The sequence below is a fragment of the Rana temporaria genome, chromosome 9 (assembly GCF_905171775.1).
Source record: "Rana temporaria chromosome 9, aRanTem1.1, whole genome shotgun sequence".
Taxonomy (NCBI): Eukaryota; Metazoa; Chordata; class Amphibia; order Anura; family Ranidae; genus Rana; species Rana temporaria.
In genome coordinates, this window is record NC_053497.1 from 163727167 (window position 1) to 163799255 (window position 72089).

Below are 72089 nucleotides of genomic sequence, written 5' to 3' on the forward strand. Positions count from 1 at the left end.
CCGTAAATTTCAAGGTAAGTGCTTTGTGGATCGGGCACTTAGGGAGAAATTTTGCGGCGGTGTAACTTAAATCGGAAGATTTAAGTTGCGCCCGATATTTGTGGATTTGGCCCTAACATCTCAGCAGTGCCTTTGTGAAGTCTCCCCTTCCCTACCTCATGCCTTCAATAATACCAGAATAACTTACTAAAGGGGCACTGCCAAGTTTGGGTGGGAGACAGAGCTGGACTGGTGATGCCGGAAGTTGCCCAGCAGCAGGTGTCTATGTGAAGGGTATAGAGGGAATCACTTCCAATGGGTTGTACCCCAATTGTAGGTGGTAAGTGATAGACTCCACTGGGGTCTAGAGCTGCTACCTTTCTGATAATAAAAATTGGGCCTTTACCATGGAAACTTGGATGATTCAAGAGTCCAGAAAAACATTTCCCTTGATGATTTTTTATAATTGTTTATTGAAGATAAAAGACTACAAGTAGAGCCGACGTGTTTCGGGGGAACTCCTCCCACCATTCTTCAAAGCTGTATTTCTTGGAGAATGGTTAAGCCCTATTTAACCCTTTAATAATTTTGATCAGCAGTTCTGCAGCATGCCAGCGTGTTGTGTCGACTATTCTTTTATCTTTAATAAAAATTTTAACCACCTGGAGATTTACCCCCTTCATGACCAGGCCATGTTTTGCGATACAGCACTGCGTTACTTTAACTGACAATTGTGCGGTCATGCAACACTGTACCCCAAAAAAATGTATATAATTTTTTTCCCACAAATACAGCTTTCTTTTGGTAGTATTTGTTCACCACTGCATTATTATTTCTTGCATCATAAACAAACAAAAAAGATAGACAAGAAAAACCCTGAAACAATATTTTATACTTTCTGCTGTGTAGCGTCTACAAACTGGGATATAGGGCCAAATCCACAGAAAAGCTGCCTAACTTAACTTTTCAGAGTTAAGTTACACGGCCGCAATTCTCCGAATTTAGGTAGCGATCCTCAAAGCACTTACCCGGAAAATTGCGGCAGTGCAACTTAACTCCGTGCATCCTAAGGCATTCCTAATTAAAATGGGCGATTCCCATTTAAATTAGGCGCGCTCCCGCGCCGGACGTACTGCGCATGCGTGTGACGTCATTTTTCCCGACGGGCAGCGCGCGAACGTAATTTACGGCGGGCTTTGTGGATTGCGACGGGACAATAAAGTTGCGCCGGTAAAAAAAATCAAAATTTAAAAAAAAACGCGGCGATCGAAAAAAAGGTCTGGTTTTACATGGTGTACTAACTTTACACATTGTAAAACCAGCCCTAATTTTGCGCAAGCAAATCGTAACTTACGCAGAAAACACAAAGCTTAAAAGCTTTGTGGATCTGCTTAAGTACTCATTTGCATACGCTAGGCGGCATTTCGACTCGAAATGCCCCCAGCGGCGGATGCGGTACTGCATCTTAAGATCTGACAGTGTAAGTGTCTTACAGATGTCAGATCTTCTGCCTAACTTTGGAAAAATCCTTTTGAGGATCGTTTCCAAAGTTAGGCACAGAGATACGCAGGCTGAACAGCAGTTCCGCCTGCGTATCTCTTTTGTGGATTTGGCCCATATTTTTTTGGAATTGTTATTTTTTTATACTAGTAATGGCGGTGTTGTAAGGAATATAATTTCTGGATTTTGTACATATTCTGTTTTAATCCCCAATGGTCAATTCCCAATAAACTGAGGCTTGCAGTGCAGTGTCCTGGAGGACAGGATGCCCCCTCAGGAACGTAATCTGTTAAACCAGGCTCTGAGCTGTCTGCGAGATCCTTTTATTAGCCCCTCTGCAGACAAAGGGAAGTGCAATTATAACATAATTGCAATGATCAAAAGGCCAGCAAACTGTTGGAGATGATATGTACAATACTGCCCCCAGTGACCAAGTATGGCAATCAGTATTAACGAGGATGGTCCCAGGAATGCAACGATTGGGCCAAAGGCAAATGGGCTGGCAATGGGATGGAGTTTGAATGACTGAGTTTTGTAAAAAGGGTTGGTAACACAGAGCTCAGCCTCTTTTGTTGAAGACCTATGCTGAAGCCACATGGCTCTCTGGAAGGCAGTGGCGTAGCTTGGGTTGTCAGCGCCCGGGGCAAGGCAAGAAATGTGTGCCCCCCCCTAACCTGCGGAATTCTTGCATTCCCCAAGTCCCTTCCCTTCCTACAATAGTACTTACCAGCCTGATTCCTATACTGACCACTACACTTACCTTTACACTGACCCTTTATGATTCCTATACTGACCATTACACTTACCTACCTGTCCACTGCACTGACCTACCCAATTCCTACATTGGCCACAACATTGCACACTAACCACTACACCACACACTGATCACTACACTGCATACCACACTGACCACTACACACCACACTGACCACTACACACACCACACTGACCACTACACCATACACTGACCACGACACACAATACTACACACTGACCACTACACCATACACTGATCACTACACTGCATACCACACTGACCACTACACTACACACTGACCACTACACACCGACCACTAACCCGCACACTGACCACTACACTATACACTGACCACTACACTACACACTGACCACTACAAAATACACTGACCACTACACCACACACTGACCACTACACACTGACCACTACACTACTCACTGACCACTACACTATACACTGACCACTACACACCACTAAACACTGACCACACCACACTGACCACTACACTACACACTGACCACTACACCACACACTGACCACTACACTGCATACCACACTGACCACTACACTACACACTGACCACTACACCACACACTGATTACTAAACCACACACTGACTATTACACTGCATACCACACTGACCACTACACCATACTCTGAACACTACACACTGATCACTACACTACACACTGACCACTATACCATACACTGACCACTACACTGCATACCACACTGACCACTACACTATACACTGACCACTACACACCACTAAACACTGACAACTACACTGCATACCACACTGACCACTACACTACACACTGACCACACCACACTGACCACTACACTACACACTGACTACTAACCCGCACACCAACCACTACACTATACACTGACCACTAACCCGCACACCACTACACACTGGCCACTAACCCGCACACCACTACACTACACACTGACCACTAACCCACACACCACTACACACTGACCACACCACTACACACTGACCACTACACTACACACTGACCACTACACTACACCATACACTGACCACAACATCACACACTGACCACTACACCATACACTGACCACTACATCACACACTGACCACTACACCATGCACACCACTACAAACTGACCACTAACCTGCACACCACTACCCTGCACACTGACCACTACCCTGGACACTGACCACCAGGGCTGGTGCAAGGATTTTTGCCGCCCCTGGCTGCGCCCTGACTCCACTTTACCCTGCAACACATGTGACCTATCTGACACCTACACTGACCCCCTGACACACCTACCTGACACATGCACTGATCCACAGTCTACCTGACTCCTACTTCCTGCACTACTCAGATTACACTGACCCACGTGACCATTACACTGACCCACGTAACCATTACACTGACCATTACACTGACCCACGTGACCATTACACTGACCCACGTGACCATTACACTGACCTACGTGACACCTACTACACTAACCTACCTTACACCTACACTGACCCATCTCACTCCTACTTCCTGCATTCACATTACACTGACCCACCTGACCATTACACTGACCAGACACCAACACTGACTGACACACACTGACCCCTGACACATACACTGACTCACCGACCTTACACATATACTGACCCACCGACCTTACACCTACACTGACTCACGTGACTCCTACAGTAGAAGTCCTACTTCCTGCACTACTCACACCCCCCCTCCACACAGCTCTGTGCAAAACTGGATCTGCAGAATTGGTCCTGACTCCCCGCCAGCGCCATCCACCCACAGTTCGCACCATGTGCTAACACGCTGCACCTTCATGCTTCTCTAGACATGAAGCGCCGCGGCCAAACCAGAGGAGAGGGCCAGGCAGAGGGGAAGACAGCGGCTCACATTTCCAGTGGTTGCCTCCCCCCGCCATTTTCAGTGTTTCCCGGCCGGCGCACTGTGATTGGGCGTATGGCAATCATGTGCGGAGGCGGGACTTCAAGAGCGATTGCGGACAGGCCAGTCCCACATGACCCCCATACGCCCAATCACAGGGCGCCAGACACTAAACATGGCGGCCGGAGATCGGAGACACAGGAAGTGAAAATTTGTAGGAGGCACAGAATTGCGCCCCCCTAAAAGTCGCGCCCGGGGCCACGGACCCCCCTGCCCCCCCACGCTACGCCACTGCTGGAAGGCATGATAGTTTGGGCCTAACCATGTGGCCCAGGCCTGCTCTCTTTACATCTAGAGCTAAGCCAGCAAGGACTTTGCCTCGTTCATTATTAGTATTATCGGTATAGGCTTTATAGATATCTGTTGTTAGTATATGACATTTCTGTTTTACTCAAATGCGTCTGTCTTCATAGCTAGCATAATAGCATTAGGCCTAGCATACTCATATATATATATATATATATATATATATATATATATATATATATATAAGCTAATTATAGGGACGTACAAATACAATGAATACATAGATGCAATAGCTATATATTATAAGTTACAATAGAGTGTATTTTATTGCATCGCATTTAACAGGCGGGGATCAGTGACTAATAGCAGGACTGCAATATTGTAGCGGACAGTAAGGTTTTTTTTTTTGCGCTCTCCAGCTTTAGTATATAAACCCCTAGCTGACACTTTGTGGGAACCAGTGACACTAATACAGTGATCAGTGCTAAAAATATGCACTGTCACTGTACTAATGACACTGACTTGGAAGGGGTTAAACATTTTGGGCAATAAAAGGGTTGACTGTGTGCCTTGCCAGTGTTTTTGTGTACTGTATGTTCTGCAGTACATAGAACACAAAATCCATCCATCCCCCCCATCAGAACAGAGCTCTGTCTTGTTTACATAAGCATCGCTTCATTCTAAGTCTCTGCCCAACGATCTGCGGGTGCCAGTGGAAATCGAGTGCCAGGCACCTGCAGATCGGTTTCTGCTGTGAATAATCATAGTAGAAGCTGCCCGCATGCAGTGCGTGTGCGCCCCCCTGCAGGCGGAAATGTAGGATCACTATATAGCTGCTATAAAGCTGCTGCTATGCCGCTCTATAGCAGTTTTACTGCAAATGGATAATAAATCATCAACTGAGATGTTTATCTGGACACGGAGTGCTCCTCTTTAATCCCTCAAGAGATGCTGGGAACTTTGGGCCATATTCTTAGAGATCTCCGGCGGCGTAACGTATGTCCTTTACGTTACTCCGCCGCAAGTTTAACTGGCAAGTGCCTGATTCCCAAACCACTTACCTGTAAACTTGCGGCGGCGTAGCGTAAAGTCCACCCGCGCAAGCACTCCTAATTCAAATGATCCTGGTAGGGGGCGTGGATCATTTAAATTAGGTGCGCTCCCGCGCCGATCGTAATGCGCATGCTCCGTCGGGTAGATTACCCGACGTGCATTGAGCTAAATGACGTCTCGCGGACGTCATTTGTTTTGACGGTAACGTAAATGGCGTCCATCGCCATTCACGGACGACTTACGCAAACGACGTTAAATTTTCAAATTTCGACGCGGGAACGACGGCCATACTTAACATTGAGTACGCCACGACGTAAAATCACTACGACAGGCAAGCGTACGTTAGAGAATCGGCGTGACTAGTCATTTGCATATTCTACGCTGACCGCAAAGGAAACGCCACCTAGCGGTCAGCGTAGATATTGTAGCCTAAGATACAACGGCGCAGGCCGTCGTATCTTAGGCATGTTTAAGTGTATCTCAGTTTGAGAATACACTTAGGCCCCATACACACGATAGAATCCATCCGCTGAAAAATCCCAGCGAATGGGTTTCAGCGGATAGATCCTATGGTGTGTACACTCCAGCGGATCTGTTTCCGCGGATATTTCTCCCCTGGGATGGATTCCAGCAGATCGAATATTTGCTGACATGCCAAACACATCTATCTGCTGGAATCCATCCCAACGGATGGATCCGCTGGTCTGTATAGACTCACCGGATCCATCCGTCCGAAGGGATCCCCCGCATGCGTCGTAATGATTCGACGCATGCGTGGAATTCCTTATATGACAGCGTCGCGCACGTCGCCACGTCAAAATCGCGGCGACGGCGTGACACGTCATCGCCAGAGGATTTCGGCGCGGATTTCAATGCGATGGTGAGTACACTCCATCGCATGGAAATCCGCTGAAATCCTCGAGAGGATTTATCCGCGGAAACGGTCCGCTGGACCGTATTCGCGGATAAATCCTCTCGTGTGTATGGGGCCTTAAACATAGGACGGCCTTAGAATCGGACTTACGTCGGCGTATCTGCTGATACGCCGGCGTAAATTCTTTGAGAATATGGCCCTTTGAGACTTGCACATGTAGTTCGATGAAGGAAAATTTAAAAAAGCGTAACAGCTCTAGTGAGATGGCTGCCACACAAAGTTTTTTCTAAGGCCTTGTACAGACGGGGCAAACATGTACGATGAAAACGGTCCGCCGGACCGTTTTCAGCGTACATGTCTGCCCGGGGATTTCTGTATGATGGCTGTACACACCATCATACAGAAATCCACGTGTACTCGATACGCGGCTACGATGACGCGGCGACGTGCGCGGCTCTGCCAGTTCAATGCTTCCACGCATGCGTCAAAGTCATTCGACGCATGCGAGGGATGGCGGCCGCTCGGACATGTACGGTAGGTCTGTACAGACGACCGAACATGTCCGACGGGCAGGATTCCAGCGGGCATGTTTTAAAACATGTTCAGAAATATTTGCCCGCTGGAAAAAGGCCCGGCGGGCAAATGTACGCTGGAATCCTGTCCGCTCGGGCCTACACACGACCGAACATGTCTGCTGAAACTGGTCCGCGGACCAGTTTCAGCAGACATGTTCGGTCGTGTGTACGGGGCCTTATGGACATCTAACAGTAGCAAGAACCATATAAATACAGAAAGAAGAATCTCCAGACCAAAATCAGATAAACGAACCCACGATCATTTTAATTACATAATGTAACTACTGATAAAAAAGTTATATTAAAACAGCCAACAGGTTTCGGTTACAACACCACTTTCTTCGGTCACAGACCCACTTGGAAGAGTTTTCTATAGCAAAAAAGTAAAACAAAACATCTTGTACTCCATACCGGTAACCCAGAACACTATAAAACTTTGTGACAAAACAAATGTGAAAATTACTTTAGGGAGAACCCATCACTCTGATCATTCAGGGCAAAGAGTGTCTTTGTAAAGGCCCTCAAGCCCTTGATACGTCACCACTCCTTCCCCTGGGGCATATTCTTAAAGATCTGAGGCGGCGGAACGTATGTCCTTTACGTTACGCCGCCGCAAGTTTAAGTGGCAAGTGCCTGATTCCCAAACCACTTACCTGTAAACTTGCGGCGGCGTCGCGTAAAGTCCACCCGCGCAAGCCCTCCTAATTCAAATGATCCTGGTAGGGGGCGTGGATCATTTAAATTAGGCGCGCTCCCGCGCCGATCGTAATGCGCATGCTCCGTCGGGTAAATTACCCGACGTGCATTGCGCTAAATGACGTCTCACGGACGTCATTTGTTTTGACTGTAACGTAAATGGCGTCCAGCGCCATTCAAGGACGACTTACGCAAACGACGTTAAATTTTCAAATTTCTAGGGGGCATGTTTATCTTTACGCCGCGTATCGCTTACGGAAACGACGTTAAAACACTACGGCGGGCAAGCGTACGTTAGAGAATCGGCGTGACTAGGCATTTGCATATTCTACGCTGACCGCCACCTAGCGGTCAGCATAAATATTGCAGCCAATATTGCAGCCTAAGCGCAGGCCGTCGTATCTTAGGCATGTTTAAGTGTATCTCAGTTTGAGAATACACTTAAACATAGGATCGGACTTACGTCGGCGTATCTGCTGATACGCCGGCGTAAATTATTTGAGAATATTGCCCCCTGTCTTTAAAAAAAAAAAAATGCAGGTGGAATCCCTCTTTAAAGTCAGCAGCTACAAACACTGTAGCTGCTGACTTTTAATAAGGACACTTACCTGTCCTAGGCGCCCGCGATGTCGGCCCCCCCGAGGCCGGTCGCTCGATCCAAGCAGCTCCCGGCGCCGCCATCCTTACTGAGGGAAACAGGCAGTTGCGTGCGTGAGTCTCGCGGCGCTTTTGTGAATGGGCAGCTGCTTTCTGGGATACGCACAGTTCCCAGAAGGCAGTGCGCACCATTCCCCAGAAGACATCGCTAGGAGGACGAGGAATAAGACCTGCCGCGGTGGATGAAGAGGCAGATTAGGAACTTCCGCATAGCAACTGCTATTTCTGGTAAGAATTTTTTATTTTTTTTCTTCAATTTTTTTTTGTGATTTTCTGTAAAAAAAAAATATTTCAGGGTGGAACTCCACTTTAAGTTTCCCAGTGTTGGCTTGTGTAGGAAACTAGGAGACAGCGGTGACTTCCTCCCTCCATCGTGTAACAGGATTTGAGCCTAGTGATTGGCTGCTAGACCTGACATAAGGTCACATGCTCCCCTAAAAACCATGAAGAACTGGCTATTTTCATTGGCTAAGACAGTCAAAGTAGCGACAAGGAGTGTTTAGGATTGGGGTATCGGGGAGTTGTGTCTGGTGGGCCTTTTCACAGGCATTTTCACTTTGTCCTGAATAAGCAAAGTGCCAATAGGGGTTGATTTAAACCTGGAGAGTGCAAAATCTGGTGCAGCTGTGCAAATAAACCAATCAGCTTCCAGTTTTTTTTTGCCAAAGCTTATTTGAACAAGCTGATATTAACCACTTAACCACTTCATTACTGGGCACTTAAACCCCCTTCGTGCCCAGACCAATTTTCAGCTTTCAGCGCTGACGCATTTTGAATGACAATTGCACAGTCATACAACACTGTACCCAAATTATATGTTTATCATTTTTTTCCCACAAATAGAGCTTTCTTTTGGTGGTATTTGATCATCTCTGCAATTTTTTTTTTTTTGCGCTATAAACAAAAAAGACAGAAAATTTTGAAAAAAAAAACAATATTTTTTACTTTTTGTTATAATAATATCCCATTAAAAAAAAAAAAAAAATTCCCTTGGTTTAGGCCGATACGTATTCTTCTACATATTTTTGTTTAAAAAAATCGCAATAAGAGTATATTGATTGGTTTGCGCAAAAGTTATAGCGCCTACAAAATAGGGGATAGATTTATGATTTTATTTTATTTTTTATTTTTAACTAGTAATGGCGGCGATCTGTGATTTTTTTTTGTCAGGCCTGCGATATTGCGGCGGACGTATCGGACACTTTTGACACAATTTTGGGACCATTCACATTTATACAGCGATCAGTGCTATAAAAATGCACTAATTACTGTATAAATGTGACTGGCATGGAAGGGGTTAACACTAGGGGGTGAGGAAGGGGTTAAATGTATTCCCTGGGTGTGTTCTAACTGTGTGTGGAGGGGACTGACTGGGGGAGGTGACCGATGCTGTGTCCCTATGTACAAGGGACACAGCATCGGTCTCCTCTCTCCCTGACAGGACGTGGAGCTCTGTGTTTACACACAGAGCTCCATGTCCCTGCTGTCACCGACCGATCGTGGGTACCTGGCGGACATCGCGGCCACCAGGCACGCGCATCGGCTTCCCAGCGGGCACAGTGTTTCCCTGCTGCGCGCCCCCAGCGGTGCACCCGGGGAATGTAAACAACAGGTCGTCCAGGGACGTCCGCCCGGCACTTGAGAGCCGCGCTGTGGACGTCTTTCGTCTACAGCGCGGATCTCAAGTGGTTAAGGACCCCTTCATGCCGATTTACGTCGGCAGAATGGCACATCAATGTATATGTACGTTGCCCTTTAAGCCCAGCCACGGGGTCGCGTGCGCGCGCTGCGGGCGTGTGCACACGACCCGGTCCGAAGCTCCGTGACTGCGGCCGCCGGACTCGCGGACCCGATCCCCGCTGGAGTCCCCCGATCGATCCCCGGAGCTGAAGAACGGGGAGAGCTGTGTGTAAAGACAGCTTCCCCGTTCTTCACTGTGGCGCCGTGATCGATCGTGTGTTCCCTTATATAGGGAATCACAATCAATGATGTCACACCTACAGCTACACCCCCCTACAGTTGTAAACACACATGAGGTCACACATAACCCCATCAGCGCCCCCTTGTGGTTAACTCCCAAACTGCAATTGTCATTTTCACAGTAAACAAGGCATTTGTCAAATGTGTCAAAATTGTCCGAAGTGTCCGCCATAATGTCGCAGTCACGAAAAAAAATCGCTGATCGCCGCCATTAGTAGTAAAAAAAAAAAATTATAAAAATGCAATAAAACTATCCTCTATTTTGTAAACGCTATAAATTTTGCGCAAACCAACCGATAAACGCTTATTGCGATTTTTTTTTTATCAAAAATAGGTAGAAGAATACTTATCGGCCTAAACTGAGGAATTTTTTATATATTTTTGGGGGATATTTATTATAGCAAAAAGTAAAAAATATTGCATTTTTTTCAAAATTGTCGCTCTATTTTTGTTTATAGCGCAAAAAATGAAAACTGCAGAGGTGATCAAATACCACCAAAAGAAAGCTCTATTTGTGTGAAAAAAAGGACGCCAATTTTGTTTGGGAGCCGCGTCGCACGACCGCGCAATTGTCAGTTAAAGCAACGCAGTGCCGAACCGCAAAAACTGTCCGGGTCCTTTAGCTGCCTAAAGGTCCGGGTCTTAAGTGGTTAAGGAGCTTATTTGCAACCATGCACAGCTGCACCAGATTTTGCACTCCCCAGTTTTAGTAAATCAGCTCCAGTGTCTGTTTAAAGTGGTTGTAAACCCTTACAGACCACTTTGGCCTACATGTAAGCCTTGATTAAGACTTGCCTGTAGGTGCAATAAATATCTCCTTAACCTACACGGATAAGGAGATATTTGCAAAAAAGGCGCACTGAGCGTGCCGTTAATGAATGAACGCGTGCCGTTAATGAATGGACTCATGCCGTCACCGCCGGCGGCCGCGCGCATGCGTAAGGAGTGACGTCATCGCAGCTTTGGCCAGTCACAGTGCCGTAGCAGCGATACACGGAAGAGAGATGGCGGCGACGGAGGAGGGGAACGAGGAGCGCTGCAGGGGGTTTGATCTCAGGTAAGTAATTCATAATGAGCTAGTATGCTATGCATACTAGCTCATTATGCCTTTGTCTTGCAGGGTGTATTTTTTTTTCTTCAGAGGGTTTACTTCCTCTTTAAACATTATTAAATAGTGCAGTGGAATTCAGTATTGTTTTTTTCTTCTGTTGTCCAGCACAGTTTAGGTATTTTATGCTCCTCCGTCTATTCTCCTCAAGGATAACCTTTCCATAGTTGTTCCAGCCATTGAAGTGTATCTTCTGTTAGGTAGAAAGAAAATGTGAATATTTAGCACTGATTGATAATACACCAGACCTTCATGGAACTAAACAAAATACGAAGAGGCAATTCTCACATAATCTACAAAACAAGATTAATATAATATTGAAGTGGAGTTTCACCCATAAATATAACATTACATCAGTAGTTTTAAAAAAATGTCATTAGTCCTTTAAGATTTTTTTTTTTTTTTTTTAGATGCCTTCAAAGTTAGTTAATCTTCCCACTTCCACTTCCCACTTCCTGCACCTATGTGCTTAAGCTTCCAAACCTACACCGCACAGACTCCTGAGAATGTAGTGGGTGTAACTTTCCAGGAGTCTGTGCACTCCCCAGTCTCGAAGAATCATGTGACTTGGACAGTACAGGTGCTGAAACCTGATCTGAAACCTATTACACTGCTTGTGCAGCACTGAGCATGTGCGAGATCTGCAAGGCTGAAATCCAGGAAGTCATACAGTCTGGCTTCATGATGCCCACACTTAAGATGGCCCCAGTCAATTTCTATTTTATAAAGTGTCTAAATGCTGTAACAACCTAACAAAACGGACCTTAGTTTACAGACTAACTTTACTAGAATACATTAAGCTTGTGTATTACAGGGGTATTTATATTTAAAAAGTGAAATTGTGGCCGGAACTCCGCTTTAATAATAGTTAAAAAGAGTACAAGGATCACAATGACATAATTATGGGGTTTCATGGACCTTGGAGTAATGGAGTGGTTACTGAGCTATATTGAGACATTTCCATTATGTGATAAGCCTGTTTAAAGCCTTTGTGATTATCAGGTGTGGGTGTCTTCTGTCGGAGACAGCCCGTCTGAAGAGTATGTGTTTACGCTAAGGGACTTTGTATTGTTCTAAAGGTCAGAAGCCTGTCAGCTGTATTCTGTACTCAGAGGTAGTAATTAAGTAGACCGGGTTATTGTGTACATTGATTACCCCCTGGGGCTTCTGTCTCAATACACAAGTCTTTCCATCCAAGCTATTGGACCAATCCCTGTTGACAATTTCAAGTCCTCATTTGCATGGTCAAGGAGGACTTGAGTGAAGACTGCATATACTTTACAATTGACCAATAGGAAAGCGGTTGTTGGGAGTGGGATGTTCCAAAATTCTGTATAAAAGTGTGCTGTGTACTTGAAAATAAAGAGTCCTGTTTGAACATACATACAGCCTGCCTGGTGTGTGTTCTTAATGGGTCTGAACGGCACATAGCTGTAGTTCGGACCCCGGAACCTTGGATGACTGGACCATCAGACGTTGCAATCTGCAAGCTGACTCACTGGTAGCAGAGGAGTGTCGGGAGAGCAGAACCGGGCGAGAAAGGATCTCGTCACATGGGGTATTGTACCTCATACTGTACATTAGAATTGAGATACAAACTTAGGTGGAAATCAAGTTTGACCCCAATTTCTTGAGTTAGATTGAATAATTTTTTTCAGTTACATTGATGTCAATAGGGGACCGTTTTCCAATGGTCACTTTTGGCTGTTGGCTTGTTAATAGAGAATCTATTGTCACTTAACTTGCTCCCCCAGCCCCTCCCCCAATGAGATTTCTTTAGGGTGTGAATTGTTGTTAATAGACATTACATCCGAATCTCCAAATTAAACAGTAATGAATAGTAATGAATTTAGTTGAAATTCTTAAAAATTTGTTTAGTTTCTTTGTTCTAACAAATTCCAAATTTTCAGAATGATTATAATTCGAATTGGTCGAAAAAATTATCGACAGATTCAAATTCTGTGTGAAGAATAGCTGGTTGTTAAAGCGGAGTTCCACCTAAAAATGGAACTTCCGCTTAATCCACCTTATTGCAGCCCCTCCCTGTAGGCGAGCGCCTGTCCAATCGGACGGCACCGTGCCGCTCGCGCATGCACAGTGCCGCTTGCACATGCGCAGTGCCACTCGCGCATGCGCAGTGGGTGCCCGGCCGTGAAGCCGAAAGCTGTCACTGCCGGGTGCCCACACTAGGAATGAAGACGCCGGCCGGCGAGGGGGGGTGAGGAGCGGAGCCCCGGCCGGCGCGTCGCTGGAACCGTGGAGCAGGTAAGTGTCTGTTTATTAAAAGCCAGCAGCTACACTTTTTGTAGCTGCTGACTTTTAATAAACTTAAACAAAGGCTGGAACACCCCTTTAAGCAGCAGGCCAGGAAGCTGTCCTCTGCGTCCGACCGGCTCACGCAGATATACTGCAGCATAATGGCTCTCCTTGGCAAAATCCCAGGAGAGCCACCAGAGAGAGCGCGAGCGCCACCGGAGGCGCCCGCCTGCTGTACAGCAGGGAACCCGATGTGCGTGGCTAGCAGTCGCGATTGCCCCCGGCCACACGCGATCGTGTGCACGAGCGCCAGCACAGGGGTTTGTAAACATACAAATCCCCGTGATGTCAGAGGAGAGAAGACAGATCGTGTGTTTCTACAAAGTAGAAACACACGATCTATCATCTCTCCTAGTTAGTCCCATCCCCCCACAGTTAGAACACACAAAAGGGAACACAGTTAACCCCTTGATCGCCCCCTAGTGTTAACCCCTTCCCTGCCAGTGACATTTACATAGTAATCTGTGCATATTTATAGCACTAATCGCTCTGTAAATATCAATGGTCCCAAAAATGTGTGCAAAATCGAAATACCGCTAAAAATCGTAGATCACCGCCATTACTAGTATCACCGCCAATACTAGTAGAAAAAAATATAATAATAAAAGCGCCATATAAAAGCTATGAATCTTTCCTATAGTTTGTAGATGCTATAACTTTTGCACTAACAAATCAATATATGCTTTTTGCGTTTTTTTTTTTTAATTGGGATATTTACTATAGCAAATAGTAAAAGATATTGTGTTTTTTTCAAAATTGTCGCTTTTCGTTTATAGCGCAAAAAAAATAAAAAAATACAGAGGTGATCAAATACCACCAAAAGAAAGCTCTATTTGTTGGAAAAAAAGGATGTCAATTTTGTTTGGGTTGTCAGTTAAATTGACGCAGTGCCGTATCGCAAAAATGGCCCGGTCATTAAGCAGCCAAATCTTCCGGGGCTGAAGTAGTTAGCAACTGAAGACTCATCAGCTGTCAGCAGGCTTCCCCACTGACAAGGCCACATGCCCTCAATATGGGGGGGTGTTGTACTCTGCCCCCCACCCCAAAGCACCTTGTCCCCATGTTGATGGTGCCCCCTAACCCCCCTTGTGCAGTGCAAATTTTCCCTGCTTTCTGTTTTCCCTCTGCAGTGCTGCCAGCTTTCCGCCTTCTCCTTTACCGTATCGGGGAAGGGGCTGGTAAATATTTCATTAACTTTTAAGAATAAACACAGTGAGTAATCTGTACCGATCACTCCTGTCTTCATTCTTAAGTGAAGCATAGTAAAGTATGTTTACTGCGCAGCTAGCAGAGGACAGTTGCAGGTGCACTGCGTTGCACCCACGGTGCAGGTAAACCGTAGCACATCATTGTGAAAGCAGTCCTATTCTATTATGCCCAGTGTATTGCTTCACACTGACTCTTTTTCCCCTGCTGGCAACACTCTGGAGACCGCTAGTCGGCATAAGAGGTGTCACTCTGCATGGGACAGGGGGGTCCTTATCCGCCGGGGGACCTTTTCCATCAGGACACCGGCACTCCAGAGGAGGCATGTTATGTTGCTTTTGTTCCCTACTACAGCTCCAACTGTTTGATGCACTGGAATGGTGGATCAGCAAGCCCAGACCGCGATCTACCAATCACCTGGCCTCGATCTACTGGTTGCTGACCCGTGGTGTAGAGGTTAATGAAGTTAAAAAAAGAGATCTAACTAGTATTCAGAAGTAGGAAAAATGTAGTATGGGCATTTGCTAGAATACTGGAAAATGTCTATCGATATTAATAATTTGGGGTAGAAAAATGAAGTCAAGCACAGACTTTATGAAGGCTATGGTGCTAGAGTTTGTTTTTTAGGATTGATAAAAGGAATGTTACAAACTTCACAATAAATGTGTACCAAAATTTGTCTATGCTCGATAAGCCAATTATACACCTTATTGTGTTTCTTGATGATGTCATCTTACCCGCGACTTCTATAAAACGTCAATAAGCATGCCAGCCCGACCATAGAAACAACTGCGATACATATACCCAGCCCTCTGGATATCTGATGTCTTTTATCTGTAGAGATGAAATAGCTCAGGATAAAGCAGAAGTCTTGTTTGTAGAGTGCCTTGCAAAAGTATTCACCCCCTTGGCTTTTTGCCTATTTTATTACATTACAGCCTTTAATTCAATGTTTTTTAATCTGAATTATATGTGATGGATCAAAACACAATAGTCTAAGTTAGTGAAGTAAAATTAGAAAAATATATACATAAAACTAGGGTTGTCCCGATACCGATACTAGTATTGGTACCGATACCGATGCCGAGCATTTCCCTGAGTACTTGTACTCGGGAAAATGCTCCAATGCTTCATATATATTCCGATACCTGGGCAGTCAGGGTTGATCGGTGTGGCGGGGGGAGTTACAAGCACTGATCTGCCCCCTTTTCAGCTGCTTTAGTGAAAGTTATACAGCAGTGATCAGTGCAGTGGCGGAACTACCGCCATAGCGACCCACGCGGGCGCTATGGGGCCCGCAGCCGAGTGGGGCCCGGTGAGGATGAAGAATAGGATCTGCGGAGCCCACCTCAGCGCGCTGACTTCTGTAGTAAGTCTATGGCTGCAGGGAGATTGAGTGGATCTGTCAGGTTGATGTCGGGATGGGCGGGGCCAATATCCGGAGCTCCGCCCCTTTATTAGACAACCCAGAGCATAGTGAGGGGGAAGTACAGGAAGTGAAGGTGCCCAGCAGCTGACCAGTGTCTCTCTCCCTCTGCCTTTATGCTACAATGGCAGCCGATCCCCAGCCTCCTGGTATTCTCTCCCTGCACTCAGCTCAGTGCTGTGATGTCAGCTCTCCTTCCTGCATGATCTTCTATTTACCTCGTAAGTTTGTTACTCCTCCCCCTTCTAGATACTAGTCCTGCTCACATTCTCCCTTCTTTGTCCCAGTGATTGTGCCCAGAATATGTCTCCATGCAGTCACCCCTGTGCTCTCCTTCTGTCTCACATCACAGTGGATCTCATGACTATGGTATACCAGAATACACCCTGACCGCTAAGACCCTTTTACAGTTAATACCCCCACATTAACCCTTAATAAATAATGAGACCACCACTTAATGTTGGAGTAAAAACTGGCCGTAGCAGCCTCCTTTATTTTAAATACTCTTTAAATAATAAATAACCAATAACCATAACAACAAACACATAAATTCCTGAGATAATACCTCTCCTAAATGGTGTTGGACTTTGCAGGACCCAATAACCACTAAACTTGTTCACATTTTAACTTTGTAACATTGTAACTCTTTATTTGGCACTGCGGTGTCCTAACCTCTGGTCATAGGCCTCAAGCCGAAGCTGGCTCAAAGACGACCGTTGACCGCAGTGCCCCCAATTCACCAACCTTCCAGCTACATTAGTAGACTGGCAACTAGAAACCCCTTCAGAAACCATCCCACCGCTGGGTACTGGTGTCCATCTTTGGGGTAATATCTTCTCCTGCAAAGTCCGAAAACACCCGCCACTGCCACGACGATGTAATCCTCAACCTGCAAAGAAACAAACACAAAAACAGCACCCAAAACACATACCAAATGATCAAATACCATCAGTCCATATTTGCTACCCCAAAAAACTAGGGAGGGTGGGTGGGAACTTCGCTCCCCCACGCCTGACTTGCCCGGGAAACTGGATGGTGGGAGATATATATAATCTCCCCTCCCACCGCTCCTGCTCCTCCTCCCCCCCACCTACCAGGGTTCTGTTAACCCTGTCATGCCGGCCCTGCGCTGACTTGCAGTTGGCTCCGGGCCTCACTTTCCTCCAACTCACTGTCCCAACAAGCCTGCCTGTGTATTGTTTTCTACTCTCCTCCTGACTCAGCCTATCTTATCCAGCATGGCTTCTCACTCTCTTCTAGTGTCATTCTTCCTCAGTTCTGATACAAATCTCCCATCCCCCTATCTAATGTAACTTCTACTCCCCTCTACACTATCATCACCCCTTACATACTCCCCTCTATACATCCATGTATCACACAGCCCAGACACCACTATGTAACCCTTCACTGACTGATCTGGTTAATGTGTCCCATGTTCTATCACCCATAGCTTAAATCTGTCATTATAGGAATCTGAGCAATAGTCCAAATGTATTCATAACTCCAGATGAGTCCTATTCCCTCACCTATAATAACCTCCTCGCTGGGCTCACACGTGTGCGATCACAGACATTGCATGTGATTTGCACCGCATTGCTGTGCACATCATATGCAATGTCTGTGCGATGCAAATTCAGCCATTCAAACTGTATGCCTGAAATCGCATTTACACCAGAATGGTGCAGGACTCTTTTTTTGGTCCTCACTGAAATCAGATCTCATGGGTATGACACTTCTGGGTGTAAATATCCATGCGATCCGATTCCTGCACCATTTTACAGTTTACACAGCAATTTGAGAACCAATCGGGAGGTGTCATTGGCTTTCTATTGACACTCGCAGCAGTTCGCAGATGTCAGTGTGAACTGTCTGGTGCGATTCGGGAACCTGCACAGGATTCGCAGGCTTTCTCACATCACACCAGTGTATTGGGTATACACTGGTGTGATGTGAGAAAGCCTGCGAATCCTGTGTCTAGTTTTCACTAGATTTCTATTTTTTATTTGTTTATTTTTTCAGAATTTTTAAAACAGTTTTTCAATGGATATTGAGCACAGGTTCACACTGACAGGAGGAATTAAATTGTGCACGTTCAGCTGAACTCACACCATTTCATTCCCATAGGTCAGTCCCAACTTCAGAGGCGATTTCAGAGACATCTGTGTGGGTTGCGGCACAGATGTCTATGGAAATTGCACCCCGAAGTCGGTAAAAGTAAAGAAACTACTTTTAGGACTGGTGCAGCCAAGCTTTAATGCGAATCTAGGCTGAATAATCATTTATCTGGGGGGGGGGGGGGGGGGGGTAGCAGAAATGTTGTAAGTTATGTTGTGTTTGTGTAAGCTAATAATGCATTTAATGTATTTTTATCAAAATATTGCTGCAATATTTTCTGTGGGGGATCCATCTGATGCTGCCATTCTTGCCTCGGCTCCTGTATGCTGGTAATCAAGATTTTAGAAGATAAGTGTGCTATGTTTAATTATTTGGGATCTTTGCAGTTTAACTAATTCCTGAACCTTGCACTCTGTACAATGCGCTCCTGAGCCCTGCACTCTGTACAATGCACTCCTGAGCCCTGCACTCTGTACAATGCACTCCTGAGCCCTGCACTCTGTACAACGCACTCCTGAGCCCTGCACTCTGTACAACGCGCTCCTGAGCCCTGCACTCTGTACAATGCGCTCCTGAGCCCTGCACTCTGTACAATGCACTCCTGAGCCCTGCACTCTGTACAACGCACTCCTGAGCCCTGCACTCTGTACAACGCACTCCTGAGCCCTGCACTCTGTACAACGCACTCCTGAGCCCTGCACTCTGTACAACGCACTCCTGAACCCTGCACTCTATACAACGCACTCCTGAACCCTGCACTCTATGCTAGGAGGCTAGTCTGGCACTTTCTCAGCACACCAGCTGATCCCGCACGCCGCTGCAATTGAACAATGCGCCTCTTCACACAGCAACCCACACAGCTGAGGGTCCTGTTAGACGCATGCAGTCCTAGTGCCGGGCAGGCACTCTCCAAGTAAGGGGCCAATCAGCTTTTTATGTTATGTGATTTTAAAATAAACGGTAATGCACTATAGCTTTTCTCTCTGTTAATGTTTTTGGATGGAATCCTGATCATCACTGGCATTGAATCTGCAGTCTGCACGTTATCATCAGTGTGCAGGCACTAACACCTGTTCAGCTTATCTGACCCAATTCATATGAAAGGGGTCCACTGCCTTTGGTAAGCCTCCCTTTTAGCAAGATCACTTCGGGTGCAAATGTATTAATGGTGGTGGCTGTAGCAACACTCAAGATCCATTTTTGCATGCTCCAATGATCGTTTGGATTTGTCAATAAGCACACATGGACTGTTTTATTTAATTTTGCATATGGTTTTGAGTACCGCAATAAGACGCACTATTTGGATAGTGTTTTTTTTTACTTTCACTGAGGTCACCAGTGTGTGTGCTATTTTAGCACTGTGATTGCATATGGTCAAATCGAGATATTTTTTGTTATAATTGTTTAGACATTAGAGTGTACCATATACACATTTCCCACATATACCACTTGGGATCACGTTTTCAACACCCCATTAGAGGTATTTTTTACTAGCGCCCTCTTCCCCCATTAGATTCCATTGCACAATATATTGTTTATGTTTTGACACAGAGGAGCAGCTGGATATTAAGTAGTAATTCCCAGCAGAGAGCAATTCACTTATCACTAAGTGGTTAATTGATTTCATTAGTGAATTATAATTATACTTAAATAATTTGGCGCGGAAACACATCTCACCTTTATCACTCTATGCCTAGTGTCCTCCTGAGCCTTGCACTCTGTGCATAGCATGCGCCTGAGCCTTGCACTCTGCACATAGCATCCTCCTGGACCCTGCACGTAGAATCCTCCTGCACGTAACACCAGCATACAGAGGGGACACACTGACCACCAGCATACAGAGGGGACACACTGACCACCAATATGCTGGGCCAGTGGTTACAGTATACAGAGGAAATAACAAATCAAGTAAAAAAACTCAAAAGCAATAAGAGAATCTTGTCAGCTAGTTCACTCATCTAACATGAATCAATAAAAAGCAAAAAAATGCAGCACTGCTCAACACTTCATCTATAAAATTGTACAAATGGACTTATAAGTGTAAAGGTAAAATCTATAAATGAATATCCAGTGCAAATCAATCAATGTATTGCAATATAGTAGTGATGGTGTCACCCCCTCTGCAAATGGTAGAAAACATTGCAGAGCTGCAATGTGCAAATAGTGGTGAAACCCCCTATATATAATCCTAATAAAATATGTACATTAATTGTACATTTTATTATGATTTTGCACATTGCAGCTCTGCAATAAGTCCTACCTTCTGCAGAGAGGGTGACACCATCACTACTATATAATATAATTTGGACCGATCATTTTTTTTTTTGGAGGGGGGGGGGGCCCCATACAACATTTTGCTATGGGGCCCTGTGATTTCTAGTTACGCCCCTGGATCAGTGCTTGTAACTCCCCCCCCCCAAAGCCGCACCAATCACCGCTGACTGTCCCTGTATCCTCCTCCGTGCTGCTCTCCCCCTCCACGCTGCAGTCTGAGCTCCGTGCTCCGTGTCCCCCTCCATGCTGTGTGTCCCCCTCTGTGCTGCTCTTCCCCTCTGGATCCTTGTCCCCCTCCGTGCTGCTGTCCGTGCTCCATGTCCCCCTCCTGCTGCTCTTCCCCTCTGCGCTCCGTGTCCCCCTCAATGTCCTCTTCCACCCTCTTGATCTGTCAGGATGGAGAGTGGAGGTAGGAGTCGCTAAACCTGGTTCCTACCTTTTCCGAATGTACAGAGTCATTGATCACTGACTCTGTTCATTCACATAACTGAGCATCGTGACCTGTGTTTACAATGCTTCTGTTTATGACTAGAGAGGAGCTTCTGTCCATTCATTGTAGCTGAGGCTGCAGAGAAAGGGACTGGGGAATCTGTTTCCTTAGTCCCTTTCCCTGTCTCAAAGGGGAGATGTCAGGGGTCTGTTAAGACCCCTGATATTTCACCAAAGACCCAACAGGGCTGATAAAAAAAGAAAAAAAATTACAATAAATAAAAAAAAAATATTGTAAAAAATAATAACAATTTAAATTAAAAACACACTGAAGCCCCATACACACTATCAGTTTTCCTGCAGGTTTTCTCTTCAGGTTTACCAAAACCATGTAGTGAAAGGGCCTGCCTGATTGCATACAAATTAAAACTCTTGAGGTTTGACCTCATATTAGATGGTTTTGGTAAGCCTGAAGAGAAAACCTGCAGGAAAACTGATAGTGTGTATGGGGCTTGACACAATCCACCCCCCCCCTAAAAAAATGAAGAAAGCTCTGTAAAAAAAAAAAAAAAATACTGCCACGTGACATTAAAAAAAAAGTATCGGTATTCGGTATCGGCAAGTACTTGAAAAAAAGTATCGGTACTTGTACTCGGTCTTAAAAAAGTGGTATCGGGACAACCCTACATGAAACTATTTTTCAGAAATAAAAAACGGATAATTGGCATGTGCGTATGTATTCACCCCCCCTTTGTTATGAAGCCCATAAAAAGCTCTGGTACAGCCAATTACTTTCAGAAGTCACATAATTAGTGAAATGATGTCTACCTGTGTGCAATCTAAGTGTCACATGATCTGTCATTACATATACACACCTTTTTGAAAGGTCCCAGAGGCTGTAACACCTAAGCAAGAGGCACCACTAACTAAACACTGCCATGAGGACCAAGGAACTCTCCAAACAAGTAAGGCCTTGTACACACGGGCAAACATGTACGATGAAAACGGTCCGCCGGACCGTTTTCAGCGTACATGTCTGCCCGGGGATTTCTGTATGATGGCTGTACTCACCATCATACAGAAATCCGCGCGTAAACAATACGCGGGGCATGGCCGCGCCCTGCCAGTTCAATGCTTCCACGCATGTGTCAAAGTCATTCGACGCATGCGAGGGATGGCGGGCGCTCGGACATGTACGGTAGGTCTGTACAGACGACCGAACATGTCCGAGCGGACAGGATTCCAGCGGGCTGTTTCTAAACAAGTTTGGAAATATTTGCCCGCTGGAAAAAGGCCCGGCGGGCAAATGTACGCTGGAATCCTGTTCGCTCGGGCCTACACACGACCGAACATGTCTGCTGAAACTGGTCCACGGACCAGTTTCAGCAGACATGTTCGGTCGTGTGTATGGGGCCTCAGAGACATTGTTGTAGAGAAGTACAAGTCAGGGTTAGGTTATAAAACATATCCAAATCTTTGATGATCCCTAGGAGCACCATCAAATCTATCATAACCAAATGAAAAGAACATGGCACAACAGCAAACCTGCCAAGAAACGTCCGCACACCAAAACTCACAGACCGGGCAAGGAGGGCAATAATCAGAGAGGCAGCACAGAGACCTAAGGTAACCCTAGAGAAGCCTCAGAGTTCCACAGCAGAGACTGGAGTATCTGTACATAGGACGACAATAAGCCATACGTTCCATAGAGTTGGGCTTTATGGCAGAGTGGCCGGAAGAAAGTCATTACTTTCATCAAAAAAAAAAAAAATTGAACGTTTTGAGTTTGCAAAAAGGCATGTGGGAGACTCCCAAAATGTATGGAGGAAAGTGCTCTGGTCTGATGAGACCAAAGTTGAACTTTTTGGCCATCAAAGAAAACGCAATGCATGGTGCAAACCCAACACATCACATCATTTAAAGAACACCATCAGCAGTCGGGACTGGGAAACTGGTCAGAGTTGAGGGAAAAATGGATGGTGCTAAATACAGGGATATTCTTGAGAAAAACCTGTACCACTCTGTGTGTGATTTGAGGCTAGGACGGAGGTTCACCTTCCAGCAGGACAATGACCCTAAACACACTGCTAAAGCAACACTTTAGTGGTTTAAAGTGGATGTAAACCCGATTCTCCTAACACGATCTCAACTTTCTAAACAGTATATAAATGTGAAGACAGCAGATATACATATAAAACCTATATAGAGAGATTTGGTTAGTCTCTGTGTATCATCTGAGGCTGTTCACTTCACTGGGGGGGGGGTTTACATCCACTTTAAGGGGAAACTTGTAAATGTGTTGGAATGGCCTAGTCAAAGCCCAATCCAATAGAAAATCTGTGGTCAGACTTAAAGATTGCTGTTCACAAGCGCAAACCATCCAATTTGAAGGACATGGAGCAGTTTTGCAAGAAGGAATCGGCAAAAATCCCAGTGGCAAGATGTGGGAAGCTCAGAGACTTATCCAAAGCGACTTGGAGCTGTGATATCTGTAAAAGGTGGCTCTACAAACAATTGACTTTAGGGGGGTGAATAGTTATGCACATTGACTTTTTCTGTTATTTTGTCCTATTTGTTGTTTGCTTCAGAAAAATAAAAGCAAAGGCAACAAAACATAAAAAATGCCAAGGGGGGTAAATAATTTTACTAGGCACTGTATATATTTCTAAATTTCATAAATATTAGTTCCACTTAAATGAATACCATTTTGAATTGTTTACAATAGTGAATTTTTTATCTATAATTATTATGTGAGTGTAATATTGCAGCTCATGTAGCACAGGGATTATTTAAACTTTTGTCAGGATGTGATAGCATGGACAGGTGCCAGGTCCACATCAGGTATCTATTAGACCACCAATGTCTCCCCTACCCTCTACTGCAGCTAATTAGCTGCTACTGTAGCTGGGGAATGATAGCTCTGAATCCGCAAGTGACATAACACATCGCTTCTAGGTTCTTTAGTCGCCTCCTTCACCCAATATTAAAGTAGTTTATTAAAGTCCCAGGCTCCTTGGAGGAACAGGAGAGCCTGGGAACCATCACAGGCATTGGCTTCAAACCCCTGTAAAGTGATCTGGCTCTGGCGCCAAGATCTCTTTTATTTGAAAGCCCATTTCCAGCTCTAAAAATCCATACCAAACATGCATTAACCCCTTGAATACCAGGATGTTTCTAAACATACCTTGATAGACAAGGGGTTCATTAAGAATTCTATTTGTCACCCGTCCAGCTGTGCAGTGTGGAAAGTCTCTGTAAATTGTAAGAACAACCATTCATACTTACAGATCCTTGGACAGGCAAAACAAATAGTGTAATATATATATTCTACTTATGTATTTTGCCATTTGCGTGGAGTTTTTCTTTCATTAGTTCAGATTTTACATACATTTTCTTGTAGCAAAACATCAAGCTACTCACCCAAATGTACTATTATTGGCTCTTTCAAGCTGCTGTGTTCAACCTGGCAGTAGATACTTTCCTGTTCTATCAAATTTGTAATTGTCAAAACTGTTATCTGGTAAGTTCCGTCTCCATTGGGTAGAGTCACAGTTGACATCACATCCTCTATTTTTTTCTCCTTCCATAAGCTTACATTGATTGGCTTTGGATAGAATCCAGTCACCATACAGATCACCTCTGTTTCAGCTTTATCAACTTTCTTGGTTATGTAGACCTGTGGCTGGACTGAGATATATATGGAGGAAAGTTGAGAAGAAGAACGATTAGGGTACATATATAATGGTCCTGATTCATAAAGATGCAAAAGAACTTGCAGCTAAAACTGGCCTCTCAAGCCATATATTATCAACCATTATTTATAGTCAACCATCATCAACAAAGACCCGCTCCTCAACCTCTTGTAATGCATATGTGCAGCATCAGGGCGGGTGTAACCCTAAGAAACGTGGGGTGCCGTTACAGACAAAAATCCTTTAGCTCCAGTGATTCAAGGGTGCAGGTGGCTAAGGAGCCCGTACATCTGCTCTGTAGTACACTGGAAAGAAAGAAACACTGCTGTAGACCAACCCGGCCTGAAAGGTGAATCAACAAGATGGCGGGGCATGGCCTGGGTGGAGTCAGGCTGAAGCTGTCTTGTGACTTACCTTTTGGGCCAGGTTGGTGTGCAGCTGTGTTTCTTACTTATCAAGGAGGGTGAACTTTAAAGTGTTACTAAACCTAAAAAAGGTTTGCATTAAGGTAAAAAACCTTTTCAGTTTCTCTGTGCCACCCTTCCCTGTGTAAAGGGGAAGAGAGGAGAGAAGAGATCAGGGCTGTGCACGACTGCATCTATTCTCCCCTCTTTTCCTCTTTACACAGCATTCGAGCAGCAGCAGGAGCCATTGGTTCTTGCTGCTGTCAATCAGATGCAGTGAAGAGGAAGTGGGGGGGCAGGCCTAAATCCCGCTGTGTAAGTTTATGGAGCGTGACTCCATAGACACACAGGTCAGGAGAACGCATACAACACTCTCCCCATAGCCAGCGGCTGGCTATGGTAGTCCCAAACAGAAAAGGAGGTACCAAGATCACCACCGGGAACCCTAGAAGAGGAGGATCGGGGCACTCTGAGCAATACACTGCACAGTGCAGGTAAGAATAACATGTTTGTTATTTTAACGGAAAAAAAATCTTGACTTTAGTAACACGTTAATGTCCACACTGCATGCATATGCTTCCATGATGGGCAAGGTTTCTGGGGATGAATCTATTCTCTGACAAAAATGCCATGATAACCAGTATAGGGCCACATTCTCAAAAAAGATACGCCGGCGTATCTCTGAGTCTGGCCGGTCGTATCTATGCGCCTGATTCTTAGAATTAGTTACGCATAGATTTCCCTTAGATCCGACAGGCGTAAGTCTCTTACGCTGTCGGATCGTAACTGCATATTTACGCTGGCCGCTAGGAGCGTGTACGCTGATTTACGTGCCAAAATATGTAAATCAGCGAGATACGCAAATTTACGAACGTACGCCCGACGCAGTACAGTTTACGACGTTTACGTTAGGCTTTTCCAGGCGTAAACTTACCCCTGCTATATTGTGGCGTAAGTGTGACGTACCAATGTTAAGTATGGCCGTCGTTCCCGCGACAAAATTTGAAAATTTTACGTTGTTTGTGTAACTCGTCCGTGAATGGGGCTGGACGTAATTTACGTTCACGTCAAAACCAATACGTCCTTGCGGCGTATTAGGAGCAATGCACACTGGGAGATTTCCACAGACGGCGCATGCGCCGTTCGTGAAAAACGTCAATCACGTTGGGTCACAGAACATTTACATAAAACACGCCCCCCTGTTCCAAATTTGAATTAGGCGGGCTTACACCGGCCTATTTACGTTACGCCGCCGCAACTTACGAAGCAAGTGCTTTGAGAATACAGCACTTGCCCGTCTAAGTTGCGGAGGCGTAACGTAAATAGGTTACGTTACGCCCGCACAAAGTTACGCCAAACTACGAGAATCTGGCCCATAGTTTATTAAAAAATGCACAATGCCATGGCTAAGGTTTACTTTTTTCATTATGTTACTTACTCTTTCTGGAGAGGGCTTCCTTCCCTGCAGTTGAATATTTGGTGGCCATGGCATGGCACTGGTTCTTCAGCATGTTTTCAATGGAAACCAGTGTAACTTTGTCTTTCTGCAGGTGTTTCTGTACAGCTTCAGAGTAAGGATAGTCCCCAGCGACCCATACCCCTTCTGTGACATTTAAATGCACCAGATCTTCTCCTTCCAACGCTATCTTAAAAGCATAGCCTGCCGGGTTGTCGGTGGATGAGGGACAGATTGCCACGCATTGAGTTATGAAGGCACCTGACAAGAATAGATTTTCGGTTAGTTTAGCTTGTAATAATTCAGACTTCTGGATGTAGGATGCACAGGGGTCTATACAGATGTGTAGCTATATGTGTTAGGAGTATCCCTATTGCAAAATCAATACAAGTCTTCTTGGCTCTCCAAACTTAATATTATAAGGCAAACACATAGTTGAAACTTGGATTTTTTAAATTGGTAAATAACACTACAACCAGGGGCGTCGCAAGCATTGAGTGAGTGAGTGAGTAAATAACTTGTATAGTGCTACAAATGCAAACTAAATCGCCTCAAGGTGCTTATTCCATCCAATGTCGTCCTTCTCCTTCAAAAGAGGTACAGTACAGACTCTCCGATCGTCAAACCAAAACCTACTCTACATTCCCAAGTCCCACTACAAATCGAAGGGAGAACGATTTGGACCACTGCTATGGAACGCTCTACCAACGAACATCTGCATGGAAGAAAACCATCGGGCCTTCAGGAAAAAAATTAAGATCTACAGTACAGACCAAAAGTTTGGATACACCTTCTCATTCAAAGAGTTTTCTTTATTTTCATGACTATGAAAATTGTAGATTCACACTGAAGGCATCAAAACTAAATATAAAAATAAATAAAATATATTTCATATTCTAGGTTCTTCAAAGTAGCCACATTTTGCTTTGATTACTGCTTGGCACACTCTTGGCATTCTCTTGCTTCAAGAGGTAGTCACCTGGCGCAGCACCCCATCACTCTCCTTCTTGGTCAAATAGCCCTTACACAGCCTGGAGGTGTGTTTGGGGTCATTGTCCTGTTGAAAAATAAATGATGGTCCAACTAAACGCAAACCGGATGGAATAGCATGCGGCTGCAAGATGCTGTGGTAGCCATGCTGGTTCAATATGCCTTCAATTTTGATTAAATCCCCAACCTCAAGTTTGGACCCATCAGACCAAAGCACAGATTTCCACTGGTCTAATGTCTAATGTCTATTCCTTGTGTTCTTTATCCCAAACAATTCTCTTCTGCTTGTTGCCTTTCTTTAGCAGTGGTTTCCTAGCAGATATTCTACCATGAAGGCCTGATTCACACAGTCTCCTCTTAACAGTTCTAGAGATGTGTCGGCTGCAAAAGGTGGCTACTTTGAAGAACCTAGAATATGAAATATATTTTCAGTTGTTTCACACTTTTTTGTTATGTATAATTCCACATGTGTTAATTCATAGTTTTGATGCCTTCAGTGTGAATCTATAATTTTCATAGTCATGAAAATAAAGAAAACTCTTTGATTGAGAAGGTGTGTCCAAACTTTTGGTCTGTACTGTAGGTCTTAAGTTTTTTCCTGAAGGCCCGATGGTTTTCTTCCATGCGGATGTTCGTTGGTAGAGGGTTCCATAGCCGTGGTCCTTGGACTGCAAATCTTCGTTCTCCCTTCGATTTGTAGTGGGACTTGGGAATGTAGAGTAGGTTTTGGTTTGACGATCGGAGAGTGTGATTGGGGGTGTAGTGTTTTATTTTCCACCCAGGGCATATGATCTGCTTCGCCTTCAGGATATTTGGGGTGAGATGATTTGTGCTGGTAGGGGGGATTTTGGGGGTGCGGTTTTGTGCTAAGAGGTGGGATGGGGGGGATTTGTGCTGGGAAGAGGGATTTGGAAGGGAGATACAGTGCCTTAAAAAAGTATTTATTTTGTCATGTTACAACCAAAAATGTGTGTAGCCCTACCCCCGTAGGAGCTGCTGGTTTAGATTTTGGGTCTACGCTCTGCCTCTCAACCCCAGAAGTTTGGCTCGAACCCTCCCTTGGCACAACTGGAGAACACAAGGATTGTGGAACCCACCTGCAATTGGTAACCACAATGATATCATACAGTGATAAAGATTAAATGTTATTATCTTGTGCTGACCACCTGTCCAAATGGTAATAGATAAGGCTTCACACAAAATGCAGTTTAACCAAGAAATGTTTACTTGGTAGATAAAGAAATGAAACAAACAGAGTTAAACAGCAACAGTTGACTTCCTACAGGGCCCAGCAAGAGTCAATGATAAGATTAAGAACAGGTTTCAATATCACAGACCAAAATACAGACCTGTGTAAGAATGCGGTGGAGGGGTTTCCCCAATACAGTACTATCAGCACTGGAGTACCTCTCCACTAGGCCTCACCCAGCTCTGAGGAACAGCAATACTGTACAAAATGAGTATAAAATGATTACTCTATGTATATGAGTCTATAACTCTTTAGCTCCGCCCTAGCGGGCAGTTCTTGGACACATGTCCTACTAGGATAGCTTAGTTAGTCAGGGTGAGTCTTGTAATTGTTACTTTCCGGTTAACTGAAGTCTTCGCTAGCATTAGTTGGTGCACGTTAACAATTTGTAATCCAATACGGATAAAGAAAATGGAAAACGAGCATTCAAAGTAAATATGGCGTGTTGGCGACACAAGCGCCAATTCCTTTAATGCACAGTCACTGCCGGATGCAATGCATCCCTGCACATGGCGCGTTAACCTCCAAACAACAATGATGAGATCCACCTTCCTGCGATACAGTTATTATATCCAGTGCCATCTTAAGAGCATTATAGGCCCCCGGGCAATACAGTGCACTGGGGCCCTGTCTACACAATCACGCACGAGAACTTACTGATAAAAATCATGAAATTTAGTGTCAGAACCACATTTTTTTACCGACACTACAAAAAAGTACCTAAAATTACAGTTTTACAAATTTCTTCATTAAAATGAAGGTTAGGTTACTATAAACCAGCCTGCTCAGAGTTTCCTCTTACATCAGAGTCTGCAGGATTCCCCCTTACAGTGAAAGGGAACTCTTATGTAAAGGGGAACGCTGCAGATCATGATGTAAGGCGGAACTCTGATGTGGAGGGGAGCTATGGTGATCAGAGACCACCTTATATCAGAGTCCACTGCTTTCTCTTTACATCAGAGTTCCCACTTACATCAAGGTCCTCAGACTGAGTTCCCCCTTGCACTGTAAGGGGGAATCCTGCAGATGTAAAGGGTAACACCAGGAACTCTGATGTGTGGGGCACTCTGGTGACCAAAGACCACCTTAGAGTAAATACACTAAGGTAAGGGAGCGTCACTAATATTTTTGTATTCACTCCCCCTTTACATCAGCAACCACCCGCCCCTTAGACTGGCCTGGCGGCGCTATCACTGACCTCCTCTCAGGTGCACCATGCAAGGCTCAGTCAGATGGCTCCAGCTTGGCTGCTCTGGTTTTATCCTACAGTCTTCTTATGTCTGACTTCTCCCGTGACCCCCATTCTGGCAGCGCTCCCACTCTTGACTCCTCTCCAGACTCTTCCTCAGAGACTGTAGACACGATACGGTTCTACAGTTCTGACCCGCCGCTCTCCACCATTTTTTCTGGGGTCGCTGGGCAGCCGATGGGGCCCCCCAGGCAAGTGGGGCCCCCGGGCAATTTCCCAGCGTGCCCAATGGAAAAGACAGCCCTGATTATATCGTTGGGCAGGTGCCCTTTCTCACCCAAGGAGGCCTCGCCTCTCCGGTATGCTCCGTCTGTAGTGTACTGGTTCTTGGCCTCTCTGCAACTGACAGACTCTGGTCCTCCGCACAGCCATCACAAAATGCTGGTGGACAGGTGACACTGGTTGCCCTGGAACGTAGGCCAAACGCTGCGTCAAGGGTCCCCTCCCTCAGGATAGGCGATCCACAATGGCGTAATGTTCCAGCACCATCACTTTGCTAGCTCAAGCACTCACAGGTTAGAGGCAGATAGGTGACCAAGCTGTATTATGTAACTGAAATACAGGAAAGTGAGATCACCATTCTTCCTTTGCAATATAAATCTCAGTACCGGGTGGACAGCCATACATATCCTTCAGCAGGTAAAACAGCTAAACACCCTATATGTATTTCCTCTGTGCTTTTAGCTTTACGTTCTCATATTTGTAACGTACTTGCATGTTTTCTCTAAACTTAAACTATATTTTACCACTTATGCAAATCTCTTACCTTTAATTTCAAGTTCCTCACTTATATCATCTATATGTAGTTGGAAATAATAAAAAAAACTGCCCAGAAACATATTAAAGAACATCCAGTCTGTGTTACTCAGGTTCCCCTTTGACCAGCTCTGCTTGAATACAATGAACCGTGAATCATTATAGGCTGCCAGTATCTCAATGTCTTCCACAACCAGGGAGCCCCAGAGGGTCAGTACTCGATCACTGGAGTAGTAGTAATTCTGTAGCCAGTTAATCCTGATATCTGAGAAGGAAGGAGGAAAATGTATTGTTCATTAATGTGCAGAACAGACAAGAGACTTTAAACACCAACCATTCAATGCAGTGGTGGTGCTGGAGTTATTACTGCTGCTGTAGGTTATGGTTGCTGCTGGAGGTTATTATTATGCTGGGGTTATTCTGTTGAGGGTTATTATTGTACTGGTGGTTAATATAAGTGCTGCTGGGGGTTTTGATCTGCTGTGGGTTATAGCTTGTCCTGCCACTTGCTGGGGGTTATCATTACTGGCCCTGACACTTGCTGGAAGTCATTGCTGGGGCTTTTTTGCTGGCCCTGACACATGCTAGGCATTATCATTGCTGCCACTGACATCAACACTTATTACTGGCACCAACAATGAGGCTTATTTTTTGTCATGTTTCTGGACCTAAACAGGATGGATTGGAGATAGTCTGTGGTAAATGAACTCAAGGCCTGAATATGGGTCCAAACATGGAATGGACAGACAAAAGTGACATTAATCCCATTCTGATCTGATTCTGCAGATCATGGATCCCCCGCTAAACAGACCAGATCAGGCCGAACTGGCCATATTGCACATCGGCCGTTTGCCCAGTAGAAATGAAGAAATCACCGCTCCAGGTGAATGAGCTATGCCTAAAAAGAACTTCAAACAAGTGCTAGCCCCGGCCCGTATCCATTGACATATGAAGTAAAGAAGAAATGGCTGTACATAAATTTTTCAAAGTGGGCCCGGGGCCTCTGGGCTGCACATCGTAAGAAGAGCGGCCTGTTGATGACCAGGCCGCACAGCAGGAGATAAGTGGTGACCACAGTGCGGACAGGACTAACACTGACCACAGCTGCCAAAAGCAGGGCCAGTGTTCTGTCGATATGTGCCCGCCTGTGCATACGCAGAACGGAAGGACAATCCAGCTGAGTCGCCGATCAGCTGGAGTGACGTCGATTTGCGCATTCGCACATCATAGGAGCCTTTTTCCGATGGGAAATACCATTTCTCGGCCACAATTTAATTCTATGCAAACAGAGGGACACCGTATTTGTCATTTTGTGCCTTGCAGTTTCGCCGCGGGTTTACAGCGGGACACAATCTGACATGTACGGTGTCCCTCTGCTCTTTGGATAGCTTTCAATTGTGCTTGTGAAATGGTATTGTCCGTTGAAAAAAACATCCTACGATGTGCGCATGCGATATGGTGACGTCACTCCAGCTGATCGGCAACTGGAGCGGGCACTTTTCGATGGAGGGCACATATCGATAGAACACTGGCACCAGCAAACTAGACATGCAGTACATGCAGGAGAGAAGTACCAGAAGGGGACAGACACCTCCCTGCTGCTGGAGATATACCTGCACTCAAGGGATGGTCTCTCTCCTAAAACTGGCCGGCACACTGTGACAGCCGCACAGGGAGGAAGGTGAGTGCACTAAACTAATCTGACAGCCAAAGTCCCGCTCTGTAGCAGCGGGGATAGAGGGTGGATTGGGACTCATTATGAAATACTTACCTTAGAATGAGGCGTCAGTAACTCACCTGGTCCACGCCAAGGGAGATGACATGTTGCCTCAGCGTGTCTTCCGGGTATCGCGGCACCAGCGTTGTGAGTGGCTGGAGCTGCGATGGTTTCACTCCCGCGCATGCGCATGGGAGACTTCTTTCTGGCAAGGTCCGGCATCTGCCGGGCTTTCAGCCGAGAATCCCCTGTGCGCATGCGCCGCTGAAGTCAGGTTTAGGAGATAATCTTTTTACTCTATAAAAAGGCTTACCTGTAGGTAAAAGTAAAAAAATTGGCCCGGATTCACATACATCGGCGCATATTTATGCCGGCGTAGCGTATCGAATATACGCTACACCGACGCAGCGCAGAGAGGCAAGCACAGTATTCACAATGCACTTGCTCCCACTCGCTCTCAAGTCTACGCTGGGTTTCCTCAACGTAAGCCAGCGTAGGTGGAAGTGGGCGTGAGCCATGCTAATGAGGCGTGACCCCATGCAAATGATGGGCCAAGCGCCATAGAAGTACTTAAAACGAACGGCGCATGCGCCATCCCGTGGCTGCATCCCAGTGCGCATGCTCAGAATCACGTCGAAACATCAGCCGAAGATATGTCGAATCACTGCCTACGACGTAAACGTAACCTACACCTAGCCATACTGTATTCACGTACTACACAAACAACGTAAAATACGACGGCTCTGTTCCCTGGTCCATACCTTTGCATGAGTTGCGCCTCCTATATGGGGAATAACTTTACGCCGGACGTACGACTTACGCAAACAGCGTATATTATGCGCCGGACGCAACTACGTTCGTGAATCGGCGTATCTTCCTCATTTGCATATGTGCATAGAAAATCGATGGGAGCGGAAAATGTGCCCAGCGTAAATATGCACCCACGATACGACAGCGTAGGCAAGTTACGTCGGTCGTAGGAAGCCTATTTTTAGGCGTATCTCAGATTTTGGGCATGGCGCACAGATACGACGGCGCATAGTTACAGTTACGCGCAGATACATCGGCGTAAGTGCTTTGTGAATCCGGGCCATTGACTATACAACCGCTTTAAAAACTGCTGGCTCCTGCTCTCAGTGCTGCTTCCCTGAGCTTCTGGTCTTCACAGGAAAGAGGGGGGTCACTTTAGGGGTTAAAATTCCTTAAAATAAATAAATCAAAAATTAATTAAGTTGACTTACCTGTAGCTGTGGCAATAAGGAATAAGTGAAGAGATAAGGTCAAGGACATGATCAGGATTTTTATCATTCTTCAAAAATATTTCAAAAGCCCAACCAAGTGAATAACGAACTGCAATACAAGGAAGGAGAAGGAAAACCAAGGCATGGAACAAAGGCCAGCGTATTCTTGCAGAAACTGTTGAAAATTCTAATTTCCTGCTGATATAGGAAAGCCAGACAACACAGATGTGGAACAATACAGCTGCGGTGGTTAAACGGTAACCAGTGCACTACTGACAAGGTGGTTAGGAATATGTTTAAAGAACAGGATGCAGAAGACTCCCATGAATACCCACCCAAATATGATAACATACACTACAAACTATTTTTTCTCTGACTATTTTTTACATTTTTAAAGTGTACTAAAAATGCGAGGTCCGCTTTAATGACGGAATTCCTACCCCCCCAAAAAGAAAGACCCTTACAAAATGTTTTCAAAAATTAGGGAATGGCATTTCTTTTAAAAAAAATACAATGTACGTACAGTGCCTTGAAAAAGTATTCACACCCCTGGAAATTTTCCACATTTTGTCATGTTACAACCAAAAACGTAAATGTATTTTATGTGATAGACCAACACAAAGTGGCACATAATTGTGAAGTGAAAGGAAAATGATAAATGGTTTTCATAATTTTTTACAAATAAATATCTGAAAAGTGTGGTGTACATTTGTATTCAGTCCCCCCTGAGTCTATACTTTGTAGAACCACCTTTCACTGCAAGTACAGCAACATAGCTCTGTCTCTGTCAGATTGGATAGAGAGGGTCTGTGAACAGCAATTTTCAAGTCTTGCCACAGATTCTCAATTGGATTTAGGTCTGGACTTTGACTGGGCCATTCTAACACATAAATATGCTTTGATCTAAACTATTCCATGGTAGCTCTGGCTGTATATTTAGGGTTATTGTCCTGCTGGAAGGCAAACCTCTGCCCCAGTCAGAGGCGAATCTAGTGAAAATGGCGCCTATGGCAAGCACTGAAACTGCGCCCCTGTCAAAACATTTGAAACACATCTTTCAGATAACCTTAACCAAAAAAAACAGCTAACAAAACTATAAGTCAAGCTCTTTAATTACCCCTTACACCAGAGTCAATTGCATTACATCTTATAACACAGTTCCCCCATTATAGAGTTCCCAGAGAGTCCCCCTTACATTGGAATCCACAGAGTTCCCCTTCACACTGGGAAATCTGATGTAAAGAATGCTGTGGACTCTGGTGTCATCTTTATATACACTGTAAGGGGGGGGGGGGACTCTGACACAAAGGGTATTTCTGCAAACTGGGATGTAGGGGGCCTCTGATGTAAGGGTGTCTCTGGTTACCACAGAGTCCAGCGATCCAACTTACATTAGTGTCCCCCTTTACCCCAGAGTCTGCAGAGTTCCCCCTTAAAGCAGTGTGCCAGACAATAAGTGTTTCTAGACAGGGGTCAGGTCCGCCATGGCAGCCCTGTAACAGCACAGAGCCTTTTACTTTATATGACCAGCCCCCCCTCTCCAGTATGTGTGAGCATTTCCCCACCTTCATGGGACTACAAATTCCAGCATAATACATAATACTAATAAAAAGGGAGTTGCGCTAAAAAAAGAAATATATGAGTGACCATATAAAAAAACAAAAATAAAAAAGATGTACTAGAAACACCTCTTGGTCATGACCACAAGGTCAACCTGTATATAAAGTCCCAATATGTGTACACAAAAATGTATAAACCCAAAAGGGATAGTTAAGTTCAATTCTGTGAGTAGTGTTGGGTCGGTTCTTGTGGAAAATGCTGGATCTGTATCCGGGTACACACATTCAAGCTGACCCTTACCAGAAATATAGATCCTAAGGATCAAAATAGGCCTTCCACGATGTAACCAATGAGAAGATCCAATCTAGATTGGTGCAGATAATCCAGCTTCAAGGGACTCGACCCAGTGGAAAAGGGGAAATAAAAGAAAAAACAATAGTGCAAAAACGTATGATGAACGGACACTATAGCCAACTCCCAGTGACTAATGATAACAGACACTGTGAAGGGAAGAAGGAGCACCACCACCAGAGAGAACACACTGACCCTTACCGGAAAGAGGCGACCCCCCAAGGATCAGTATAGCATAGTGGTGTGTTAGCGGTGATCAGCGTGGAAGCGTTCTCACAAGGTCCTTTAAATCCAGGGATCGGGTAGCCGGATCACATAAAAAAACACAGACTCTAATAGTGAAGTACCGCCAGGATTTTTAATATAAAAGGTAAGTAATCACTTACAGTTGAGACGTTTAAAAACAGCAAGTGGATAAAAGCCGGCCGGCAAACAAACGAGGCACGTCCTCAGTACGCGGTGACGTCAGCACGACAACCTCCCAACGTTTCGTCTTCGAGTAGACTTGGTCACGGGAATGAGGGTGCGTGCCGCGTCACCCGCGTTAAATACACAAACAAGGCGTGTCGAATCTATGTTAATGACGAGTGCAAGCCCGCCATCTTAAGTCAGGGAAAACGTAAGGGCTGCAACCGCACTAATACATTAAAACACATTTAAAAGTGGACATGTTATAAGAACAAACTGCCCAAAGAAATGAAAGCATCTGGGGAATACACACCAGGGATTCTATTTCTCTAAGTCATGGATTACTAATGCAAACCAAGTGGGCTCAGGATTTAAAAGAACACCAACGGGGCATGCATATAGCTAACTGAACCCAGATGAAGCGTGCAGATAGAACATGAGAAGAAGCAGGCTTGCAGTCATCTAGTAACAGCATCAACATTGAATATGATTAAAAATAAATAAAAATAGGTGATTAGACAGATGAGTGACATACACTAAACATAATTTAGACTCCAGTGAAAGAAATCAAGCTCAAAAGTTAATATAACAGTGAGCAAAATATCGTGAATAATTAATAAGGTCAAACTGCCAAAAAACAGTTTGGGCAGTGGACATTACCCAAAAGGTATCCATATATTAACCCCAGAAGGACATATTATGACAAAAAATCCAGATATAAAAGGGTGACCAGATACAGAAAAATCACAATTACGTGATATAGCAAAATCTATTTAAAGTGACCCTACTCTCCTAAGAGATATGTGGTGTTAAATTGTGTGATAATAAAAAATAATTAATAATAATTTATATATATATATATATATAAAAAGTAAAAAACAAGACTATAAAAGAAAAACTAATCTGATTCAAGAATTTTCTATGAAACAGTTGACATCAACTTCAATGTTGAGTCCATGAGGTTCATAACTCCTCAACGTATGTATCCACATCATTTCTGACCTCGAGATACTCCTAACTAGATCATTACCTCTCCAATGAGCCCGGAACTTATCAATCCCTATAAATGTAGTACCTGCAGGATTTTGATTGTGTACCAACAGGTAATGTTTTGAGACCGAGTGATTCGGAAAACCACTCAAAATGTTCGTCAAATGCTCATTTAAACGTATATGCAGGGCCCGCTTGGTCCTCCCCACATACTGTAGCCCGCATGGGCATTGGAGAAGATAAATGACCCCCATCGTTGAGCACGTGATGAATGTGTCGATGGGATAGCTAGTGGACGTGCGGCTAGAGCAAAAACTTGTGGTCCTCTTAGGGGTATTCTTATTCACTACACACGTATTGCATCTACCACATTTGAAAAAACCCACCAGACCTGATAAAAACATGGACTGAATTTCGGGTGGATCAAGGACATTGGGTGCTAATTTATTCCTAAGTGGTTGTATCCCCCGAAAGACCACCTGTGGTTTGTCTGGTAAAATTTTGCTCAAAAATTTATCGCTTTTTAGAACGTGCCAGTGTTTGGCTACTATCTGCCTCACATTAGCATGTTGACAGGAGTAGTCAGTCACAAATGGAGTCTTAAAATCACCCGAGGTGTCCTTTTTGGGTTTAACCCTAAGTAGCTCTTCTCGGTCGGTGTTAATGACCATTTCCAGAGTTTCATATAGAGACTTAGGAGGATATCCCTTTTCTATAAAACGTTGGGTCAATACTCCAGCTTGTTTAAGAAAGGTATCATGATTAGTACAGTTGCGTTTAAGTCTAAGGAACTGCCCCTTAGGGACTGCACCTAACCAGGTCTTATGATGACAACTGTCACTCGGGATGAAGGAGTTTCGATCAGAGCTTTTAAAATAAGTCGAGGTGACAAATTGATCTTTATCTATTGAGATGACTAAATCCAAAAAATTAATACTTATCTGGCTGACTTCATATTTGAGTACTATGCCTCTATCATTCCTATTCAAAAAGGAATGATAGGAATGATAGAGGCATAGTACTCAAATATGAAGTCAGCCAGATAAGTATTAATTTTTTGGATTTAGTCATCTCAATAGATAAAGATCAATTTGTCACCTCGACTTATTTTAAAAGCTCTGATCGAAACTCCTTCATCCCGAGTGACAGTTGTCATCATAAGACCTGGTTAGGTGCAGTCCCTAAGGGGCAGTTCCTTAGACTTAAACGCAACTGTACTAATCATGATACCTTTCTTAAACAAGCTGGAGTATTGACCCAACGTTTTATAGAAAAGGGATATCCTCCTAAGTCTCTATATGAAACTCTGGAAATGGTCATTAACACCGACCGAGAAGAGCTACTTAGGGTTAAACCCAAAAAGGACACCTCGGGTGATTTTAAGACTCCATTTGTGACTGACTACTCCTGTCAACATGCTAATGTGAGGCAGATAGTAGCCAAACACTGGCACGTTCTAAAAAGCGATAAATTTTTGAGCAAAATTTTACCAGACAAACCACAGGTGGTCTTTCGGGGGATACAACCACTTAGGAATAAATTAGCACCCAATGTCCTTGATCCACCCGAAATTCAGTCCATGTTTTTATCAGGTCTGGTGGGTTTTTTCAAATGTGGTAGATGCAATACGTGTGTAGTGAATAAGAATACCCCTAAGAGGACCACAAGTTTTTGCTCTAGCCGCACGTCCACTAGCTATCCCATCGACACATTCATCACGTGCTCAACGATGGGGGTCATTTATCTTCTCCAATGCCCATGCGGGCTACAGTATGTGGGGAGGACCAAGCGGGCCCTGCATATACGTTTAAATGAGCATTTGACGAACATTTTGAGTGGTTTTCCGAATCACTCGGTCTCAAAACATTACCTGTTGGTACACAATCAAAATCCTGCAGGTACTACATTTATAGGGATTGATAAGTTCCGGGCTCATTGGAGAGGTAATGATCTAGTTAGGAGTATCTCGAGGTCAGAAATGATGTGGATACATACGTTGAGGAGTTATGAACCTCATGGACTCAACATTGAAGTTGATGTCAACTGTTTCATAGAAAATTCTTGAATCAGATTAGTTTTTCTTTTATAGTCTTGTTTTTTACTTTTTATATATATATATATATATATAAATTATTATTAATTATTTTTTATTATCACACAATTTAACACCACATATCTCTTAGGAGAGTAGGGTCACTTTAAATAGATTTTGCTATATCACGTAATTGTGATTTTTCTGTATCTGGTCACCCTTTTATATCTGGATTTTTTGTCATAATATGTCCTTCTGGGGTTAATATATGGATACCTTTTGGGTAATGTCCACTGCCCAAACTGTTTTTTGGCAGTTTGACCTTATTAATTATTCACGATATTTTGCTCACTGTTATATTAACTTTTGAGCTTGATTTCTTTCACTGGAGTCTAAATTATGTTTAGTGTATGTCACTCATCTGTCTAATCACCTATTTTTATTTATTTTTAATCATATTCAATGTTGATGCTGTTACTAGATGACTGCAAGCCTGCTTCTTCTCATGTTCTATCTGCACGCTTCATCTGGGTTCAGTTAGCTATATGCATGCCCCGTTGGTGTTCTTTTAAATCCTGAGCCCACTTGGTTTGCATTAGTAATCCATGACTTAGAGAAATAGAATCCCTGGTGTGTATTCCCCAGATGCTTTCATTTCTTTGGGCAGTTTGTTCTTATAACATGTCCACTTTTAAATGTGTTTTAATGTATTAGTGCGGTTGCAGCCCTTACGTTTTCCCTGACTTAAGATGGCGGGCTTGCACTCGTCATTAACATAGATTCGACACGCCTTGTTTGTGTATTTAACGCGGTGACGCGGCACGCACCCTCATTCCCGTGACCAAGTCTACTCGAAGACGAAACGTTGGGAGGTTGTCGTGCTGACGTCACCGCGTACTGAGGACGTGCCTCGTTTGTTTGCCGGCCGGCTTTTATCCACTTGCTGTTTTTAAACGTCTCAACTGTAAGTGATTACTTACCTTTTATATTAAAAATCCTGGCGGTACTTCACTATTAGAGTCTGTGTTTTTTTATGTGATCCGGCTACCCGATCCCTGGATTTAAAGGACCTTGTGAGAACGCTTCCACGCTGATCACCGCTAACACACCACTATGCTATACTGATCCTTGGGGGGTCGCCTCTTTCCGGTAAGGGTCAGTGTGTTCTCTCTGGTGGTGGTGCTCCTTCTTCCCTTCACAGTGTCTGTTATCATTAGTCACTGGGAGTTGGCTATAGTGTCCGTTCATCATACGTTTTTGCACTATTGTTTTTTCTTTTATTTCCCCTTTTCCACTGGGTCGAGTCCCTTGAAGCTGGATTATCTGCACCAATCTAGATTGGATCTTCTCATTGGTTACATCGTGGAAGGCCTATTTTGATCCTTAGGATCTATATTTCTGGTAAGGGTCAGCTTGAATGTGTGTACCCGGATACAGATCCAGCATTTTCCACAAGAACCGACCCAACACTACTCACAGAATTGAACTTAACTATCCCTTTTGGGTTTATACATTTTTGTGTACACATATTGGGACTTTATAAACAGGTTGACCTTGTGGTCATGACCAAGAGGTGTTTCTAGTACATCTTTTTTATTTTTGTTTTTTTATATGGTCACTCATATATTTCTTTTTTTAGCGCAACTCCCTTTTTATTAGTATCTGTTTTTATGTTGTATAACATTTTTGAGTTTGCTGCTGTTTTAGAACTTATTTTACATATTTGTTTTGGTATGCGCATTTTTTCACTTTTCACATAATACATAATAGGCTGGGAATTAATGCTTGCTGCAGTGCTGCACATACACAGCCACTGCCAAAGTCTGTGCCCCCACTCCCCCCTTACCAGAGACCAGGGCCGCTGTTAGATATCATGGTGCCCCCTGATGGGGCCCATGACCCCACCCCTGGGCCCATCCATGACCCTGCCCCAACCTCAAAAAAAAGAATTCAGCTATTTTTAAGTGATATTTATCATCCCTTGTGATACCTTGGGTAGTGACATATCCTCTTTATGGAGAAATCTGGGGTTTATTAGACCCCCTGATCCCTACTCTGCCCTAAAAGACATATTGGCTGCTTTCTTAGCTGGTACCAGCCAGGTAATTGCAGAACCGATCCTGGAAGTGATGAAATCTTATGGCCTCAGTTATCACAGAAAAGAGGTAGAAACTGATGTTCCTCCTTCTTCTTTGTGTGCTGTCAATCCGACCAGATGGAATGCTACAGCCTGGGAGAACGGCGGGAGTGCTGTGGCTTAATGCAGCATTGATAATATTTGCTATGCAAAACGCTTATATTATCCACCCTCAGCTGATTTGCAAAAAAAGGGAAAGTGGTTTTGACAGTAAAAAGACATACATGACGTTTTTACTACCCTCCCAAACACAAGTGTGAGGGCACATTCACACAGGGTACAGGCATCCATGTCTCATACAGAGACTTTTACTGGCACAATGTTGTGTGCATCCTCAAAAAATGCGGCTGTCACTCACTGATGTGGCCACAAACTCCTTGGCGGTCATCACATGCTTTTGTGACCTGCAGACCGCCACAACAGGCGTGGCCCAAGAGGTGAGTGCCCTGACCCAGGCTGTCCAGGACAATACCCGGGCTGTCCAGGCCAATACGGCTGCCCTCACAATCAGTCTGAACAGAATTGCAGTGGCCTTGGAGGGCAGGCCAGCAAGAGGACAGTCACCAGGGGAGGCTCCTCCTTCCCCTGCTCACCCCCCCCCATGAGTCTCCTCCTTCCCCTGCTCACCCCCCCAGGAGTCTCCCCTGGTTGGCCATGCCCGTGGGCGGCCCAGGAGTAGCTCTCGCCGCCGCCATTAACTTTTGGGGTACTTTTATTTATTTATTTTTTTATTATACTGTACTTATGATTTGTTTTATGTGTGTGAATGATGTATGAATGTGGGGGTGGCATTCCTGATTAAATAAGGGGTGTCACCCTCAGTTTTGGTGGAGTAGGGATCCCCAGGACCAGGGAGAAGTGATCCCAGGTCCGTGTGAAAGGTGTATGAATGCACAGTGTCATAATTGGAGCCGTGGCGTGGCGTTACTGCTCCCAAGTACCATTGGGGGTACTTGGATCTAATCCAATTAGATGTGCATGTGATGTGTCTGTGTTAGGGACCACAGTGGGTGTGCATGCATGCATTCTCATTGTGACATGATTAATGTGTGTGTTTACTGTGCAAAGATGCATTCTGCGAGGCGTCTCCTGGACTAGTGTTGAGCGGAATACGCCATATTCGATTTCGCGACATATCACGAATATATAGCCGAATATTCGAGAAATATTCGCTAAAATCGAATATTCGTGATATTTTATCCAAATGAAATTTTTGCGAAATTTCGCTATTGCGAATGCGAAAATAATTGCGAAATTTCGACAAGTGCGGTAGGAGAACTCTGATTGGCTCATGCTGAAATCGAATATTCGTGATATATTATCGAATTTTCGCAAATGCGAATGCGAAAATGATTGCGGAATTTCGATAACTGTGGTAGGAGAACTCTGATTGGCTCTGATGCAAAAGAAGGGCGGAGAAGGGCCTGGGAAACACAGAGAGTGCTCATCTGTGAGAGCAAGGAGTTGTGTCTATTGTACTCGCCCGGGAGATTGCCTCTTTTGGCCTTGTGATGCCCAGTGTTTTTGGTGCCGGTAGTGTTGTCTGGCCGTTTGATTGCTGGTGGTAAGCGGAAGAGAATGATAGCTCAATCTTGGGAGTTACCATCAAGACGTTGTCACTCCCCCTGCTCTGGTTTAAAGTGATGCTTTCAAGTCATCGTTTCCTCTGTGTATCCAGATCCGATTGATGTGGTTCCACCAACTCACATACAGTCTATATTGACCCTCTAGGCGTATGCTTATTAGGGTTCAATATTTCCGGTAAGCCTCCCCTCCTGGTGGTGGTTACTTCCTCACATATTTATTCATTTATTTTCACCGTGGTGTTCCTAATCGTCCATCATAGGAGATCATTCACTGGTGGTGTATCTTTTCAGCGACTCACTGCTTTTTTTGAGAAATTACACATGGACTTTTTATTTTGTTTACATTGTTATACGATTTACTTTGTTATAACATCATTATTCTCTAGCGCCACTTAATTGTTTTTGTATGTTTTCGCACTTTCTTGTTTCACTAGATTGTTTGTGGCAGCTTTTCACTCAGATAGCGCAGATTTATATTTGTTTTTTTGGTAGGATTATACAAATTAGAACAGGGTGGTTCTCTGGTGGTCTTCGACAACCATAATCTGCCTTGAGACATTTGATGACACCATGGTTACTGACTAGATAAAGGTAGTTGAGGTGCTCATAAAATGCTGGAGTATGTTGCTGCCACTCATTTGACCTGAGGAAGACACAACATTTGACCTGAGGAAGCCACGCAAACATGTTCAACTACTGGATAATACACTATGCAATTTCAGCATACCACTTACCGTATATTCTCGAGTATAAGCCGAGTTCTTCGGCCCTTTTTTTTAGGGTGAAAATGCCCCCCTTGTCAGTGTCCATACCTGAACAGCGGCAGCCACTACTTTAGGCCGTGGCTTCGGCCTAGTCTTCGGATCTGGCAGCCATCTTGCTCCTCCTGGCCTCTCCACCAGCACTGTATCCTGGCCTCCCTGGTGTCTGGCTCCCTCACCGCTCACAGATCCGGCTCCACGGGCATCCGACCAGGCGGGGGTCTGAACATAACGGTGCGATCCTGCACGGTGGCAGCCCCAAATCCAGACCGTGGCTTTCCGCCTAGTCCCGGGCTCCAGCGGCCATCTTGGTACTCCTGGCCTCTCCACCAGCCATGCATTCCTCCTTTCCTGGCTTCTGCACTCCAGGTGAGTGGCACAGTAAGGTTGCAATGGGCACAGTAATGTTGCAATGGGAACAGTAATGTTGAAATGGGCACAGTATTGTCGGGCACAGTAATGTTGCAATGGGCACAGTAATGTCGGGCACAGTGATGTTGGGCACAGTGATGATGCAATGGGCACAGTGAAGTTGGGCACAGTGATGTTGCAATGGGAACAGTGATGTTGGGCACAGTGATGTTGGGCACAGTGAGGCATGCAAATGGGCACAGTGAAGCTGCAAATGGGCATTGATGACCCTCTTTTCCGCTTACAGTAGCTGCTGCATTCTCACCCTAGGCTTATACTCAAGTCAATCAGTTTTCCCAGTTTCTTGTGGTAAGATTAGGTAGTGGTACCTCGGCTTATACTCGGGTCGGCTTATACTCGAGTAGATACGGTATGATTTCTTGAAAAGGCTTCCTTCCCCGCAGTTGAAAATATAGTGGCCAGCTGTTGGCATAGGACTTTCACCTATTTCTCAATATTTTGCAATGTTTGTCTATATTCCTGCATGATTTTCTGCACAACATTGGAACAATGCATACGCCCAGCAACCCACATTTTCTCTGCATCATTTAAGTGCACCAGATCTTCTCCTTCTGCAGCCAACCTATAAGTGAAAGCTTCCTTGTTGTCCATAGATGAGGGACATCAAGCCCAGCACTGTACAGTGAATGCACCTGAAGTGGATTGATAATCACCAGGGCCATTTGAAGGAATTTGGGGGCCCCAAGCAAAATGCCTACGTTAATGCTACACTCATTTTTTTTTCTATTCTTACTGCCCCTTCTTCCTTGTAGGCTGCCGCTGTAGCGTGGCCAAGCTCCTCTTCCCCCTGCCTCTTCCCCAGTCCCCTATCAGATAGTGCCCAGGCCGGGTATCATGCGGTACAGGATATTCAGTTTTCCCGGCCGGACTGAAAGGAAGTGAGCACAGGAAACTGAATCTCCTGTACCACACGTGGTACCCGGCCAGATTGACAGGACTCCTGGTGGAAGGAAGAGGAACTCGGCCACGCTACAGCCTGGGAAGGGGAAGTTGGGGGCCCCAAGCAATTGTTTGTTTTGCCTGTCCTGTAGCGACGGGCCTAATAATCAGTGAATATATTTATCAGGCAACACTATTTTTAGGATAATGGAAGGTATTAGAGGCTAGAGATGTGCACAACGAAAAAAATAGTTTTGTTACAAATTCGTTAAGTTAATGATTTTGTTTTTTCATATTCGTAATGTTAGAATAATTTGTTTTGTAGAGTCGGATTTGGTTTATATATTCGTTATTTTAAAATTTCAGAAGATGGCTATATTCATTGTATTTTATACTATTATATTGTTTTCTATGCCATTCTTTTCTGTTCTGTTTTATTCTTTTCCGATTGATTCAAATAGCGGAAGACGGTTCTATTTTGTTCATTTTTTTTTCTGTCCTTTTCTTTTATATTAAAAGAGGTTGTAAAGGAGTTTTTTTCCCCCTAAATAGCTTCCTTTACCTTAGTGCAGTCCTCCTTTCTTCCTGATGTGGAGAAAGCCTCTTGAGGGGGGAGGGGGTGAGCAGGCACGTCTGGACACTCTCTACTTTGCAGATAGAGAAAGGAGCTGTGTGTTAGTGGGCGTCCTGACACTCCTGCTCGCCCCCTCCCCCCTCAAGAGTCTTTCTCCACACCAGGAAGAAAGCCTCGCATTACGGTGTGTAGTTACAGACAGAAGAACAGGAAGTGAGCATTTCGCAGAAGAAATAAGGACATTTAAAAGCAAAATGCTTTTAAAAGCAAAATGCAAGGATGAGGTAAGTGAAGGAGGACTGCACTAAGGTAAAGGAAGCTATTTAGGGAACATTTTTTTTCCTTTACAACCCCTTTAAATCTGTTATTTCCTAGTCAATTCCATTCGGTTCTATTCTTTTATGTGGTAGTTTATTCGATTCTGTTTTATTCATTTCTATGCTATTTGTTTATATTTTAGTCTATTATTTTATATTCTATTCTATTTTGTTTTGTTTTCTGTTCTTTTCTATTTTATTCATTTTTTTTATATTCTAGTCTATTCTTTTATTTTCTATTCTATTCAATTCGGTTCTATTCTATTTGATATATTCTGTCCTATACTGTAATAGCTAGATGAATATGAAATCTTGAAAATTTTACATTTTTGAATGTAGACATTAAAGGGGTTGTAAAGGTTTGTTTTTTATTTTTTAAATAGGTTCCTTTAAGCTTGTGCATTGTTGGTTCACTTACCTCTTCCTTCGATTTTCCTTCTAAATGTTTTTTTTTCTTTGTCTGAATCTCACATCCTGTTCCTCCTCAGTAAGCTTGCCCCCATTATCCGATTCGTTCTGGATGGGGGTTAGTCAGCCAGAACTGCTTGCTGAGGAGGGACAGGAAGTGAGAAATTCACGTTTCTTTATGCTGTACAAACATGGTGTACTGTTAAATGTATTCTCTACTACAATAGTAGGCTAATCAGAGTTAAACGGGTTGTAAAGGTACATGTTTTTTCACCTTAATGCATTCTATGCATTAAGGTGGAAAAACTTCCGGGCATTACCCCCCCCCCCCCCCCCCCGAAGCCCCCGTTTACTTACCTGACCCCTTTGAAGGTCCTTCGCCGTGAATGCGCTGGCTTCTCAGTCGGCTTCTCGGCTCATTCATTGGTTGATTGAAAGCAGTGCAGCCATTGGCTCGCGCTGCTGTCAATCATATCCAATGACACGGCGCACCAGGGGGCAGGGGGCCGAGTGATACAGTGAGCCGGCTGTATCACGGGAGTGCGCCCGCAAGAACTTACCACCATGCGAGAGAGCTCGCATGAAGGTGGAAAGTTCTTGCGGGGGGAGCTGAGACAGCCGCCGAGGGACGCCAGAAGACCAGGTTCGGGGCACTCTGTGCAAAATGAGCTGCACAGTGGAGGTAAGTATAACATGTTTGTTATTTAAAAAAAAAAAAATCTCTTTAGTGTTCCTTTAAAGAACATTTATAGATATCCTTCCTTATGACAATTTATATACCTTCCCTGCACCTTACCTACTAAGAGGGTTGTGGCATCCACATTCAGCAGTAGAATGCGCGGTCCCTTCTACTAAAAATGGATTATGCAGGTATGTCTTGTTATGACTTATGTCTTGTATCAAATTGCAATTTGTACTCCGTAAACCAATACTGTACTATTGTTTTCTTAAAATTAATAAAAACAATTGAAAGAAAAACTGATGATCTACTGGGATCTTCACACACAACCATCTCTCAGGTTTATATAGAATGGTCTGAAAAAGAGAAAATATCCAGTGAGCGGCAGTTGTGTGGAGGAAAATGCCTTGTTGATGTCAGAGGCGAATGAGCATGGTTTGGGATGATTGAAAGGCTACAGTAATTAAAATAACCACTCATTACAACCAAGGTATGCAGAATACCATCTCTGAATGCACTCATCAAACCTTGAAATGGATAGGCTACAGCAGCAGAAGGCCACACTGGGTGCCACACCTGTCAGCTAAGAACAAGAAACTGAGGCTACAGTTTCACACAGGATCACCAAAATGGACAATAGAAGATTGGAAAAATGTTACCTGGTCTGATGAGTCTCAATTTCTTCTGTGACATTCAAATGGAGGGTCAGAATTTGGTGTAAACAACATAAAAGCATGGATCCATCCTGCATTGTATCAGCTGCTGGTGGTGTAATTGAGTGGGGGATATTTTCTTGGCACGCTTTGGGCCCCTTAGTACTAATTGAGCTTCAATTAAATGCCATGGACTCCCTGAGTATTGTTGCTTACCATGCATGGCTGTCTTTAAGGCAGGACAAAAGGGGAAGCTGCCCTGGGCCCTGTCACTGCTGTGGGGCCCAAAGCAGCTGCCTAATACTTGCCACCTGTCCCAGTTTAAATTCCCTTGAAGTTTTAATCCTTTGCTGTGTCCTGATATCTCAGTGTGAAGTGCTTCTACTAATGCTGCCTAGCTCTGCGGTATGGTTGTGTACAGATAACTCAAATGCTGTCATGAATATGCAACAATTCTGTCTGCTTACCTGATCTCCATGTGTTCATTAGAGGCTGACCCTGCTCTGGTTCCCCTTTTTATCACTTCCTCTTCCTGTATGGCTCCACCCTAGTCCATCCCAGGAAGCCTATATTAACCGTTGCTCTGCAGGTCTGCAGTGCTGTTCAACAGTGTTCCTATGCTTAGTTCCTGTCTGCAGTGTAGTTGCTAGTTCCTGTTTGCAGAGTGCTTCATTCATCTTCCGTGTACCGTTTTGGCTTGTTCCCGACTTCCTTGTCTGCCTGTGCCCCTGACTATTTGCATGTCCCACGGTTATCCTTGTCTGCCTGTTGCCCTGACTTCGGCCTGCCCATCACCACTGTTTGTCCTGCTGACTGCTTTCCCTTTCTCCCTGCGGAGTGTGACTTGAGGAATCTCGGGGATGCGACCTGGACCCAGTTGCGGCCAAGACCATCCTTACCATCAAAGGCTCTGGTGAATACAAAACTGGGTCTTAGACTCCGTGCCCTGGGTGATCTTAAGTTCACGCTTCGTCTCTGCTAGCAGTAGTCGGCCATAGGGTTCACCACCCTGTGGTGCATCCCTGACCCCAACGGGGTGCACTCGTCACCTGGCTACCGGTGACCTGACAAATGCAGACCCTGGGCCAGATTCACATAGAGATACAACGGCGTATCTCCTGATACACCGTCGTATCTCTGATTTACTTTGGTCGTATCTATGCGACTGATTCATAGAATCAGTTACGCATAGATATGCCTAGGATCCAACAGGTGTAACTGTGCTGTCTTCTGGGAAACACTGTTTCCAGGAGAGAGCGGGGACCGGTGGACCTCCGCTTTAAGTCTAGCTAAAATCTATTGTATGTCTCAGAGCAAGTTGAGAGCAAAATTGCATGGGGGGGCCCCCAAGAAATGTTTTGCTCAGGGTCCGATCAACATTAAATACGCCACTGTGACCTTTATGACTACAATGTGCCCATCTTCTGATGACTCCTTCCAGCAGGATAATTCTCCATGTCACAAAGCTCAAATCATCTCACCACTGGTTTCTTGAACATGACAATGTGGTCACTGTACTCCAATGGCCTCCATAGTCATCAGATTTCAATCCAATAGAGCACCTTTGAGATGTGGTGGAATGGGAGATTTGTATCACGGATGTGCAGCCGACAAATCTGCAGCAACTGCGTGATGTTATCATGTCACTATAGAACAAAATCTCTGAGGAATGTTTCCAACACCTTGTTGAATCTATGCCACGAAGAATGAAGGCAGTTCTGAAGGCAAAATGGGGTCCAGCCCGGTACTAGCCAGGTGTACCTAATAAAGTGACCAGTGAGTAGATGTGACTAATACCGAATAAAACAGCATGTACTTTATGTGTTGGTAAACTTACGACTAAAAAGGGGGCATGTTAATACATATTGGGGGGGGGGGGGGGGTATTTATATTGGCGCACACAGAATCTGTTGCAGCTATGCATAGTAATCAATCAGCTTCAAGGTTTTATCGTCAAAGCTTAATTGAACAAGCTGAAGTTAGAATCTGATTGGTTAGTTGGTTGGTACAGTTGCACTAGATTCTGTGTGCTCCAGTTTTAGTAAATCCACTTTATTGGGTAGAGATGTGCAATAATAAATGCTAGGGATGCACCGATATATCGGTGGCCGATACATATCGGCCGAAAACAGCTGTTTTGCCGACATGCCGAAACAGCTTAAAAATTGCCGATATGGGCATCGGGTGCCCGTAAAAAAGATGGCCTATCTAACTATCTCTCAAACACAGAAACACCCCCTCAGCATCAGCAGTACCCTACACCCACACACGCCCCCATCTGTAGTCTTTGGTTCCGGGCGTCACTAGTTCCCAGACGGAAGCGTATTCGGGTTGCACATTGGTTGTCTTCCTGTACAGCAGCTGTAGGGAGCCGTGTTGTGGCGCGGACCGGCAGAGAGAAGCTCGGGGTGATGTCACCAGTCCGGGGGTTCCGCTCAGACGTGTTGCTGCCGGTTGAGGTTTGATGGCGGGGAATTTCTGGCAGAGCTCTCACTAGTGAGTAGTGACCGGGGAGGGGGGCTGTGCTCAGTATTATTATGTGTGTGTTCTTCTCAGGCCCCATATCACCACCTCCTGCACTGGGTACCACACACACTCTTCCACATCATCTCTACCTCATCATTACAGTCCCAAAGGCTTTTCTTAGGCCTCTTTTACATAGGTGGTCAGGGGTTGACTGAGTCGCCGTTTTGTGACCACTTACCGTCAGAGTACTGTTCGTACGCTTTGAATCACAGCAAATTTAAAGTGACGCATCACGGTGACAGGCTGTCAAAGATGACAATTCAAGTCAATGGGACTGCGGCACTATTAGGCGTTTGGCTCGTGGTGGCGGCTTATTAGTCCCATTGAAAACTGTCCTTCAACAAAAAAATAAGCTGGGGTAGCATGTGCAAAAAGTGATCTGGACCACTTTTCAGTTACAGGTCTGAACTTAGGTGTCCATTTATGAAGGAGAGAAAAGCCAAGGAGGTGGGTAAGGTGATGGTGGCAGAAGGTAATGCAGGCAGGAGGTGGTGGGGGCATGAGGTGATGGTGGAAAAGGTAATGGTGACACAGTGGCAGGAGGTGGGTGAGGTGATGGTGGCAGAAGGTAATGCTGGCAGGAGGTGGTGGGGCAGGAGGTGATGGTGGCAAGAGCCGATTGTGGCAGGAGGTGGGGGTGGTGGCTGCAGGAGGTGGTGGTGAGAGCAGGAGGTGATGGCGGCAAGAGCTGGCAGGAGGTGGTGGTGGTGGGAGCAGGAGGTGATGGCGGCATAAGCTGGCAAGAGGTGATGGTGGCAGGGGGTAGAGGGGGCAGGATGTGATTGTGGCAGGAGGTGGGGGTGGTGTTTTAACAAATTATTATTTAAAAAAAAAAGAAAAGTAATTTTCGGTTTCGGTTTCGGCCTGACATTTTTTTTTATTTCGGTTTCGTTTCGGTTCTGAAATTTCCATTTCGGTGCACCTCTAAGGCCCCATACACACGAGAGGATTTATCCGCGGATACGGTCCAGCGGACCGTATCCGCGGATAAATCCTCTCGAGGATTTCAGCAGATTTCTATGCGATGGCGTGTACACACCATCGCATTGAAATCCGCGCCGAAATCCTCTGGCGATGACGTGTCGCGCCGTCGCCGCGATTATGACGCGGCGACGGGCGCGACGCTGTCATATATGGAATTCCACGCATGCGTCAAATCATTACGACGCGTGCGGGGAATCCCTTTGGACGGATGGATCCGGTGAGTCTGTACAGACGAGCGGATCCATCCGTGGGATCCGATTCCAGCAGATAGATATTCTGTGCATGTCGACAAATATTTATCTGCTGGAATTCGGAAATATCCGCGGATAAATATCCGCCGGAGTGTACACACCATAGAATCTATCCGCTGAAACCCATTCGATGGGATTTATCTGCGGATAGATTCTATCGTGTGTATGGGGCCTAATAAATGCTATAGCAAATGTGTAAAACCCTGCAGATTTGTGTAAAAGTGCAAAATCCGGTGCAGCTCTGCATAGAAACCAATCAGCTTTTAGGTTATTTTTTATTTATTTATTTTTTTCTGTCATAGCTTAACCTCCCTGGCGGTATGATTATGTCAGATTTTGATGCTGAAAGCGGTACCATTATTTTGCATGGAAATTTGGCGTTGTATATTGTAGGCCTGTAATTCTTAGAAATAACTCACTTAAATCTGTCCAAACAAGAGTCTAGTAGACATCCCGGGTATGATAATGTTTGAAACACAAAATCATAAATTATAATATAATAAATAACTATAATCAATTATAACAAATAATAATGTAATTTTAAATAAAAATCATTCAATAATGTAATCAAATCAAAAACACTGAAATTTGCTCAGTTGCAGAATTGTCGCTGTCATTACTTTCAGTGTTTGATGAAGATTTTCCCCACAAATCGATATCGCTCAATTCTGCAAGTGATTCTAATTTACTATCGTTTTTCTAGCTGCTCTAAAAGTACTTTTGACGTAAATGGACACTTTTTGGTTGCTATGGACAATCTACAGTTTCCAGGCAGAAAAAAACAGTATTATTTATAATATAAAACTGGATGCAGGGCACTGGAAAAACCACTAGGGACAAAGGTGATGTGTAATTATTTGATACAAGATTAAGATTACAGTATACGATATGTATACTGTGTTTTTCACTTTTTGAATTTGGCGCAGACTCCATCCCCGTGCGTCGCAACGCTTACAGGGAACAGAGCTCGGCACTGTGAATCGAGACACGGCTCGGACACACAGCGGGAAAAAATCTCAGGATCCTGGTGACAAGGTAAGTAAAAGCTGTACATGGATCCTGCGATGCGATCCTGAGTGTGGCTCGGGGTTACTGATTTGGTACTGAAAATTCACCCCGAGCCCCACTCAGGAATACCGTTAAGGAGGTTAATTGAACAAGCTGAAGTTAGAAGCTAATTGGCTACCATGCAAAGAAAACTAGGATTGTGACTTTAAATGAGGCACATGAAAAACATACGCCTCCATTCCTGTTGGATAAAAGAAGGGGGAGTTTTTGGGACTTTGAATGAGATGTGTTTTTAAGCAAAAAGTAAGTATAAATAAAGTTGTATACTGTACGTAATAACCAGGCTCACACTTACCACCCAAACAGCAAACCAAATTCAACTGTCTAAATTTGCTGTGATTCAAAGTCCCATAAACTTCCCCTTCTTTTATCCAACAGGGATGGAGGCGTATGTTTTTCATATGCCTCATTTAATGTCCCAATCCTAGTTTTCTTTATATGATACAGGGATAGAGATGCGTTTGTGATACCCTAATGCCCCGTACACACCATCACTTTATGTGATGAAAAAAAACGACATTTTCTGTGAAGTAAAAAACGACATTTTTGAAACTTCAATTTTCAAAGACGAAGTTGCCTGCACACCATCGTTTTTCTCACAATGTTCTAGCAAAGCGAGGTTACGTTCTCACCACTTTTTCCATTGAAGCTCGCTTCTGGGCATGCGCGGGTGTAAAAACGTCTTTTTAAACGATGTTTTTTGCTACACACGGTCAATTTCTGTGAAGTAAAAAACGACGTTTTGAAAAACGACACATAAAATTGAAGCATGCTTCAATTTTTTTTGGACGTTTTTTACAAGACATAAAATTACGTTTTCCCCCACACACGGTCAATTAAAGTGACGTTTTTAAAAACGTTGTTTTTTTTCATCACATAAAGTGATGGTGTGTACGGGGCATTATACATTTATGCGTTTTTTTTCCAGTGCTCTTTACTACTTTATCAATCATAGGTAGGGGCAGTGACACACCCCCAGTCACCTGCCCTCTATCTACTCATCAGTATTTATATACCTCTATTGAGGAGACTTTAAAAGTTTAGTTAGGACTGCAGAATGCAGAGAGCCTTGGCTAGGCCTGCAGCTTAACCATGTATTTGCAAATGCGTGCAACCAATCCTCTGTTTTTAATGCACACAGTTAGACAGTTGAATTTGGTTTGCTGTTTGGGTGGTAAGTGTGAGCCTGGTTATTACGTATACAACTTTATTTATACTAACTTTTTGCTTAAAAGCGCATCTCATTCAAAGTCCCAAAAACTCTCCCTTCTTTCATTGGCTACCATGCACATCTATACCAGATTTTACACTCTCTTTTTTTAGCAATTCTCCCTCAATGTGTTGCTAGTGAAATATAATTTTAGTAAAGTATCAAAATCACTATTAATAGCAACATAATGATTGTAATAATAATCAAGATAAAGTAGAAAAAGAATACCTGAAAGTGTGTTAAAGTTTATTTTACATAAATACATACATACTAAAATAGTTACATCTTTTATGAGGTTGAAAAAAGGTCCATCTACTTCAACCTTTGTGTATGTGTCAGTTTGTGTTTTACCCATATTGACATTTAGGTAAATCTCTCAATCCAACACCTATCAAATTATGAATTAAGAATTCCTATAGCCAGAGGCGTAGCTTGAAGTTTGTGGGCCCCGATGCAAAAGTTGTCCTGGGTCCCCCCCACTACCCGCCCCTTCCACTGTGTGCCAAGATACTCCCATTACACGCCAAGATACTCCCATTACACGGTAAGATATTCCTATTATGTACCAAGATACTCCGAGTGGCTAAAGTGTTATGTTAGGCCCCATACACATGGGAGGATTTATCCGCGGATACGGTCCAGCGGACCGTTTCCACGGATAAATCCTCTCGAGGATTTCCGCGGATTTCTATGCGATGGAGTGTACTCACCATCGCATTGAAATCCGCGCCAAAATCCTCTGGCGATGACGTGTCTCGCCGTCGCCACGATTATGACGCGGCGACGTGCGCGACGCTGTCATATAAGGAATTCCACGCATGCGTCGAATCATTACGACGCATGCGGGGGATCCCTTCGGACGGATGGATCCGGTGAGTCTATACAGACCAGCGGATCCATCCGTTGGGATGGATTCCAGCAGATAGATTTGTTTGGCATGTCAGCAAATATTCGATCTGCTGGAATCCATCCCAGGGGATAAATATCCGCGGAAACAGATCCGCTGGAGTGTACACACCATAGGATCTATCCGCTGAAACCCATTTGCTGGGATTTTTCAGCGGATGGATTATATTGTGTTTGGGGCCTTAGAGATTTTTGTACATATTGAGAGGGTAATTCAAAATATTTTGTGGAAACCATCCTAGTAATCACATGCCCTTGCCCCCTCCCCCATCCTAGTAATGACATGACCTTGTCCCTTGTCCTTCCTTCCTATTCTATTAATTGCATGACCTCACCCCCATCCTAGTAATGACATGACCTCGCCCCCCCATCCTAGTAATTACATGACCTCACCCCCATCCTAGTAATTACATGACCTTGTCCCTTGTCCTTCCTTCCTATACTATTAATTGCATGACCTCACCCCCATCCTAGTAATATCATGACCTCACCCCCATCCTAGTAATGACATGACCTCGCCCCCCCCATTCTAGTAATGACATGACCTCACCCCCATCCTAGTAATGACATGACCTCACCCCCATCCTAGTAATGAAATGGCCTCGTCCCCCCATCCTAGTAATGACGTGACCTTGTCCCTTTCTTCCCCTCTATCCTATTAATGGCATCACCTCGCCTCCTCCCCATCCTAGTAATGAGATGGCCTTGTCCCCTCCCCCCATCCTAGTAATAAAATGACCTTGCCCCCTCCCTCCCATCCTAGTAATGACATGTCCCCAGCCAATGAGAGCAGAGAAATGGTGTGGACTGGGGAGAAGGCAAACAACTGGAAGATGATTACTGGATTATAGAACTTGGCTGGGGAACACCAGGCGGATCGGAGCTCTGCTCCAGCTCTGGGATTGTGGAGGAAATCAAAACCAGGTCCGAAGCTCCGTGACCGCGGCCCTAAGACCCGAACGCTGCCGGAGTCCCAGGATCGGTCCCTGGAGCTGAAGAACAGGGAGAGCTGTGTGTAAACACAGCTTCCCCGTTCTTCACTGTGGCGCTGTCATTGATCGTCTGTTCCCTGATATAGGGAAAGGCGATCAATAACGTCAAACATCCAGCCTCGCCCCCCTACAGTTAGAAACACATATGAGGTCACACTTAACCCCTTCAGCGCCCCCCTAGTGGTTAACTTCCAAACTGCAATTGTCATTTTCACAGTAAACAATGCATTTTTAAAGCATTTTTTGCTGTGAAAATGACAATGGTCCCAAAAATGTGTCAAAATTGGCCGATGTGTCCGCCTTAATGTCACAGTCACGGAAAAAAATGCTGATCGCCGCCATTAGAAGTAAAAAAAAAATGCAATAAAACTATCCCCTATTTTGTAAACGCTATAAATTTTCCGCAAACCAACCGATAAACGCTTATTGCGTTTTTTTTTTAACCAAAAATAGGTAGAAGAATACGTATCGGCCTAAACTGAGGGAAAAAAAGTTTTTTTATATATTTTTGGGCGATATTTATTATAGCAAAAAGTAAAAAATATTGAATTTTTTTCAAAATTGTCTCTTTATTTTTTTTAGCGCAAAAAATAAAAACCGTAGAGGTGATCAAATACCACCAAAATAATTCTCTATTTGTGGAAAAAAAAGGACACCAATTTTGCATGGGAGCCACGTCGCACGACCGCGCAATTGTCAGTTAAAGCGACGCAGTGCCGAATTGCAAAAACTGTCCGGGTCCTTTACCTGCATTTTGGTCTGGGTCTTAAGGGATATTTTCAGGGATATTTTCAGGGATAAACAACTAAAAGAATAAATAATATTTCACACGTCACTACAGGTGATATCGGGCTTTCCACTCCAGGATAACTTCTCTGATGCTGTCTCGGCTTGTCTCCATCAAAGCAATCAATTCTACCAGCAACAGGAACACAGCACTCTGAGATGCAAGATAATATTATTCCTCTATCAAAATAGCAAGCAGGAACAAGTTCTACAGAAATAAAAAGCTTTATTGGCCATCTTGCATGTATACTCAGCATACCAGTACAATGTTTTTTCTGCACGTTTATCATTTTATGAGTTTTTTCTTTTTATAACTTCTTTATTCATACCATGATGTACTTTTGAGTATTGCTCAGTATACTTTTCCATTAAATACATAGTGAGGCTTACCATATCTCTCATACACAGTGGGTAAAAAAAGTATTAAACACATCATCATTTTTCTAGGAAAATATATCTCTAAAGGTGTCATTGACATGAAATTTTCACCAAATGTCGGTACCAAACCCATGCAATCCATACATACAAGGAAACCAAAACAAATAAGTTAAAAAATTATGTTATGTGTAATAAAATGTATTGACTCCGGGAAAATGTTACATAGTTAGTCAGGTTGAAAAAAGACACAAGTCCATCTAGTTCAACCATAAAGAATAAAAAATAAATAAATAACAAATTAAAAAAATATCGTACAATCCCATATACCCAATTCTATACCCACAGTTGATCCAGAGGAAGACAGAAAACCCCAGCATGGCATGCTCCAATTTGCTACAGCAGGGGAAAAAAGTCCTTCCTGATCCCCTGAGAGGCAATCAGATTTTCCCCTGATCAACTTTACCTACAAATCTTAGTACTCAGTTATATTATGTACATTTAGGAAAGTATCCAGGCCTTTCTCAAAGCAATCTACTGAGCTGGCCAGAACCACCTCTGCAGGGAGTCTTTTCCACATGTTCACAGCTTTTACTGTGAAGAAACCTTTCCGTATTTGGAGATGAAATCTCTTTTCCTCTAGACGTAAAGAATGTCCCCTTGTCCTCAGTATTGACCGTAAAGTGAATAACTCAACACCAAGTTCACTATATGGACCCCTTATATATTTGTACATGTTGATCATATTCCCCCTTATTCTCCTCTTCTCAAGAGTGAATAAATTCAGTTCCTCTAATCTTTCCTCTATTAAACGCATGAAGAAAGAGAGGTACAAAAAGGCATGGAAAACTAAGACACCAGCTGAAATCTATCAGTAATTAGAAAACAATCCTGCCCCTTGTCAGTGCAAATTAATATGAGCTGGTTTAGTCTCAACTGATGGTTAAGTTGAGACTAAACCAGCTGATATTGCTGGGAACGGTGTCTTATTACCAAGGTGTCACACAAGAAACATCTCATGATGGGTACAAGCAACAAGCTCTCTCAAGACCTTTGCAACCTTATTGTTGTAAAACATACTGATAGCATTGGTTACAGATGGATTTCTAAACTACTGAATGTTCCAGTGAGCACTGTTTGGGCCAATAACTTGCAAGTGGAAAGAACATTAAAAAAAAAAAAAAAAAATTCTCAGTTTAGGCCGATACGTATTCTTCTACATATTTTTGGTAAAAAAATTTGCAATAAGCGTATAGTAATTGGTTTGCGCAAACGTTATAGCGCCTACAAAATAGGGGATAGAATTATGCCCTTTATTATTATTTTTTACTAGAAATGGCGGCGATTTGCGATTCTTGTCAGGACTGCGATATTACGGCGGACACATCGGACACTTTTGACAAATTTTTGGGACCATTCACATTTATACAGCGAACAGTGCTATAAATTTGCACTGATTACTGTATAAATGTGACTGTCAGGGAAGGGGTTAATATTAGGGGGCGATCAAGGGGTTAATGTGCGCCCTTCTAGGTGATTCTTACTGTGGGGGAAGGGGACTGACTGGGGGAGGTGACCGATAGTTGTCCCTATATACAAGGGACACACCATCGGTCTCCTCTCCCTGACAGGACATGGATCTCTGTGTTTACACACAGAGATCCACGTCCCTGTCTCTGTGACTGCCGTTCACGGGTGCCTGGCGGACATCGCGGACGCCATGCATGCGCATCAGCACCTGAGTGATGCGGTGCGTGCGTGCCCCCCAGCGGCGGGAGGCATTTTAGAGCCACCTTGTGGCCGTAAAAACTCGATGGGCAGTTAGGAAGTGGTTAAAGTTTGCTGCACAACATTTAGACAAGCCTGTGAAATACTGGGAGAATATAGTCTGGTCAGATGAGACCAAAACTGAACTCTTTGGATGCCATAATACACACCATGTTTGGGGGTCAAAAGAAGTTTGCAGTTGGGAACATCATGGTGTTGGGCTGTTTTTCAGCATACAGAACTGGCAAACTTGGTATCATTGAAGGAAGGATGATGGAAAAATTTACCAAGACATTGTTGATAAAAATAGGCTGCCATCTACCAGGATGATGGAGATGAAAGGAGGGAATACAATGATCCCAAAAAAACAAAGCCAAGGAAACTTTGAAATGGTTTCAAAGAAAGAAAATAAAGCTGCTAGAATGTTGCAGCCAATCACCTAACTTGAATCCAATAGAAAATCTATGAAGATCAGAGTTCAAAGAAGAGTCCCACGGAACCTTCAAGATTTGAAGACTGTTTGTGTGGGAGAATGGGCCAAATCACACCTGAGCAATACATGCGACTTGTTTCTCCATACAGGAGGCGTCTTGAAGCTGTCATCACCAACAAAGGATTTTATACCAAGTATTAAATACATTTCAGTTAGCCTGTTCAATACTTTTTCTCTGTGTCGTTCCATTATAACCTGCCTAGGTGTGAATTTTACATACCAAAAGCTGTAACCCCGAGCCAGACTCAGGATCGCATTGCAGGATACAGGGGAAGTTACTTACCTCTTTCCTGGATCCTGTGATGTCTCCCCGCTGTGTTTGCCAGCTGTCATCTCGCTCGATTCACACACTGGTGACTGTCGAGTGCAGCCGAGCTCCATTCCCGAGCGGCGCAACAGACGGGGACGGAGTTCGGCACCAAATTCAAAAAGTAAAAACACAGTACACATACAGTATACTGTAATCTTACAGATTACAGTACTGTATCAAATAATTACACACCCCCTTTGTCCCTAGTGGCCTGTCCAGTGTTCTGCATGCATTTTTATATTATAAATACTGGGGTAGATTTAGGTATCTCCGCCTAAAGTTACAGCGGCGCAGCGTAGTGTAAGTACGCCTCCGCAACTTACAGGAGCAAGTGCTGTATTCAGAAAGCACTCCGTAATTTGCAGCGGCGTAGCGTAAAAAGTGCCGGCGTGAGCACGTGTAATTCAAATGATCCGGTAGGGGGCGTGGATCATTTAAATTAGGCGCGTTCCCGCGCCGAACGTACTGCGCATGCGCCGTCCCTAAAATTTCCCGATGTGCATTGCGGTAAATGACATCGCAAGGACGTCATTGGTTTCGACGTGAACGTAAACGGCGTCCAGCGCCATTCACGGACGACTTACGCAAACAACGTCCATACTTAACATTGGCTGCGCCTCCTAATATCAGGAGCAACGTTACGACGAAAACGACTTACGCAAACGACGTAAAAAACTACCGCCGGGCGCACGTACGTTTGTGAATCGGCGTAAGTATGTAATTTGCATGCTCTACGCTGACAACTACGGAAGCGCCATCTAGCGGCCAGCGTGAGAATGCACCCTAAGATGCGACGGCGTAAGAGACTTATGCCAGTCGTATCTTAGGCTAATGTCGGCGTATCTAGCTTTCTGAATACAGAAAATAGATACGCCGGCGTAGCTTTGAATTTACGCAGCGTATCTATGGATACGCCGGCGTAAATCGTTCCTGAATCTACCCCTCTGTTCTTTCTGCCTGGAAACTAGAGATTGTCCATAGCAACCAAAAAGTGTCCCTTTATGTCAAAAGTGTTTTTAGAGCAGCTAGAAAACAGCGATAATAAATTAGAATCACTTGCAGAATTGAGCGATAGTGATTTGTGGGGAAATTCGTCATCAAACACTGAAAGTAATAGCGAATTTCTGTGTTTTTGATTTAATTACATAATTGATTAGTTTTTATTATTATTATATTATTATTTGTTATAATTATTTATAGTTATTTATTATGTAGCGCCCCTTTACTTTCAGAAAGGACGCTATGTTACATTTAGTGGGGGAATGAGAGAGTTATGTTGCTCTCATTCTTGATTTTGGTAAATTTGTCTGTCGCCAAATCCTGGATTGTCCTGTGGGTCAGTCTGTGCGTCCAGAGATACGGTTTCATCTCTGGACGGCAGATGGCGCCAGAGGGATCCAGGCGGAGCCACTTCTTCCCAGCAGCCAATGAGAGGAGTTGGACCTCGCTGTGCATGCTGGGGAGGGGTATTTCTGTGGCAGAGGCCGTTGTTCTGGGTTCTTTGCGGGTTCCTGGTTCTGGGTGCGGCACCCACCTTTAGGGTGTGCACACATCACAGGCCCCACCACTATGGCGTACCTGGCCTGGCCTCGCGTGCTACTCGGAGTTCCTGACTCTGGGCCCTCCTGGCCTGGAGCAACTGATGCCACTAAGGGGCTTCAGTGACTTACTGGGTCCCCACTTCTACTGAGGAGATCCCAGGTTGTATGCCGTTCAGTGGGGGGTCGGCTTGAGGAGAACCCGGAGGCAGGTGATCAGGTGACCGGACATTGACAGGTACACTTATTCTGTCAACCGGTGACCATAACGTGATTTATTGGGAGGATTCACTCTGTCGTTCAACTTAACCTTGCACTAGGCCTGTGGCAGTGGTCTCAACATCCAATCAGAGCCAAGTCTGTGGCAGAGACTTGTTCCTCCCAGCAACCTAAAGTGACACTCCGGCTGCCAGGCCTGTGGCAGAGGTCTGTCCGGGGGCACTTCACCCACTCTGGCTAGAGTGGGGACGTACTAACACAATTACAGAAAGCAGGACTGCTTTCCTTATCCAAAGCCTGATACTGCAAAGTTATTCTGATTTCATCAACCTATCCTGTCTACCTCAAGTTGATGTGTTGGTCGTGTTAGACCAGGAAAATAAAGCATTCAGAAAACCCTTATCTACAGATTGGACATTCGATTACTGCTCTACTCACTACCTTCACCCCTAGACACTACATAGAGGTAACTTAATACGTCGATCCCAAATCAATCAGCGGCTCCTTCGAGGGTAGCGCTACAATTATATTATAATTTATGATTTTGTGTTTCAAACTTTATCATACCCGGGATGTTTACTAGACTCTTGTTTGGACAGATTTAAGTGAGTTACTCCTAAGAATTACAGGCCTACAATATAAAAGCCAAGTTTCCATGCAAAACAATTGTACCGCTTTCAGCACCAAAAATCAGAAAGAATCATACCGAAAGGGAGGTTAATACACAAAAGGACATTTCTGAACTTAATTGTTTTGGTTTCATTGTACCCGCTGAATTTAATAGTCCCTTATGGTTGGGTTGACTCCTGAGTGTAGCGTGATCACACATATTCCTGCTAGCATTTTTTGCCCATTTTGGAGTACTTATGATTGTCACACATAGGGCAGCCCATTCGCTTGAATGGAGTGCCATATGTGCAATACCCCAAAGAAGCTCCAAAACTTTTTTTTGGAGAAGAGCATGGCACATTTTTTCACTGCGCGTTTGCAGGGAGTTTGCCTGTGACAAAACGTGTGGCAAGAACACTGCTACTTGCACTTGGGGTGCCATTAAGAATTACAGGCACTGGAACTGCAATGCACTTTTGATGCGCATTTCCAAAATGCATGGCAAAACACACATTTTCTGTGTGCTTGGTTGCATGTTCCGGAAACGCAAAGTATTATTAGAGCTTACTAGTCCTCCATAAGAAGGTGATGTACAACAGGTTGTTAATCAATTCACCCTATCTACACAGAACCATGAGGTATGCAATACCCCTCATATAGCCAGCAACGTTGAAGAATATCCTCCCTTAGAGCCCTTTTACACTAAAAACGCCTATAGCGGAACATTAAAATAGCGGTAAAACGCTGCAATTTTTTACCGCGTTTTTACCACATTCGCTGTAAAATAACCACGACGCTGCTGGCGTTTTGACAGCGTTTTACAAGCGTTATTGAAGCATGGGCGTCTAAGGACAACCCCACCTCTCTACATCACTTCCCGTTTACTTCCTGGTATCTCATGGAGGTGAGAAGAAGGTACAGAAAGAAGATGGAGTTTATGGAGCTTTTTTTGTTGTTTGTGCTAGTCTATTGGGAGAATATCCACCAACAGAGGCAGAAACATCGCTATTGGGTTCATCCCATCCTCCAAGCACACACCTCAAGTGGACAATTTGCGTTGCTATATGAGGACTTGAGAGTGCACCCAGACAAGTTCAGAAATTACACTCGGATGAGCATTGCAACGTAACTATCTATATCTAAATCCCGCTCCCAATAGCCTCGAAACCCTAACCCTAATCCCGCTCCCAATAGTCCAAAATCCCTAAGGCCTCGTACACACGAGGGGATCTCCGCTGGAAACTGTCCGCCGGACCGTTTCCAGTGGAGATTCCTCCTCCGGATTTGGATCCGATGGCTTGTACTCACCATCGGATCAAAATCCACACGGAATTCATCCGTGGTGACGTGTCGCGCCGTCGCCGCGATGATGACGCGGCGACGTGCGCAACGCTGGAATGTAAGTACTTCCACGCATGCGTCGAATCATTACGACGCATGCGAGGGAGGGGAGCGGACGGATTGATCCGGTGAGTCTGTACAGACCACCGGATCAATCCGCTGGACCCGATTCAAGCGGATTAAATTTCTTAGCACGCTAAGAAATTTATATACGCTTGAAATCGATCGGCCCTAGAACGGATCAATCCCAGCGGATAGATCCGGTCGTGTGTACAGGGCCTAACCCTAACCCTAATCCCACTCACAATAGTCCCAAATCCCTAACCCTAATCTCGCTCCCAAATGTCCCAATTCACTAAAGCTAACCTTAATCCCGCTTCCAAGAGTCCCAAATCCCTAACCCTAACCCTAATCCCGCTCCCAATAGTCCCAAATTCCTAACCCTAACCTCGCCCCTAATAGTCTCAAATCCCTAACCCTAATCCCGCTCCAATAGTCCCAAATCCCTAACCCTAATCTCGCTCCCAATTGTCCCAATTCACTAAACCTAACCCTAATCCCGCTCCCAATAGTCCCAAATCCCTAACCCTAATCCCACTCCCAATAGTCCCAAATCCCTAACCCTAACCTCGCTCCTAATAGTCTCAAATCCCTAACCCTAATCTCGCTCCCAATAGTCCCAAATCCCTAAGCCTAACCCTAATCCCGCTCCCAATGGTTCCAAATCCCTAACCCTAACCCTAATCCCACTCCCAATAGTCCCAAATCCCTAACCCTAACCCTAATCTCACTCCCAATTGTCCCAATTCACTAAACCTAGCCCTAATCCCACTCCCAATAGTCCCGAATACCTAACCCTAATCTCACTCCCAATTGTCCCAATTCACTAAACCTAACCCTAATCCCGCTCCCAATAGTCCCAAATCCCTAACTCTAACCCTAATCCCACTCCCAATAGTCCCAAATCCCTAACCCTAATCTTGCTCCCAATTGTCCCAATTTACTAAACCTAACCCTAATCCCGCTCCCAATAGTGCCAAATCCCTAACCCTAATCTTGCTCCCAATTGTCCCAATTCATTAAACCTAACCCTAATCCCACTCCCAATAGTCCCAAATCCCTAACCCTAACCCTAATCCCGCTCCCAATAGTCCCAAATCCCTAACCCTAATCCTGCTGCCAATAGTCCCAATTCCCTAACCTTAACCTTAATCTCGCTCCCAATTGTCTGAAATCCTTAACCCTAACCTCGCTCCCAATAGTTCCAAATCCCTAACCCTAATCCCGCTCCCAATAGTCCCAAATTATAAACCTACAGTAGTATAAACATTCATTATTAGATCTATTTTAACATACTTTAAAATATATTAATATTTCTGTCTTTTTTGGAGTATATAGTATTTTAAGTGTACTACATACTGTATATTGTGTGATTATTTTTGTCATGTAAATCATAAAAAATTTAAATTTGTTTTCTTTTATTTATATAATTAATACATTTCAAACATCAATACTGAATGTGATTACGGTTCTGGATTTGGGACTATTGGGAGCGAGGTTAGGGTTAGGGATTTGGGACTATTGGGAATGAGATTAGGGTTGGGGTTAGGGATTTGGGACTATTGGGAGCAGGGTTAGGGTTAGGGATTTTGGACTATTGGGAGTGAGATTAGAGTTAGGGATTTGGGACTAGTGGGAGTGATATTAGGGTTAGGGATTTGGGACTAGTGGGAGTGAGATTGGGGTTAGGTATTTGAGATTAGTGAAAGTGGGATTAGGGTTAGGGATTTGGGAGTGGGATTAGTGTTAGGGTTTAGGGATTTTGGACTATTGAGAGCACGATTAGGGTTAGGGATTTTGGACTATTGGGAGTGAGATTATGGTTAGGGTTATGGATTTGGGACTAGTGGAAGTGGGATTAGGGTTAGGGATTTGGGACTAGTGGAAGTGGGATTAGGGTTAGGGTTAGGGATTTGGAACTATTGGGAGCAGAATTAGGGTTAGTGAATTGGGACTATTGGGAGTGGGGTTAGAGTTAGGGATTTGGGACTATTGGGAGTGGGATTAGGGTTAGGGATTTGGGACTATTGGGAGCAGGATTAGGGTTAGGGTTATGGATTTTGGACTATTGGGAGTGAGATTAGGGTTAGGGATTTGGGACTAGTGGACGTGGGATTAGGGTTAGGGATTTGGGACTATTGGGAGCAGGATTAGGGTTAGGGATTTTGGACTATTGGGAGTGAGATTAGGGTTAGGGATTTGGGACTAGTGGGATTAGGGTTAGGGATTTGGGACAAGTGGAAGTGGGGTTAGGGATTTGGGACTAGTGAAAGTGGGATTGGGGTTAGGGTTAGGGATTTGGGACTAGTGGAAGTGGGATTAGGGATTAGGGTTAGGGATTTGGGACTAGTGGAAGTGGGATTAGGGTTAGGGTTAGGGATTTGGGACTAGTGGAAGTGGGATTAGGGTTAGGGATTTGGGACTAGTGGAAGTGTGATTAGGGTTAGGGATTTGGGACTATTGGGAGCGGGATTAGTGTTAGGGATTTGGGTCTAGTGGAAGTGGGATGTTCTCCAGTTCTGGTACCCTTCGTTTGTTATTTTTTTGTTTGTTGTTTAGCTTTTCCCAGTCGGGTATGTGCCTCTGTGCCACCATGTTACAGCTTTTTCTTTTCTTGATTCTATTTGAAAAATTATCGTTTTCGAGATCCCATAGATGTTCTCTTTTCTGCTTACATGTTAAATTTTTTGTGAGATCATGTGACTTTTCTACAGCTCAGGGCGTTTTTACCGCGTTTTTACTCAGTTTTCAATTCACTTGCAGGACTTTTCTCAATGCTCCTCCAGTGCAACGCCTCAGTGTGAAAGGGTCCATTGAGATGCATGGGGAGCATTTTATGTGCATTTTAATAGCGCTATTTTTACTGCGAAAACGCAGCAAAAACGCTGCAAAAACGCACCAGTGTGAAAGGGCTCTTACATCACTCTATTCTTTTTGTTTTTTATCCATACTGTGATTCACAAATCATTGAAGATGTCATGTGGCCACAAGTTAAGATTGGATGAAGAAGGTTTCATCTTAAACTACACAAGGGGGGTTATTTACGAAAGGCAAATCCACTTTCTACTACAAGTGCAAATTTCACTTAAAATTACACTGAAAGTGCATTTGGAAGTGCAGTCACTGTAAATCCGAGGAGGGCATGCATGGAAAATGAAAAACAGCATTTTAGCTTGCACATGATTGGATAATAAAATCAACAGAGCTTCCCATCATTTCAGATCTACCCCTCAGATTTACAGCGACTGCACTTCCAAGAGCACTTTGCACTTGTAGTTTGCACTTGTAGTGCAAAGTGGATTTGCCTTTCGTAAATAAGCCCCAAGGGGTTCTTTACTGTAAAGCCTGCTACACACGATCAAATTTTCCGCAGACTTTTGTCTGAAGGATGTTGGCCAGGAACTTGTCTTGCATACAAACAGCAAAGAATTGTTGGCCAACAAACACGAACGTAGTTAAGCACTACAGGGTTTTTCAGCTCTTTAGCGTCACCCTTTGGGCACGTTCTGCTAATGTTGTGTTTGGTGAGCATTTTTTCCGAGCATGCGTGTTTGTACTTCAGACTTTTGTCCAATGGACTTGTGTACACACGATTGGAAAATCCGACCACAGACCGTTATCCATGGAAAATTTTAAAGCTTGTCATCCAACAATTGTCCACGGAAAATCCGACAACAATTGCCTGATGGAGAATACAAACGGTTGGATTTTCCGCCAACAACCTGTCATCACACAATTCCCGTCGGAAAATCCGATCGTGTGTAGAGAAGAGAACTCTCTACCACACTAAAACATATAAAATATAGATGCGCTAATATTAACTTAAAAGGTGATAAAACGTACAAAGAAAACTAATCAGGGAGAACACTCCATAAACTGTGAATTACTAATATGTCCTTAATTAGTGCACAGTGATTAGCAGGATTCCATGCAGGGAAAAAATCAGGAGGCTGCGATCGAATCCGAGTGCATCGGATCGAGCTGAGGAAACAACATACTGAGTGGCGTTTTCATGCTTTACTGAAAGCGGGGATTCGTGAGTGCATATGTCAATGCTTTGATTACATTTTTTGATCTGTCATGGAATATTGCGCAATGAGGTTTTTTCTCTTTTCTTTCATGCAATCCCTGTCTGTGAGTGCCTGTATCATCTGATCACAGCGGTGGAGGGCTGGATTAGCATTCAGATTGAAGAGAGTGATTTTTTCCCTGCATGGAATCCTGCTAATCACTGTGCACTAATTAAGGACATATTAGTAATTCACAGTTTATGGAGTGTTCTCCCTGATTAGTTTTCTTTGTACGTTTTATCACCTTTTAAGTTAATATTAGCGCATCTATATTTTATATGTTTCACTGTTTCACACGGATTTGGTATCACTCAAGATAGCAGCTATATTATTTGTTTTTTTATTTAGGTGGACGTGGAATTGATTATTTAATTAGCGCTGTAGTATATTTTTCACATCTCTACCACACTAAAGCCTCATACACACGCTCAGTTTACTGGGCAAAAACCAGCTGGCAGAAACTGCTGGCAGAGCTTTCTTGCCGAGTATACCGTGCGTGTGTACGAGACTTTCAGGTTTCTCGTCAAGAAAACAGCCTAAAATCTTGACGAGAAAAATAGAGAACCTGCTCTTTATTTTATTGTTGTGATTCTCGGCAGTGTTTTCCTGCCGAGAAACCCGAGAGTGTGTATACTTACCTGTCGCTGTGGAAACCCACGCATGCTCGAAATGACTTTGACGCATGCTCGGTAGCTCCCTAGGCATAGGTAGGGTGCAGCAAGATAAGGGCAACGGCATCGAATGTGACAAGCGCATGCTTGTCGTACGCAATGACATCACTGCGTTCTTGCCAGTCAAAAGAACCGCAGTTCTTTTGAATGGAGTGTCTGTACACTCGGGCGGCAAAAGATTCTTGCCAAGAATCTCATCAGGAAAAACGACAAGTTTTTTCCTGACGAGATTCTGGTCTGTGTGTACAGGGCTTGAGTGGTATTAGCTGAGACATCCTTCCCAGTCAGCATAATATACAGGCAGGGGGGGACTGACAACTCATGGGGCCCCCGGGCAATAGAAGACTATGGGGCCCCTGGGCTTACAGATGGCCACCACGCCAGGAGGCAGTGCAGAGGCGGGGCAGCTAAAATCTCGGGATTTTCACATCAGAAGCATGTTGGTTTCAGACATATCAGGGACAGATGTAAAAAAAACATAGATTTTTACATACTGTCCCTGGTTTTACTGAGCCTGGCAACCCTGATGGGGCCCCCTAGTGACATGGGGCCCTCGTGCAGTGCCTAAGTGACTCAATGGTCAGTCCGCCCCTGTATACAGGATTATGGCAATTTCTAAATTCGATACAAGTTGGGTCCAGGGATTTACCGATATGAGTAAAAGACAAATTTACACGTAAGCCCCGTTCACACAGGCTGTCCAATCAGGTCAGCCCGTCAGTTTTTTAGACAGACCTAATTGTACCTTGCACTATCCCCTATGGAGCGGCGGATGTCAGCGATGAAATGTCCGCTATCATCCGCCGCTGCTATTCGATCTGATCCTGTCTGTAAAATCCAGATGGATGGTGGTCCTATTTTCCATAGGTCTGGTGGATTGGATCGGATATGATCGAATGAAAACGGACAGGTGGTCCGTTTTCACACGATTTTCCAATAGGGGATAGAAGGATAGGGTCCGTCGGAGAGATCCCTCGCTGAGCAAGCGGAGTCTGTCAGACCGAGGCACCTACAGTATGTGAAAGGGGCTTTACACAAGGCTTGAACTAGATGGACTTATATATGTTTTAACCTCATAAACTGTGTGACTATGTAAGTATGGCTTGTAAAATATACATTGTTCTTTTAATATACTTTCAGGTATTCTTTATCTTTATTACTAAAGTGTCCTTTATCTTTATTACTAAGTTGCCTTCTGTCCACAATCTTTATGTTGCTGTTCATAGTGATTTTGCTACTTTTACTAAGCTTATATTGCAGTAGAAAAACGTCCTCACACGCTTAGGCTCGGTTCACACTACCACAACTTAGGATCTGAATTGTGTGACCCCGAGTCGCAAGAAATGTGAAATCCCATGTTAGTCATTGAGAGCTCAATATTGATAAACAGGGCAGCCATCAGAAATTTTTGGGCCCTTACACAGCTTTGGGCCTGCCCCCATTTCCTCACCCCGCCTGACCACCACCATTCCCCAGGGCCTGCCCATGGGCCATCTCACCGAATCCGCACTTAGCCTCCCTCACATCTGTACGAACTTAGCCCCCTTCATACCTGTACCCACTCAGCCCCCCTCACACCTGTATGCACTCAGCCCCCCTCACACCTGTATGAACTCAGCCCCCCTCACACCTGTACACACTCAGCACCCCCTCACACCTGTATGCATTCAGCCCCCACTCACACCTGTACAAACTCAGCCCCCCTCACACCTGTACGCACTCAGTGCCTCCATACCTGTATACACTCAGTCCCCCTCATACCTGTACGCACTCAGCACCCCCTCACACCTATATGCATTCAGCCCCTTCACACCTGTACGCACTCACTCCCTTACACCTGTATGCACTCAGCACCCCTCATACCTGTACGCACTGACCCCCTCACACCTGTATGCACTCAGCCCCCCTCATACCTGTACGCACTCAGCCCTTCTCATACCTGTATACACTTAGCCCCCCTCACACCTGTATGCACTCAGCCCCCCTTGCACCTGTATGCACTCAGCCCCCTTACACCTGTACGTACTCAGCCCCCCCTTACACCTGTACGCACTCAGCCCCCCTCAAACCTGTACACACTCAGCACCCCCCCTCAATCGTGTATAAATATCAGCCCCCCTCACATCTGTATATGTAACAGCTCCCTCACACCTGTATATATGTCAGCCCCCCTCACTCCTGTATATACGGTATATCAGCTCCCCTCACTCCTGTATATATATGTCAGCCCCCCTAAATCCTGTATATATGTCAGCCCCCCTCACTTCTGTACATATGTCAGTCCCCCTCACTCCTGTATATACAGTATATAAGCCCCCCTCACTCCTGTATATATATGTCAGCCCCCCTCAATCATGTATATACAGTATATCAGCCCCCATCACTCCTGTATACACAGTATATCAGCCCCCCCAAACCTGTATGTATGTCAGCCCCCCTCACTCCTGTATATATATGTCAGCCCCCCTCAATCCTGTATATATGTCAGCCCCCCTCACTTCTGTGTATATATATATATATATATATATATATATATATATATATGTCAGCCCCCCCTCAATCCTGTTTATATGTCAGTCCCCCTCACTCCTGTATACACAGTATATCAGCCCCCCTCACTCCTGTATGTATGTCAGCCCCCCTCACTCCTGTATTTATATGTCAGCCCCCCTCAATCCTGTTATATGTCAGCCCCCCTCAGTCTTGTATATATGTCAGCCCCCCTCACTTCTGTATAAATGTCAGCCCCCCACATATAGACATCTGTAAACACCCAAAACTCTGGTCCCTCCCTGTACAAAAAAACAGCCCCCCTCCCTTTTCTTCACAGCCCCTATTTGTAAATGAGATCTTCCTACCTAGTCCCAGCTCTTGTTTACACAAAGCTGACATGTTGCTGAGACACAGAAGAGCTGCAGCTGATTACACTACATTGCACCATACAGGCAGCTCACAAGAGGGTTGCACATGCACATAGTAGCCAGAGGTGGCAGTAAAGAGCTTGATGTCTGAGCTCAATGGCACAGAGCAGCAGAGGCTGCCGAGATCGTTTCTACAGTGCACAACACGGCTCCCATTTACCGGCTCCTGCCTTCTCCTGGCCTGGTCGGGCCCCTCCAGATGCTCGGGCCCCTTACAATTGTATCTGCTGTCCCCCCTGATGTCGGCCCTGTTGTTAAATAAGTATAAGAGCAGTTTTAATTAGCACTACTGAAGTCGCTTCAACTTTAGAAAAGGTTCCTGTACTAATTTAAGGCGACTTCTGTCCGACTTGTGCCCATAGACATTAACGGAAGGCCCCTCCAAGTCTGATCCTCATCTATATTGATGTGATTTGGATCCAACATTCTAGGAGAATTACCCAAGCAGTACATGGCATCTTCCTGTATGCTGTTATCTCTGCATACCTGCACAAGACAAAGTCACTTCAAAGTTGCATCAGGTCACATCAAAGTAGTACTCAAGTCGCATTACGTCAATAAGAACATCGCCAGGAAATCACCTGTCAAAGTTGCACCATAAGTCATGTGACTTTCAAGTCGCATCAGTGTGAACCAAGCCTTAGGCCGCGTACACACGATCGGTCCATCCGATGAGAGTGGTCTGATGGACCGTTTTCATCGGTCCAAACCGATCGTGTGTGGGCCCCATCGGTTAGTTAACCTTCGGTTCAAAAAATAGGAACTTGCTTTAAAATTTAACCGATGGACACCTAACCGATAGGTCAAAACCGATCGTTAGTACGCACGACCATCGGTTAAAAATCCACGCATGCTCAGACTACATTAGGGGAAGGGAGCGCTTGTTCTTGTAAAACTAGCGTTCGTTTTGGAGATAGCACATTCATCATACTGTAACAGATAGAAAAGCGCGAATCGTCTTTTACTAACACAAAATCAGCTAAAGCAGCCCCAAGGGTGGCGTCATTGGATTTGAACTTCCCCTTTACAGTGCCGTCGTACGTGGTTTACATTCTGACACGATCGGTTAATTAACCTATGGTGTGTAGGGACATCAGACCATCAGTCAGCTTCATCGGTTAACCGATTACAACGGTCCTTTGGACCGTTCTCATCGGATTGACTGATCGTGTGTACGCAGCTAAGTTAGAAGCTGATTGGCTAGATTCAGATTCTGTGTGCTTCAGTTTTAGAAAATTAACCCTAAAGTGTTCCTCTAGTAGCCATTGGTTGTTGTTCAGTTTTTTCTACCTATACAAGTCTGCAAGGTTTTACACAAACCTTTACTATAG

General features: G+C 44.5%; 1 protein-coding gene and 1 long non-coding RNA gene across 2 annotated transcripts; one reads left to right on the forward strand and one right to left on the reverse strand.

Annotated features, from left to right (window-relative positions):
• Nucleotides 1-17206: 17206 nt before the first annotated feature.
• On the reverse strand, nucleotides 17207-33961 carry LOC120914607 (T-cell surface glycoprotein CD1b4-like). Its single transcript, XM_040325288.1, has 5 exons — nucleotides 33895-33961; nucleotides 30947-31201; nucleotides 26675-26953; nucleotides 24561-24827; nucleotides 17207-17211 (listed from the first exon to the last, which is right to left on the reverse strand). The coding sequence occupies exons 1-5, from the start codon at nucleotides 33959-33961 to the stop codon at nucleotides 17207-17209; spliced, it is 873 nt and encodes a 290-aa protein (XP_040181222.1).
• Nucleotides 33962-50037: 16076 nt separating this feature from the next.
• On the forward strand, nucleotides 50038-64691 carry LOC120914490. The gene is made up of 4 exons (XR_005743692.1): nucleotides 50038-50157; nucleotides 52750-52751; nucleotides 56647-56652; nucleotides 64681-64691. It is a non-coding gene; the product is annotated as an uncharacterized LOC120914490 (long non-coding RNA).
• The last annotated feature ends 7398 nt before the right edge of the window (nucleotides 64692-72089 follow it).

Bases quoted from the DNA above. Each gene is read 5' to 3' on its own strand.
- LOC120914607 (XM_040325288.1), bottom strand. From the start codon at position 33,961: ATGATAAAAATCCTGATCATGTCCTTGACCTTATCTCTTCACTTATTC. The intron at 26,954-30,946 runs GTAAGAGATTTG...TATTCTTGTCAG, and splicing joins TGAGGAACTTGAAATTAAAG to GTGCCTTCATAACTCAATGC. The intron at 24,828-26,674 runs GTAAGTAACATA...TATATATCTCAG, and splicing joins GGAAGCCCTCTCCAGAAAGA to TCCAGCCACAGGTCTACATA.